General features: G+C 40.3%; 1 protein-coding gene across 1 annotated transcript; it reads left to right on the top strand.

Annotated features, from left to right (window-relative positions):
* Positions 1 to 6,061: 6,061 nt before the first annotated feature.
* Positions 6,062 to 34,952, top strand: SDHAF3 (succinate dehydrogenase complex assembly factor 3). The gene is made up of 2 exons (XM_064704355.1): positions 6,062 to 6,283; positions 34,178 to 34,952. The coding sequence occupies exons 1-2, from the start codon at positions 6,122 to 6,124 to the stop codon at positions 34,376 to 34,378; spliced, it is 363 nt and encodes a 120-aa protein (XP_064560425.1). The 5' UTR covers positions 6,062 to 6,121; the 3' UTR covers positions 34,379 to 34,952.
* Positions 34,953 to 72,089: the final 37,137 nt, after the last annotated feature.

A 72,089-nucleotide genomic window follows, 5' to 3' on the forward strand; every position in this document is an offset into this window, starting at 1 on the left:
GTATTCCAGAAGTTGGCCTGCATGTTAAATTGTCCTGGACAGACTGGATGCATTCAGAAGGCTTTTAAAGCACTAGAGACCTGAGATGGAACATGTGCTTTGCTGATAGCATATTGTTTATGCCAAAATAATGAATGATGTTGGATTATGCATGCTTAATTTTAAACTGCAGACAATGATCTGGATTTGTGAAACAATAACAATGTTATAGCAAAGCCTTGAACCTGAAAACATGTAACCACTGAGCATGGTAAAAGGAGAAATACAAACACTCTCAGAGGCTGTCAAAATTTATGTTTGGCTTTGAATTTTGTGGGTTTGCCCTGCTTTCTGCTCTGAAGTGTGCAGCATTGGCTGGACACTTGCATCTGCACCTCCCATGGTCAGTGCAGTCAGTGGCTTTGTTTCTCTCCCAGTGGGAAGGAATGGGCTCCCAGACCAGTAAGAGCCACAGGGCTCATGCTTTATTTGTGACATGTAGGCTGCTATCTGTAGATCTTATAAAAGCAAGAAGGGATTTCCAATTGATCTGTGGTTACTTGGTGGAGGGAGAGAGGTGGGGAGAAAGAGAAAGCATAGTCTTCTTCCCAGTCCCCTTTGGCTCAGTACTAACGCCAAAACTGAAGCAGCCACACAGAGAGCAGAGGAAACTTAAAAAACTTAATTAGGGAAGAAAGCAAACTAAATAATACTATGGTCTGTTTACTTAGAGCTTCAATGCTGCCAGAGAAACCTCACAGCTTGCATTTGTAAGCTATGCTTTTCATATAAAACGTATTTAATGAAAACAGGAGACGGGACAGCAAGCTTTCTTCTAAGTTCATTTAAACATGTTTATGCTGCACTTTAAATTCCTCCTGGGTTGATATGAAGCTGGGCTAAAACTTTGGAAGTGATGCAGCCTAGCTAGCTTTATTCCCTGAGTTTAGGCTTCAGGGCCTGACAGCACATCATCTGGAGCTCCCAGGGCCCATGGATGCCACTGTTCAGACGGGGTTTGCTTTTGCTCCCCTCCTGATGCCTTGAGGCTGGGCTATGCTGCTACAGTCACATGTATGTGGTCTCTTCTGCAGCTTTTCAGGATATTAATTTTTAAAAATTTGATCATCTACTCACTTGTTCTGTTTCGCCCCTCTGTGAAAAGCATCAACATAAAAATTTCTGTGCTCTTTTTGTGTGAGTCTGGAAGGAATTTTAATGGCTTTGTGGAAGCATCTTTGCATGGCCTTAAGTTTTACAATGACTTAATAAGTAGAACAGGAAAACAAAGCCTTATCTATGAATGGTGCACACTTCATATTATATTTGAAATAACAAAATGTGTGCTTTCAATTTGTATTTATTTCAGCATCAACATTCTGCTCTTAATTCACTTACTATGTGAATTAAGAGCAGAATATTGCATCTCTTACAGAATTTGAATGCAGTTAAACAGAACAGCACATGTGGCAGATTAACCAAGTGAAATAATACTGTATTTAGCAAAAAGATTGTTCACAAGAAGACACACAGCAATTCCAAATAAATCACATTTTCAAACTCTGTTTGAATTTTCAAAAGTAGAAGAAATGTTTTGCAATATAGGCAATCTTTTAGATGCTTTCTTTGAATGTTGAAAACAACAATAGCTTAAGGATGAAAAAGATTTCCAGCTCAGAGTCTGACTTGGCACCATCTATAAAAGACAGTGTAGGATTTTCCCCCTAAAACCATCTTGCCTGCCATTTACATTGAGTTTTGATGCTCTTTAATCATTCTACCCAAAATTTTAATTTTGAATCAGCTCACTGAGTAGAACTCTTTTAGAAAATTTCCACTGAATATTAGATGTGTCTGAAAGGAGATTAAAGAAAACCCTCACAAGGTTAATCGCAATTTTCTCTTTTTCTTTCACAACACTTCCCTGAGACATGCTGCTGCCTGTGTGCTTTGAAATCCAGTGCTGGACTGGGGAGAGGAGATGAAGGTGGGGAGAGGGTGAGCAGGAGGGTCCACGTGCAAGCCTGGCACCCCTCCAGGCTGATGTTGCCTACACTTGGCTTGCTGCAAAGCTCTGCTCTCACATATTCAAGCAGAAACTTGATAGAGTTTGGTAGCTAAATACTTTGAATATTTTAGCACACTTGGCATCTTTCATGTCTGCAGGAGGCAAGCAGAACTTCCTCAGGAACTGTCAAAAATTTGTTTTGGATGATATGGACCATGTGCTTCAGATGAAAGTAGAAGAAATCTTGCAATGAACGAGCAGCTCAAGCATAAGCTGAACCAAAGCAGAACTTCCTTTTAATGTCCAAAAGCTACCAGCATGCCAAGCATGTAATTGACTGTAGTCCAAAAGCAGCTGACTGCCTCTCCCTTCCAAAATTGTCATGTGCTGTATTTATTTCATCAGAATTGTGTTCTATTTGTTTTCATCCTACTATCAGATGCATGCGTGAGTACCTGAAGCCATCCTGATGAGCTGCACCAAATGACATTTATTACGGCATCTTTTTCCCTCACTGAAATGGAGCTTTTGGAAGAAAATCACCTCTACCACGCTCTGCTGACCAGGCTGGAGCATGCCAAGCACAGGCGTGTGCAGAACGCTGGGCCAGACAGGGACAGGCAGTGCCCAGCCTCTGCAGCCAACAGCAAACACCACTGGTGTCCTCATCAGCTCTACTTCCCCAAGCCTGGGGAAAGAGCTGGTCCAGTTTTAGCAGCATCCAACTATAGTAGGTTGCACATCCAGCTTTTGGGTGGGTTTTGGAGCAGACAGTCCTGTGCTAAAACTGACTTTGCTTCTTTTGAATCAAGGACGTAACTCTACTCCACTTTGACAGAGGCAGAAACATCCTCAGAATCTCAAAGTATCCAAAAAATGATTTTTTCTAAGTCATTTATGAAAGTATTAATTTTCTGTTTATGTTTCCTACAGAACAGGGGTAATTCAGTGTCTTTTTAGTTTATGAGGCACACTGGAAGGTGCCACAGAATGTTTAGTAGACAACTTGTGCTGTCATAACAGATCTTTTGCTTGGTTTTTGAATCTGCTTTGTTCTGGAACAGTATGCAAAAAGAAACTGTATTGAATATATTCAAATACTTAGAGAGCTTATTAAAAACATAATAATTCTGAAATGAGAGATGCAATTTTATTGTGATCTGCACAATGCAAAAAAGGAAAAACAGAACAGGGCCATACTTTTTTTTTAATAGCAGGAAATTAGACTGTACTTTAACATTAATCCACAATTTAGAGAAAAGATTGCATATTATTCTGGGGGGTATATTTTAAATATGACAATACAATTTAGCTTCATCAGGAGTACTAACAGTTCTGGAAAGAAATACCACTTCATTGCATTCTATATTTAATCATTTATTTTGATTCACAAAAAGAACTTCTCTCAGGATGCTCTTGATAATTTAAAAAATTACAGCAATTATACCAGCTCAATAAATACTTCAGCTTCATCTTCTTTAGTCAACATATTACTGATAAAAGGAAAAAATAAACATGGAAGTGTTCCTCCAGTCTTTCTAGATTTGGAATTAGGACTGTAGCAAACAACACGACCACTCTGACAGATTCAGGGTCAAAAGCTCAGAAGGATGGCTGAGAAACCACTTTGCATCCATGCTTTACGACAGGTTTCTTGTATATCCTTGGGGAAAGGCTGAGATGCTACTCACACAGTCACTAGCCATGCAAATAGAGATTTAATATACTGGCCAAGCCACTCCACCTGCCTTTGTGCTGACCTATTGCAGGGCTGACACTGCCTCCCCAGACCCAAAGGCACTATGATGGAGCATGGCACAAAGACACTCTGGTACCTTTGTAGGATCCACACCAATTCTAGCAAAACAAACACTGACCCAGTGCTCTAAAGACCAGTCAGATACAGAATCATCCATTATGGGTTGTCTAAATCACACGTACCACAGTACAGCCTTCTATCCACACTTGAAAGGAAGTAGTGCTTAATTGCCTCCACCTGCCCAAAAAGGAGTGGGATGAGCACTCTCCTGAGGTGCCTTTCTTTGATGCAAGCTAAGAAGTGCTCGTGGGCTGTGGAGCACCAAGAGCAGCAGGACAGATGCCCCAGTGCCCTGCACAGAAGCAGTGCTGCCTGGAAGCAGAGGCAGGCACCAAGAGGCAAGCAAAGGACTTGTGCTTGTGTGTTAACTAAAATTGTATCCGGATTCAAAGTGTGGCACAGACATTTTGAGTACTGATGACTGAGAAGTCATTATTAGGAAAGAACACCTCTAATATTGTATCATGTCTTAATGAGTTCTGATGGTGAGTCTGCTTGTGCGTGTACACAAAGAATATGGCACTCCATTGCCTCTGCTGCCTCACCACACTGCCTGACAGTGCAGAGACCTCCGAGGACCTAGGCATTTAAAAATTGATATTAGACACAGACTGACAACTTAGACTGTTATCAGCAGCTTGATGAACTTACAGCTCTATCTCCTGCTGCAGGGGGAACTGACTGGTAAATCCTCACTTCTGTTGCAGCAAGAATGAGGCTCAAGAGCTGCAGCTGAAGCATTCTGGAGGTGCAGAGATGCTGCAGGAATCCTCCTGGGCAGGAACCACCTGCACCACAGGATGGGCAAAAATGGCTTTTGGTCTCTGTGGACTGAAAGATGAGATGTAAGAAATGTTGAAGGTCACAGATCTGCCTGAGTTGGTATTTGACCCTGCTGAGTATCTGAGAGGCAAAGTGAGTGCCTGGCAGAGGGCTTAAGCAGGCCATGGAAGAAGAGGGCTCCTAAAAACCACACAGGGTGGATGTAGCAAAAAAAGCTCTCAATGAGCAATAAGAGTATGGTGGTAAAGATATAATAAAATATTTAAATAAATTCTCTAAATGAATGCACCCTGAGATGATTCAGAGGAATTGCATCACTGCAAATAAGTGATACAGCAAATTGGTTTTTTAACCTCAATCCTTTTAAACTGTGAACATGCTGAAAGACATATGGTAGACAAAATGCTTTAGAACCAGAAATCTTCCCTCAAAGAAATGTCTGCAGAAAATACAGTTTAAAAATATGAAACTGTACCAATGAATTTGAGGATCAGGCCACCTCTGCCAGGGCCCGACTGCTCACTCTGACAGCACCACCAGCAGGAAAAGGACAGGACACTAATTGAGAACAGTTGAATCTATAAGCATTTGCTTTTATTTCAGTAACTTTGTGTTACTGGGAACTTCAGTTTTCCATCAGTGAAGTGCTTAGGACAATAAATAAACATAAAGAAATAGTAGTCAGTAAAACAGCCTGTACTTTGCTCTTTACTCTGTTGCTCTCATATAACAACTTGGGCTTTCTGTGAGGCAGTATATTTCTGTAATTTCCTAGTATTTTAGTAAAGCTTAATGCTCCCTGGCCCTATAGAAATGTTTCCTTTTTGTTTTGAATCATGAGTAATATTACTGGCTGGAAGGAGCTTAACACTCACCCGCAATGAGGCAGGACTTCTGCCACTGCCTGACTCTGCTTTTTCCATTATATCTATGACTGCTGACATTTGAGGGTTTTTCCACATGGGTGAGTTGGAAGTGATGTTAAGCTGCTGAAAAAGCTTTATGGAGAGCTAGGGAGTTGGAGTTTGAGCTGTCAGTGGGAGGTAGGAGAACGCAGGAGTGTTCTCGGTAGTGACAATGTGGTGGCACAAAGTCCAACAGGGGCAGTAAAGGCTTCTTGCTATGACTCCTCTCGTCTTATGGTAAAAATGCAAGTAAATCAAATTTAAGCATATGAAGCTTGGGGCTTAGCGGCCTAGTTAATTTGTGCCACATTCTAATCTGGTATAAAGTATACATTTCATTCTTCTGGTGGTGAACCTGGAGCGGAAAATGAACTGATTTATTTATCTATCTATATATCGAGATCTCTGCCACCCGCACCCGTCTTTGTGAAACAACATCCTCCATGCATTCTTACAAGTACTATCCGCAACCCCATTGCTGGGTATCGCTCCAGACGCCACCGGCGAGACGCAGGCTCCCGTTCGCGGGCAGCGCCGCCCCACACGGGGCGCTGGGCGCCGCTCCGGCCGCGGCGGGGGAGGCGCGGCCTAGCCCGGCCCGGCCCCTCGGGCCGCCCCAGGGCCGCCATGGCGGGCGGAGCGCGGCGCCTGTACCGCCGCATCCTGCAGCTGCACCGCGCTCTGCCGCCCGCCCTGCGCGACCTGGGCGACCGCTACGTGAAGGAGGAGTTCCGGAGGCACAGGGCGGCCGGGCCCGCCGAGGCCCAGCGCTTCCTGCGGGAATGGGAGGCAAGTGGCCGCCGCCCCGCGGGGCAGGGACGCCGCGGGGCCGGGCGGGGCGCAGGGCAGGCCCCGGCAAGGTCAGGGGCGCCGGGCGGTCGCAGCTGCTCAGGTGTCGGGGTTCTCAGGGGTCTTTTCCAGCCCAGCTGATTCTCTCTGCTCGGGCATGCTCCCGTGAAGGGCGAGCTCCTTGCAGAGTTGCAGAATGCCTTGTGACTCCATGTCTCTAGGCAGGTTATCTTTTATGGTTCTCAGTGCCTTGCCTCGAATGTGTGTGAGCGCACACAGGTATATGTAACAGAGTGGCCTCAGTTATATAATTAGCTATGTATAAATATATAAATAAAAGTATACGCACAATTATCTGTATGATCTATAATAATGCATTGTATAAGCATATATCAGTATTTATAACGACATACATAACCAATTGTATAATTATAATTAGCTAAGTATGGGTGTAAATAGCTTCCCTGTGAACTTGCATTTGATTTTGGAGTAACATTTTTTCATTGTTTCTTAAGGAAATAAGTCTTATGTGAACATTGCTTCTCTGCTTAACACCCCTTCCCCTGAACTTCCTGCCTGATTTCTCCAAGGAGAGAAAAGCAGATCACTCCCAAGTGACGAGGTTGTAACAAGTTTCACAAGCAGCAGACTAAGGAGACCTGTGAGGTGCTTTCCCCACATGCGTGGACCCCAGCAGGTATCAGCATATTAACAGGTCCGCAGGAGTCCACATGGCAAATGTATAGGCACTTCACAGAGGAGAAGCTTCTGTTAAAGCATGAACACAACTGCAAGAGACAGATGTATTGACAAGCTTCCCATTAATTTTCATGCTCCTTGAACTACTGGATTGGTAGTACTTTTGAATCTCAAAACTGTTTTCCTTTCTATGGAAGGAAACTCTGTTCTGCTTTGCAGTGGAAGGTGGTTAGCAAAGGTAGCATCCATTGCCTCCCAGTTTACAGAAGGAGGGTAGTGGGGAGAACTGCCCCATCCCTTCTACCTGCAGTAGCTGAAATCTTAGGGTTTAAAGTAACTGGGGCATCAGGAATAAGCAGGGAGAAGACTGCCTTGTGTTCTCTACAGAGGAAAGGAATAAATGTATTTTAATTGCCTCTTGCCAACTGATAGATCCTCAAATCAGAGAAATTTGTATCAACTTCTCAAATGCCTGATGCTATTGTAATTTTCAATTGCCGTTTACTTAATACTGCTGAAATGTTTCCGCATCGCTGCTTTCAGTTTTAACATGAGCTAAAGAGACAAGTTACAGGTTACTATTTCCAGTGCTAAAATCTTCCTTAAAATAGTTTTAGAAAAGGAAGGAAATGTTTGCATTGAAATATCTTTAGCCATTTTTAAAACGAAGTGTACAAATAGTGAAAATGTTTCTCAATTCTGAAATGTTTTAAAGGTAGATTATAGGGAAAATGGTGACAAAAATTAGACTACGAGTAACGAGTTGAATTTTGAAACCTGACATTTAGTGCTATTAGCTATGATATGTTCAAGGAAAGGAAACTAATTTAATAACTGTTTTGAGTGTGTGAATATAAAGAACTTTGCAAATATGTCTATCTTCTAACAAGATGCTGGGAGGTATTAGCATGTAGTTAACATGTCTCTTCTCATCTTTAATTTTTGTTTTGTTCTGAGGTCTTTTTCTCACCCAAATAATATTTATTTTGAGTGTGAAATTTAAGTCAGACTTTCACATTTTTGGCCTGTGAGACTTGCTTTGCATCTTGTGTTATGCTGTGGTTCCCAGCCCCATGAAGACTTGAATGAGGTGATTGAGGAAAGTGGACTGTGGACAAACTGGGATTAGGTAGCTCTGGGCTCTAATTACATGCTAATTAATTCATGTTGGAATCAGTCCTTTGACCTGGTTTTGGCTAAGATAGAGTTAATTTTCTTTGTAGTAGCTTGTTCAGTGCTGTATTTTGGATTTAGTGTGAGAATAATGTTGGTAATGCACTGTTGTAGCTATTCTTAAGTGTGCTTACTCTAAATCAAGTATTTTTCAGATGCCCATGCTGTGCCAGTAAGGAGATGCACAAGAAGCTGGGAGGGAGAATGGCCAGGACAGCTGACCCAAAGTGGCCAGGTGGATGTTGCATGCCATACAGCCTGTAGTATATTCAATATATAAACTGGGGAGGTTGGCCATGAGGGTTGATCACTGCTCCGGCATGGGCAGGGCATCAGCCAGCAGGTGGTGATGTGCTGTGCTGTGCACCGCTTGTTTCTCTTGTATTTCATTCTTTGCACCCTTCCTGGGCAGCAGGACACTCTGAAAATAGGCTGGAAGCTCCAGGACAGGTCTTGCAGGACAGACCAGCATAGCTGTGGAGTGCTAGGTTCTTGCCTAAGAGTCACCCAGTTAGCCACGAGGGAAGCTGAGATAATGCTGCTGTTCATGTAGCTTGTACCGTAACTGTACTTCTTGCCTCTAATTTTATTAAATGAAACAAAAAAGAATCAAACCAAACAAATCCACCTAAACAAATCACTACAACATTAATACAAACTGGTTGTTTAAATTGCCTGTTAAATTTCTTTTTTTTTTTGGAAAAAATGCTTACAGTTCTGATAACAGTATTATGGCATGTTGCACTTCCAACTTTTTTCTTCCCAATTTGCTTGTTCATTAGCTAAGCATATACCTTGCTGTATGCACTTTGGTGTTGTCAATATTCAGCTTCCATCTGGAAATGTTCTTTCCTCATGCCTTCTGTTGAATGCTGGGCGAGGCATCTGGTAAAGGGTAGCATGATGTCTCATGTTACAAAAAATTAGTATTCTTAATTTTACGTTAAAGTAATATATTTTGATGTATATTTATCTGAGGGTAAAGATTATGGATATGATGATTGCAGTGATGTTTCTTGACTTTGAATGAAGATTTCAGTATGAAGTGTAATCTTAATAAGTCATCTGAAATGCTTTTTGAATGAAAATTTTCAAGGATGTCATATTTTAACATGAAACTCCTTGACTATTGCTAAATCTCTTCAGGCTCTCTTTGGGTAGTCAGACCTTCTGAATATACTAGTTCATAGCCTGTGGTGTGCTTTCTTGTCCTCCAATTTGATTCATATTAGCTGAATGTTTAGAAAACAGGCCTGGCGTTTCAATCACCTTGTGGTTGCCTCACATAATGCCCCTGCCCCCCTTGCTGTTTAAATTATGTTGATTCAAGGGAGCTGGGCATAATAATTCAAGTTTGTAGCCAGGTGTGAGTCAGCCTCTTGTCCCAGGCTGTGGTTGCTGTCCCAGCCTCAGGTTGTGCCACGGGGAGGTTCAGGTTGGACATCAGAAGGAAGTTCTTAGCACAAATGGTTGTTAAGAACAGACTGCCCAGGGAGGGGTGGAAGTGTCCCTGGAAGTGTTCAGGAGATGACTGGACGTGGCACTTAGTGCCATGGTTTAGTTCACATGTTGTGCTTGATCAAAGGTTGGACTCCATGGCCTTAGAGGTCTTTTGCAGTCTGAATGATTCTGTGATTGTGTCTTACAAATGGAATAAATTTCCTTTATTTCTTATGAAACACGGTAGAAAACCTTTAGGGAGATTTTTAAGATCAGCTTTAAAAATAAAAGGAGGAGAAACAAGAAGTAAAAAGCTCCGAGATTATATTATTGTAGGATGTGAGTGGTTCGTGTTGTTTTCCTGTAAAGGAGATGAGAAGGGACCTCATCTTGTTTAGAATGCCCAGGAATTGAGGTAATTAATGTTAGAGCCAACCATGTAGATGGCTACTGAAGTTTTGTAGGAAACCTAAGCTGACCTATTTTCACTTATAAAATAGGGAAGCTATCCATTGAATATTCTTGGAAGAGTTTTTAAGTGGGTACCACCAATGGTAGACTGCAAGTCCATATGTGCTCATTTCAAAGTAGAAGAATATAAATATTGTGGTTTTCCTTTCATTGGTATTGGATTCCTAGTTTGTGTCTGGAAACCTGCTGGAAAATATTAAAGAGGGATGATACAAAGAAAGTAAGCTTCATTGTTCAGGAATTATGCTTCTTCAGGTAGATTCAAATTAAGCATATAAATTATTAATATCTGTTCCTATCTATTTTCTAAATATTTAATATTTTAATTAAAATAATTGGTACTCATTTACAGGAGACTGCTGATATAATTAGATTGATACTGATTATTATCTTGGAATGGTATTGAATTAATGTTGACAGGTATGATAAGTCAATTAGTTCAGCAGTCTTCTAAATCATGGTGGCTGATGAGAATGCTTACATAAGATAAGCAATATTAAGATAGTATTGATTACTTCATTTCAGATTGCAATAGGTTCAATATTCAGCTAAATAATTTCAGTAACAATTTGTTTCGTATTTAAGCATTAATTTTGAAAAGGACCATTTTGTACTTGGCTTTTTTAAAAAGCCTGACCCTGTAGATGAGAGGGCCTGGACTGTCTCTGAGACAAGCAGAATCATTCTGCAGAATTACACAACATTTTCTCAATTTAATAGATTGAATAAATTGCCTTTGAAATTCTTTGGCCACTCTTGACCCTGAAAATCTTTTTCCAAGCTTTCAAATGAACTGTCACGTAGTCTCTCAGGAATGACTGAATTTTTGAATCAGTGCATTTGATGCAATACAAATAATTGTCATTCATCAAATTTATTTTCAGTTGCCTGCGTCACTTGCAGTATTTACTTTGCTGGGATCATTGTGGGATACTGTCATATCTCAGAGAATAAAGTTGTTCTTATATGTCTTTTTCTGCTCATGAGCAGATACACTTACAGAACTTTTTGCTTAATTTTCCGGGCAAGTATAATCTTCCCTCCCCTTCTTGATTTATTTTTAACCTACTAGCACTCAAAAATATGTTGAAATGTTGAATGGAGAATTTGAAGAGCAAATAGTCAAAGAGGGTGGAAGAGGAAATTGTGGCCAGTACTGGAGTCAGACTGAAATGAGAACGGGATGTGTGGGTTGCCCTTTGTGCTGTCTTTCAGCAAATAATGTAGGTAGTATGAGTATAAAACAGCTGCTGGCATTCTGAATTCTGCTCTCAGTTTCAGTGAAATACATTATATAAGAGATGTTTTCTTTGCCTTGACAAAGAAATACATTTTTTGGAAGTAAAATATGTCTTTAGGTTTTTTGCCATTTTATTACTTTTATTAAAGTTGTGAAATAGCATTTTAGAGTAGTATTTCATTTTAACATTACTGGATACATCAGAATTTGCTTTTAGTGATTTTTATGGCTATCTGGATGAAAATCTTACTAAGAGTAAATTCCTACCGAGTCCTGTGTTTTATCCCCCACTTAGGGTGTTCACTAGTTATTAATCTGTAAGAACGAAATTGGAGTCAATTTCCTGTATATTCTTTTATATTTCTCAAAAGGTAGGAAGGAATTTTGCCCTTTTCTGAGAGCCAGGGAGTTGTGGCTGATAAACTGAAGAGCATTTGGGATTAGGGCGTGAATGGCTGCAGGAAATCAGGCTGCTGCTCTGACCTGGCGTTCCTGCTGGCCTGCTTGGTTGTAGGATTTGAAGCCTGCCTCTGATGAGATTTTGCCTGAGTGCACCCATGATTTGGTGAGTGTCCTGAATTTGTATTTATGTGCAATTGGAAAGGTTGGCATTTGTTGTGAATCCCTGTTGTGAAGTTTCATGCAAATGAAACTCTTTCATATTGTGCCATCTCTTCCATGCTTTCAGTGCTCTTTCAATTTTGGGTTAAGAAGCAGGAGCTGGTGTGTGCTTCTCTTCTGTAAGAATCCAGGGAGTCTGGGAGCTTTCAGAAGTGCTGACACTGGGGGTAGCCTGGTGGATACCCACTGCCTTGTGCATGATGCACACCCATTGCAGAAAGAGGCATTTGTTGGTTCTCACCTGGAAAGCAGCATCATTGTCCTTCAGGTTCACCTGGCTGCTGCTGAGACCAGGGATTTCTTGCTGGGTTGGTTGTTTTGTTTATTTTTCCCCCCTGTACACATGCTGGTTTTAGACCTTTACTGTATTTTCTAAATTCAAAATTTTATAAATTGTAGCATCAGCATTCTCAATGCTTCTGTCGTGTTACTCTGCCAATTATCAGTATGCTATCATATCTATGATTGCAGGTAGCTAGTCAGATGGCTCTTTTGATAACTGCTTATCTGCTAGTTGAAGTTTTTATTTATAACTGTTTTGACACAGCAGGAAATCATATCCAAGTCATAGGGGTGAAACCCAACAGTAATGTCAGTCATTTGCTTCTGCCAGTCACCTCAGGTACAATGCAAGTATAGATACATGATGTGCAAATAGGTTTATAAATGTCAGATAGTTTCGTAGCATGCCTTGGATATTTAAAATGTGGCATGAATTGAATCCCTGAACTGAAATTTCTGGCAGGATGTAGCAATTTTATTAGTTACAACTTAGCTTGAGAAGTTTAAATTGCTGTTAGAAGTGGGATGCATCTCTAATGAATGTTAACAGTTTAGTCCTTACATTGAATAGCACTGAGAGGCCCCATTTCTCAAGGGCTGAAGATGCTGCAGAAGTTTTGTGAATGTCTGCTCCGTGAGCAGAGACCTGCACCTTCCTAATGAGTACAGGCTAGTGACAGGCAGTGTGAGAATAGGTCTCTAAATAAGAAAAGAGCCAGACACAGTAGAAGCAGCACCAGTAGTGAGCATTTACAGAATTGTCAGTTTAAAAGGTAATTCAGGTTTCCATCTAGTGGTGGTATAAAATTCTGTCCAAGCCATATGAGGCAGCATGTGCATAGCCATGTTCCTAACATACCATTGTACTTGTACATATGTGTGAAACTCAGGGAATCAAAAGCCTTTATTATGTATAAAAAGCCTTTATTATTATGTACAAATTATATATGTAATAGCATGTAATTCTCAGGACCTCCAGATTTTTAAAGTTAGAGCTGCAATGACCAGCAGTTTGTTATTTTGGGCATTCAGATATCCAAATACTCTTTAAATGTTAGTTTATCTTATTTGCTGTGAATTAGGCTGATTCCTCTTTTTCATTATTCCATGACAGCCGTTTAAAAAAGTTTAACTTGACACAGGTTATTGAAAGCAAATGGATTTCTTAAAAGGTTTTCTGCAAGTTGTATCTGTGCTAGTATGAGACTTGTTCAATTTCTTCCTCTCTCTTATATGTAAACAAAAGAGAAAGAAAAGGAATCAGAAACAGATGAGTGTTCTGATTCTTTTGCTCCAGTGTTTTAGCTCTATTTTTAGTATTTAAAGTATTTTGCAGTAGAATTTAGAAAATCTACCAGATTATGTTTTGAGGTGAGGGTTAACGGTGATTGAAAGAAGGACCAAGTGTGATGCTGCAAGGATGTTCATTGACAAAAGGCACAGATATTTAAATTGTTTTTTACTTCTGCATAAAAATTTCCAGTTGTTCAGTCTACATGTGATTTAGTACATAGCAGGCCATACTGTGTATATTTTCTTTTGCACAATTACTTATCACAGCAGGCTGTTCTGTTCTTTGGGAGGGGGACACAGTTTCTGCAGGTCCTTTATGTATCTTTCTCAGTTTCTGCAGTTCTTTCTCACAGCTTTTTCTCACAGCTATTGCTTTACAATCTTCAGCAACTCAAGAGTATTGTTCATGTTCTTTAACTCATTCTGCTCTGCAGCACAAGGTATTGAATTCTGAACTTTGTTGCATTTCAAGACAGTGTAGTATCTTAAACATTACATGGGTCAAACAAACAAACTGAGTATGAATTGCAGTTGCAAAGCTGTGAGGATTTCTGCTTGTTTGTATTTTATTGACACCTTCCTTCTAGCATTTGTTTGGCACTTGTGTGAATATTGTCAGCATGTAGTGTTTTGTAAGCATGGTAGGTTTTTTTACCACCTTGTCAGTGCATTTCCACTATCAACACTGTAAACACTGCCAACTTTCTACAAGTGCTGTCAAGTACCATATTTTGTAATTACTGCAATAATATTATGAGTGCTGTAATTGCATATACTGTATAGATGTGCCTTTCCATCCTGTGTAGACAGAAAATTGATATTTTCTGCAAGTTAAAATTGCATCTGGAGCACATCAGAATTATTGTTTAGAAGCTGGTTTTTTTTCTTCCTCTTTCAGTGTAATGTGAGGTTGCACAAATAGAGTTATGCATATTGGAGGATTTTAAAGCCCCAGATTTTTTATATATAGAGCTATACTTAAGACATACTGATGTGTACCCCTTGAAAAATGAAAGAGGTTTTTTACACAGTTCACTGATATTCAAGTAATTTAATTGAATATTGTTTTTTACAAGAAGGTGAACCTCAGATTTTGACCTCATAATCTTGAATTTAGTGGCATCTTTGTCACCGTTCATGTTGCTTTAGCTGTCTTTTGTAATGCTGAGAGTTTGGCTGTTTTGAGGCTGAAGCTGACTGTACTTAGAACCATACATCTTCTTGGTGATATCCTGCCTTTTGTGCAGCTCACTTCTGGGAATTCATCAAGCAGAAAATGTCTGCTGAAATATATTTTGTTTCTGTGTCTCAAAGCTGCTAATTTCAAACTGTATTTTTGAAGGATATAATTTAAAAAATACATTTAATCATAGTGTATGATAAAATGTTTGTACTTCTATCTTTTAAAGGTCGTTTCCAGAAGTAATGTGTAGTAATGAGGTATTTCTAATGAACAAGTTAGAAATCCTACTAGAAGCATAGTTACTGAGTGTTGGATTTTAGGCTTATTGAAATGTGGGGGGTTGAGTCCTGTCAATGTCCTATTTTTTATTGTTTCAGGGATATTAGTGAGAGGAGCAGTCTAAGATGAAAGAGGGCATGATGCACTTTTTTCCTCACTGCAGTAACTATGTAAATTTGTAAAATACCTTCTAAATTGATCTTGCACCCATCTTTCAAAATTAGCTAACAAGAGACACAATGTAGATGCATCTTCCCTTTCTCTGTGGGAATTACTGAATGGCGTAAACTTGATAAACTAGTTTTATGCAACTTAATGGTATTTTTTTTCTTCTAGCTGAACTATTCTATCCAGTAATTTAGAGCAAATGAACATCAGGTCACTGAAACTTTTTTTTTTTTCTTTTCTTTTTTTCCTTCCTGAACCGGAAGAAGTGTGGTGGAAAGGTTTATGTCCCCATCACCATTGCTTCTTTGGAGATGTCGTGGCTGAAGGTGTTGGGTGGTGTTGAAAGTATTGATATTTGCATGGAATAAGCCAGAGAAACTAATTTTTTTAGGGGCCATCAAATACTGGTTATTTATAACCAGTTTCTTGCTTCTTACGATTGCATAGTGAAAGCATGTGGTCTTTGTTGTAGAATTTGAATTCTAATAGGCAGTCTGTATTGAGATAAGATTTCATATTACATTAGCAATCCTTGAGACTTCATCACCTTCTGACTGAAGTCTGTAATGCCCTTATGGGTAATCTCATGGCTGATTTTTGACCTGATGAAGGAAAAATGTTGTTCATAAGTTTGCAGTTTTTGAAGTGTACACATGATGGCAGCAAATACTTAGCTAGACAAGCCTTGTTCCTGTGCTAGAAAAAAGAGGCTGCTGAATTTTCTAATACAAACTAGAATTCCTACAGATTCAATTATTGCTGAATAATTTATTGTAATACATATTGAGAATTGTTAACTTACTGCTACAAATTTTGAGAAGGCTTTTCAATTAGAAAACTTTACTGGGCTTTCCATCTGGTTTAGTCATAATGTGTTTTCTGGTTTGGATTTGCATTGGTGAACAACTCTCTTGGGCACAGGGTGTGACTCTTGTGGATGGTGCTGGGTGGGGCCAGGGGTTGGACTGGTCCTTGTGGGTCCCTTCCAACTTGGCATATTCTTTGATTATAAAATTCAGATCAGCTGTAGGAGTCCCCAGGAGAGTAAGCCCAGAGCAGATGGAGCCTCAGTATGTAGATACAAAACTCTTTTGAAATTAATTTTATTTTTTTTCATAGTGGATCTATTGAGTTTTAAAGCAATTATTTTTGGAAGTGTACTGTAATAGCTCAAGTGCAAATGTATTTCCACCAAATAAAAAGTTTTATTGTTAGTAATGTCACATTTTAGATGCTGTTACAAAGTATGTTGGTATTGCATAATACTGTTTAGAGTAGGAAGTTTTCTTTAAAAACAAAAATATAGTATAAAATGGTTTTTATTCCTGCTATTATTCCTGGATGCCAGTGAAACATTTAAACTGAATCTCTTTTTTCTGCCCCTTTCAAAATGAATATGGCATATGTCAGTCATCCACGATGATATTTTAAGCCAAAAAGTTGCGAGTTGTCACAGTTCCAATAATAAAACCTTGTGGAAGGTGTAGGTCAGCTTTTGGCAGTGGTACAAGTAGGCTGCTCTAAAATGAAGGATATTTTGGTTCATGTTCAGTTGCTTGTTCTGTCTGTGTACTTTATTTGCAGTAGTTTAAACTTGATCTTATGCTTAGAATTATTTTTAAGGTGTTCAGAAAATCATGATATTCTGTTGTTTCCTGGGCCTTTTAAATTCAGTTTATTTTCACAGGTTAGTACCCTGGTGAGCTATTTAACATGCATTATTACAGTGAGTCATTTTAAGAATTTATTTAAGAGATCCATGATGGGAAGGGTTTTAATTAAGTAGCAAACATGTCTTTTGTTCTTCAGTTCAGCTGCTGATTGAGGAATGACAAGAAATTTCATTGGTAGCACTAGCAATGTTATTCTGGTTCATGGACAATTCAGTACCATCAGTGTAACTGAAAGGATTTACACTGTTGAGAAAAACATCATCATCCTATCAAGAAGGAAGTGAGAGTTGCTTTGTGAATAATGTCAACCCTGATTTGTCTTTTTAAAAAAATATTTGTTTTACTGGGGAATCTGATTTTTATGGATTCTTTGTCTGCCAGCAGATGCCACTCCTCAGCAGCAGAGTGTTTCCCACACTTCACCAAATAGAGGAAAATAATTGTGGTAGACCCTTGTTTTTAGATATAAACCAATTAAATATTTATATCGCTATAAATATGCTATAAACAATTAAATATTTATATTTTACAATGGAGCTGTTTTTAAAGGTTTGTTTCCTGCTGATGCATTAAACCCCAAGGCTGCAAAATTGGTAGTGTGTGAGGTAAGCTGCCTTTGTTCTTCAAAGTATTTTAGTTAAACAGAGGATGACCCAGAAATCCTTTGGGGCTCAGGGAGCTTCATTACAGAAGGTGTAAAGGTGTCTGTGTTGGAATTGCTGAAAAGATGTAATGAGAAAGCCTTGGAAGCTGGAGTCTCAATGGCTTGCAATAGGCCAAGTCCTTGTGAAACCTTTAAGCATATGGAAAAACAGATGGCCCAGTTTTAAGTGTAAGAAGGAACTAAGAAATGAAAATAGACAAGGAAATCCTGGTAAGAATATTCTGTTTGTAATTTTGAAATTTTGAAAAGACATTATGATTATGTGTCCTGGGACATGAATAATGACATACTGCTATCTAAACTTCAACAGCCAGTGTTTTTAGCATCTGGTGTTTTGGATATGGGCAAGACCTGTCTTGGCCTCTGTAGACATCTGCAGTAGAAGACTATTTTGATAATTGTCAAATATGGTTGGACCACCAGACCCTGGATTGAGATGATGGGTGTCACCTTTACAGCCTCAGCCCCTTCCATTTGTCTGGCAGAAATGGAAATACTCCTGATATAGCTGACAAGTTTTTGACTTTTCACACAGAACCACCTGTGTGTGTTGTTTCATTCTAAAGGGTTTTGATTTATGTTCCTGGTGAGAGAAGACATGTTGTGTATATATATATATACACATATACACACACACACATATATATATATATATATATATACACATATATATACACACAGACATATATATATATATACACACACATAGACACATATTACGCCTCCTCAACTTCAAAAATAGTGCAGACTACTTTCTTGTGGCTGGTGGGAAACCTGTGAAGATCTGGGGATGCCATTTGAGCCCTGGAGAAAAAGCTGTGAAAAAAGCCATCAGTGCCAGTTTTATTGCATTCCCACATGTTTCCTGGGAAAGTTCTCCTTTAACTTCTAGTTTGTGTTCTGTCATTTGGGTTTCATCAGCTCTTCCTTGGAAATTGTGTATTCTGCATTTTGTTTTATTCCCATCACTTTCAGGAAAAAGTGTTTCTGATTTCATTTGATGATACAACAAACTTGCTTCTCCTAAGGATGTTTTCTGGAGCATGGATTAGTGTCAGTTATCCAGTGTTAATAGACTTAAGTGTTTCACAGATTTAATTTTCTAGATGTTAACTATTCCAAAAATTTGGATTTTTTTTTTTCTGTATTCATATATCTACAGCTGTGCAGTATACCTGCATGGTGTATTTCAGGGGTTTGGCACCATCTACTTCATTGAGTGTTTAATGGCTTTGACTTGAGCAAAGCATATTGAAATCAAAGGGTGATTTCAGTGGGTTCTTCTGAAATGGCAAGTGTGCTGGACTGTCTCCTCAGTGGACAGTAGCTGTGGGTGAAGTTGAAGTTCCTTTCAGCTCTATTACTGAAGTGTGAAAGTAAAGCCATTCATGTATGACAATGTTTGGTTGAGAGAAAATAGTTGGAATTTTGCAGTTAGAGAACTGAAACATTTGCTGTTTGCATACAAGCAAACCTTTGTATTAATTCTGCTTGACAGCCTTCCAAATGTTGTACTCTGCCATTCAGAGCCTTTGGAGGCTTTTCAGTGATGGGGTTTTGAAGAAGTTATCCCAATTCAAAAACTGCACAGCACAGAGGACAAGGCAAAAGCAAGCAGTATATGAAATAAGCTTTTGGTTTGGGAATAGAGATAACTCCTCTTGCAGAGTTTTCTGAGGCCTGTTTGGCCACAGCATTGTTGAGCTAAAGTGAGTCTGTACTGCTGAACTGATGTGCTTGGGCTGCTTTGCAGCTGGCAGTGGAACAGCCCATTTCCATGCTGTTAAACTCCTGTGCTCCAAAGCCAAGGTGGCCATATCCAAACTGCCTGCTGGGAGCTGTCCCTGATCTGTGCCAGCTCACTGGCTGAGAGTTGTTTCACATAAAGATGGTTATCCTTGATCAAAACAGTGGGACTGTGGCACCAAGCTCCCAGAGTGGATGCTTGAGAAGGTACCTTCTTAAAGCTTTCCCTGGCACTGCTATGAGCTGTAACTGCACACAGAGTGCTGACTCCTCTGCTGTCAAGTGCAAGTGCTGCTTTTGTTCTGAATTCTCTCTGTCACACATTAGCAGATTCTTAACAGCTCTTGGATTTATCTACCTTTCTCCAGATCAAGAGTTGTCGTATCTGAAATCCGTGTGGAGATTGAGCTGTCTAAGAAACAAGCTCTGAGCTCTCTGGTGCTGTTCTGCTGTGGTCTGGTGAAACAAGAGGAGACTCTCTGGGCCATAATGAAATTGCATGTCAGAGCTGGGCACTGTGTCTGCACAGTAGCATTTGTGAATGTTCAGCTCTGGTGGAAAGTACATTCCTGGAAGGAAAAGAAAATGAAAAAACCTACCTTTGCTGTCTTTCTAACCAGCAGGGTGCCATACATGTCTCATTATTCTGCATCCTAGATCTGTAATATTCAGTACCATTCAAATATTATTTGAAAAACTAGCATATTAAGAAAATTTCATTTGTGATGCAATTCAAAGACAGCATTCACTGCTATTTCAGAGGCCTCTGGAGAACATAGTCTATCTGCTGTTCATGGTTATGCTTTGTGTTGATAAGACAAATAAGCACACACCTTTTCATCATTCCCTTTTACTGACCTGCTTCTGAAATGTCATGGGCCAGGTTTACACTCTCATGGGCCACAGATGAGGCTGAGTTTGGGAAGATTGTTTGGTGTGGTGACTTTGAGAGGGTATTGTGGCTATGGGTGAAGGAAAAGCTGCATGAAGAACAAGCTGCATGAGCAAGCTAACAAGCTGTTAACTTGTTTGGGTGATGGTGGGTATGGAGAAGCTCCTCAGCTCCCTCAAAAAACTAGAGGTACTGTCATCTTACACAATACCTCAAGGGCAAGCAGGCAGAAGATAAACCTTTGAGTAATGCCAATTTGTCTATCAGAGCATTTCTAATTACATTTTGTTGTCACTGAGCCTCATTTGGTGAACTGTTAAGATGTACTGCTTGTAAATTTTGATCAGATTTTTTTTTTGAGTGCTGTTGCATAGTGTGTGTTTTTTCCAGTAGAAATGAGGTTTTGTTATTTTTTTCACTTACATATTGTACAAGTAAAGCTTCAGTGACTTTGGTATAGAGAGGAAAATTATAAATACAATCTGTTTCTACCTGAAAAATAGCTTTTAATAAAGTTTTGTGTTGGTTATGAAATAGTAGGATGGAAACTAGCTTGTGTGTGCTAGTAGTAGCTTGTGTACAAAAAGAGTTTGAATGAATCAGCTTATTATTGAATAATGTCAGTATTATATTTCTGATCTTTTAGGTGTGTGAACTTGTCTGTCTTAGTGAACTATGTAGTTGATTCAATTGTTTTGAAACAATTGCCTTGGGGGAAGAAGAGATTGATATAACTGATATAGTATGATGTCTTCAGTACTGAAACATTTGAAAAAAATCTGAAATCTGATAGTCCTCAAAACATAATGTCAGATCTTAACAATAACCTGAGATTTGTAATTTAAATGTTTTTATCTTGGGATTAGCCATTAAAATACAACTTGAACTAATCTTGGGTTTTTAATGAATGGAGTAATAAAGCAGAGGTAGCCTGGAAATTGGAAGGGCCATTTTAGATCAGGTTGGTTGTGACCTCATCCAGTCCTTTACACAAACCCTTTTGGATTTTGCTGTAGAGGATGTGCAGAAAAGAATTGACTTAAAGTATAATTTTCAAATGTTAGCTGAGAGGGTTCCCAAAATTTCTTATGTTCAAGCAAGAGTAACTACAATTCTAAAAGTCAGTTGTAACCTAAGATGTAGTCACAGGTGAATGGTGCTGAAGTACAAGTGCTGACTCAGCACTCTGAAGGAATATGGTCACTGACACACGTTGGTATCCTTTGTGGCATTTTAATTGCTTGGTTTCAATCCAAGAGTAGTATGGATTGAAAACCTGAAAAATTTTTAATCATACTATATTGGGTTTTGCCTAATAATTAGTTAAGTTTATATAGAAATGTAACTGCATAGGTGTGATACAGTTAGAGGTGTGTTTATGCTTCCACAGTATGTTTAGTATGCTTTAGTTTAGTTTTATCTGTTTTTATACAGAGACACAAGTCAGCCATATAAATTGTATATGTCATTGAAATGAGGATTAATGTGCTATACAGTGTGGAATGTAACTGGATGTAACAACTTTCATGGTAATTAGCAAGAGCCTGGAAACCTGTGACTGCTGTCTACATCATTATTAATTTTTATTGTGTTGTTTTTGGTGGATTGTTTTTGTACTTATTTGCACAAATACACACTTTTAATGCACAGTAGCAAGTATAAGAATAAATGAAGTGTATGAGTTTGTGCATTTTTTTTAATATTAATGCCATAGTATCTAAAAGATTTATTTCCAGTCTTTCATGGCATTTGATTGATATCTAACAGTTTCACTTAAATTTATTTAGTAGTCTAGCAGAAAGCATGCAGCAGTGTGCAGTGGATTTAATTGTGAAATTGAAATTCACATTGAATTTATTTGGCTTTGTCCTTTTTTTCTTAACCTTCAGATGTTCAGTTCTGTTATGTGAGATGAAATTCTCATGGTCCCTTGTACTATTTAGCATATCCCATTTGTTGATTAAGCTTTTGGTACAGTGATGCCCCTGTCACTGAGTGCTTACCAAGTTACCTGCCAAAGATTTCCTTTCTCCTGAGTAATGGAACTTTTTTGTTTTAATTTGTGATTAGGTAGCTTGTAAGAGCATTTTTGAGGGAAGACAGATTCTGAAAAACATTTCAAATAGGTATGATAATTTTGACAGCAGCTGTAGCAGAACTTTCCCAGGGAAATTCTCTACCTACCTGACAAAATAAAGCATTACTGAGAGGTTCTATAAAGGAAGGTGTTTTGCAAAGTTGTTTTTTGTAAATTCACTGCTGTAGTGGATGTAGCAAAGAGTTCAGTGAAGATGAGGAAATCTGCTTTATTTTTCTCATAAATATAGTAGAATACAAATGATCCCATCACTTTTCCCCAACACTGTACAATCTTGTTTCAGTGTTTTCCCCTATTGAGGCATTAAAAATTGATGTTAAAGCATTATGCTTTGACACAGAGATGTTACATTTTGTTCCAGTTTTCTAGGGCAGCGGTCACTAGGCAAGGCCAGTCCTTCACTGCAGCAGCAGCTGCACTTCAGGCTGGCTTTGCTGTGGTGCTCGTGCCTGTGGCTCAGAGGTGCATGGGGAGCTTTCAGTGTCTGGCCCATCGGGACATTTCCCAAGCAGCCCTCAGGTGGCTTTTGGAAGTGTTTATTCTGGTTTACCTGTGTCTTCTGTGATACCAATGATGCACGTTGCTGGGATGGCAGAGGAGCCCCTGCAACCCAGTGCCTTCTGTGCATGGCCGTGCTCACAGCTGTGACCTGCAGCAAAGGTGAGCTGTGCTCCCCTGCTGCGTCTCAGGATGCAGGTGAGGGGGAGGGCTTTCCTCTACATCACTGAACTGATGTAGTGGGACTGGTCTAGGCTCCCCTCTCAGCTGGTGCCTTCAGAAATTACTTTTTTTTCAAAGGTACGTGAAACATTCTGCAGGACAGCAAATCATGCTAAGAATACTCATCCACTCCTTTGAGACTGAAATAAACCCCTGCTCACAAAGACCCCATGAATTGCCATTCAGTGGGCTCCATGAGGTTTTGCACTGCTTGTGAGCAGATGTCCACAAGACTTTCTTTTCCATATTTGTGTTGGCTAGCAAGTAAAATTCATTAAGACTTATAAAGAACTGAAAAATAGTTCACATTTTTATTAGTCAAATAGTATTGCATTTTTTAAATAAGTCCAGAGTAATTTAAAAGCCATGCAAATATAACCTGAGATAATTCCTTAGTGTTGAAAAGTCCTGAAACACAAATGAAACCTCTTGAATAGCTTTGGTATTCTCTGGCTGGTAGGAGCCATACTTATTGCATCATCACTGGATGGCAGTTAGAGATTTTTCTAAACTTATTATATAGTCAATTTAAAACCCTTCCTGATCATATACAGTAGGAAAAGAACTTGGTGTTCTTAATGCAGTGTAAGCAAACAGTGCAGTGGTTTGACATTGATGCTAATGATGGGAGTATCATTGTATTAGTGTGCAGAGGGCAGCTGAGCAGATGTGGGTGCACCATACCAAAATGATTAAAGGTACCACTTAGAGCAGAGGTAGTTTATCATGGGAGTTTGGACATACAAATACAGCTAATGTGTGACACTTCCCATTTGTGCTCTTTGCCACAGGCAGGCTGCTTCTGCTCCAAATGTTCATGTTTTTATCTCTAAGTGAAGACTGTGGCTGTAGAAGCACCTGCAAGAGTGCCAGAGCACAGAACTGAGCTTGCCTCACCAATCTTTATGTGGTGCATCCCTCTTTCTGAAAGGTTGCCCTGATATTTTCATGGCTCTGGTATTTTCACATGCTTTTTAAAGTATTGAGGTAAATTGCCTTCTATGCCAGTTCAACATACACCTGTTTGCTTGGGATCAGCCTGGTTTTTACACAGAGAAAAAGGAGAGATTCTGGGTGGGTGAGAATTTTTAGGAATACATAGGCAGTCTGGATTTTAGTTGTGAAATCTTAGAGCTTTGTTAACAGAATGTTCCCTTAAAATGGAAGTATATGCAGCTCTAAGCTATTTGACATACTTGATTTCCATTCCTTTATTTTTCTTGTTTTCCCTGTCATTTGCTAATTTAAAGCAAACCCCCTTTAATAGCTGGAAAACCTGTGGCAATAGCAGGAAAAAAGAAAAAAAAATAGAACAAGATATAGGTGAGTTACTTTTGAAGTATTTGTTGTATAGAGATTACTGGAGAACATGTTGAGGCTTGAGTTTCATATGTATTTGATCTCCCCAAGAACAGTACAGAATATTTGATGGATTTTTTTTCAGAAGTACTTTCAGATTAACTGTCTCTACAGTACTTTATTGAATTTTGAAACTTGTTTAGCAGATGACTGAATTTTCCTTTTTCATTTTCTCCTTAATCTCTCCAGTCTTTGATGGTGTGGCCAACACTTGCTGTATTGTGATAGACGCTTTAAATTCCTCTTAAATGCCAGAGCTGTTGGATAAACAGATAATGACATGCAGGTGATTACAGAAGGTTTTTGGTATCTCAGATTGGAAGGTTCTCATGTAGTCAGTAAAGATTCATGCTCCCTTTTAGCAGCTCTTGACCATACTGACAACACATTTGTTTTCTTCAGTTAACTTCTGTGGCCAGTTCTGAAGTAATTCAGAAATTCTATAAAAATCTGCAAGTTAAAAACCCTTGGTAAGATACATAAATTTGTAGGCTTTAGAATTTTTTTACATTAAGAAACTGCTGAAAAAATAAGCCCAGGTTTAGAATGGCAACTTCTAATTTCTCTGAGCATCTTTATCTGCAGCTACACCAGAGGACTCTCTGGCTACATATGTTAAGGAACTTCATGTTGTCATTTTGAGAGCAATAAAACTAAAGATGAAGGAAATGTCATGATTTTTTCTATTGCTTGGAGGATATGGAAGACTTTTTAAACAATGTATGTTGTTAATTTCATTTGACAGAGGTAGGTGTATGTGTATACAAAGCATTTGTCTGGTCTAAAACTTGGATGCCATTTAATATATTTTGCTGCAGCAACAAGAACTTTAAAAGATTTGCATTTAAAAAATGTGCACAGCGAGTAATAAGTTCACCTTTTTTGTTTTTTATTAAGTACTGTGAAGTAGATGTTAATTGCAGTAACAAGCTTTTTTTCCATAGAGTGAATTTACAAATATAAACCAGTGTGTTGTTTGTTATAAGGAAGATGTCAATTAATCAACTTGCATTTCTTTTCATAGAGGTGTCCTTTTGCTGCCGTTTAAAAGTAAGGACTGAATTGCAACCAAGTGATTGTGGCTAAGTACATTGATTTATTTTTACAGAGTAGGACTTTCAGAAGTTCCAGACTAAATGTCATACTTAGATAAGTAACAACCTTATTAGAATTCACCTGTGTTTCCCACTGGCAGTATTTTTTCATTTTTTAAATCATGAGTCTGCCTGTGTGTAGGCTTTCTTTTATTGATGGCAGGTCTCCTAGGCAGGGCTCTGGGAAGAGCGCACCTCAGAATGTTTGTGTCTTGTTGAAGAAGCAAGTAGATAAACTTCCATGACTCCTTGTTTGTCTGCTTTAAATTCCTCTGCAAGTGCTGAGGTAGGGTTTGTCTCTGTCTCCTGTTACTGGAGGGTCCATGGTAATACTGGCCCAAGAAATCAGCCTCTGATTCAGTGATTTCTGACACCAAATTTGCAGTGCTAAATTAGTATCACATGTATTGTATTAGAACAGGTAGCATTGACTATATTCATTTAAAACTGGGGAGGTTTCTGTCTTTTTGTCCCAAGGGGTGAATCTGACTTCTACACTAATGATCTTGTATGTTTTTAAAGAATTGCCCATGACTTTTTACTTAATTCAAGCACATACTTCTTCTACAGGTCCATTAAAGTAAAAAATTCTGTGCACCCTCACAAGGGTTATTTGTGGTGTCATGGAAATCAATACAAGGTGCCTATTAGTGGATTAATTTTTTGTTCATACTTGAGGTTTTCTTTGTTGCTGTATTAGTTTAAGGTTTTGTTTCTAATGAGCATGTAGAAATGCATGCAATGGAAAAATAAGAATACCAAATTTCTTTTAGATATATATGTACACTTTAAATGCATCATTAGGTATAAATTGAGTAGAAGAACATGCATGGAAGTCTTTGAAATGTTGTCATCTAGAATATATAATCTTTTGCGTGTTCTTAGCATCTAGCAGTCTGGCAACTAATGTGGTTGTCTTGGAAACAGGCTTTATTTTCCTTTTGTGAATATCTAGATGTGAAATGATTATCTTCCTTAAAAATCTACAAATAATACTTCTGAAAGAAATAACTGCAGATTTAAGCTGCTTGTCGTCTATTTAAAGAATTGATACAGAAGTCTGTAAGTGATGTTTTCATTGTGGGTTTTAATTATAGTTGTGTACTTATGTTGATAAAACAGTCTTTAGTGGTTTTTTTAGGTAAAATGCCTGTCCTTAGTGTTGATATTTGTCTGGGAATTATCTGCAATCTGCACTTTGCCAAGATTTCCTAGCTTAAGGTTTAAATAGAAATATTACAGTGTAACTGATGCATTAGAAATGAAATTTCTAAAACCAAACTGATACTGTGACTTACAGCATTTTCCCTTGCCTTGTTTTAAATTAACAGCATGCAATAAATCCTTGGGTATTCTGTGAGATTATAGCATAATATTTGCCAGATAAAACTTTGCTTTTTTATTAGCCAGAGAGCTGCCTGGCTGCGCACGACATAAAATGTCGAAGTAAAATAGAAACTGAGTCCAGAAATTACCATCTTTCAAATTGTTGGGTTTTTCTTAGGATTTGTATGCAAATATGAAATAATGTTCTTAAAATATAATTTTTCTGGTCTGTAGCTTATTTGTCCTTATTTGTCAGCAGTCTCATAATTTGGTATCGGTAACAGTACATTTTCATTCCCATTTTTACAGATGAAGGTCCAGACAGAATAATTGTCCATGTTTTGTTCTTAAATTGTTAAGTTTAATAAGTTTTCTAATGGAGGTTTTAATATATTTCTCTTCCAGGTATTTTTGTCTCCAATACCAATTTAAAAGGCTTTTAAATGCAGATATGTACATCAGAGAAGAATATTTTTTAAGCCTCTCATAAAATAAATTTTTTTCAGTGAAACTCACACTTTGAATGATACAAGCTGTCTGAGGATAGGGAACCACGGCAAGATCTTATTTAGCCATTGGAACCCAATTGCGTGACCACTTCTTTCATTCTTCCTCCCATCTCTTCCTCCTGCTTCAATTCTTGTGCTGCACCCACATTTCAGAATGATCTCCTTTTCCAGAACTTGACTATTTGATTTTTGCTTAAATGTTCAAGTGTGTTCCAAATTTTTTAACTTCCTTATTCCCTAGAATAAGTTCAGGCTTTCTGTGTGAGGCCTGAGATGAAGCTTGTTGACCTAAATGGAGAGAATCTTGAACACTTAAAGACTATGGTTGTTACCAGTTGGTGCAAAAAGCTTTTAGTGACCTGTATTTTTGCCCTAATATACAACAGTGGCATAAGTATTTTGCACCCAGAAAGAAATAAATAATCACAGCTTGTTTTTCCACAATAAATAATCACAGCTGTGTTCCATTTTGGATGCAATAGCATTTATATATGTTTACCTTGATGGCCAGCCCATAAACTTCCCACTTTCACCTCAGATTATGATCTCATAAATCTTACATTAAAAAAACATGTTATTTAAGCTACAAACAAAGCTGATTTAGTCCTTGATCTTTTTCATATTCCTCTAAATAAATGTCATTTCTTTGAGTTTAACAATATTAGTTAACTGTGTTCAGAAAAAGCAGTCCATTGTATACCTTCCTGATCAAATAATAATTCTTCATGCTGATTACTAAGTATTACATAATTATATTCCCTGTCTCCATTTTAGCTGAACATTTTTTCATCCTTTGCTCCTAAACTGCAAACAAGCAAGCAGCTGAAAAAAAAAAACCCAAAAAACCAACCAAACTCCTTATGGTAACAGTTGTGTATAGTTACAGTATGTGCATCATTGTGTGAATGTGATCAGTTCCCTGAAATTGGTTGATAGTCACACACTAGCATCCTGCTTGAATATCCTGGGAAAACCTGATGTTGTTAAAGTTCCTTTCAGATTAACTTTTTGTAAACTTTGATGTTTTCTTGTTCCTGTTCTTTATGATGCAGAGATGTTGTCCTGAAGAAATTTGTTTTACCTCTGTGCATTGTAAGACTTGGTCTTTCATCCCCAGAAATGAAATTATGCATAATTCAAAGTTAGTTCTAAAGATAAAGAGGAAGTACAGTTTTTTTTTCTCTCATGTGTTCCACTTCAGGATGTTGCCAAGTCTGATATCAGCAGCATTAGGAAAAGATAAAACAAACTTCAGGGGAGGGATTGCAGAGTCATTCAAGGAGAAATGTTGCCTTTTGTTGCCTTTTGTAATTAAAAAAGCACAAAACAAAATGACTAATGAACATTTTCCTTTTAGCATAAGCAAGGAAGCTGATCAGTCATCTACAGCCAGAGACACAGAGATGTGTAGTAGCTTTCTCAGTGATGAGAACCACATCTCTGGAGGACGGTGTATCCACTCATCACAATGTGTTTAAGACAAGTTTCTCTCTCCAGTGCCCAGCACAAAGACAAGCTACATCTATAGCTTCACTTAAGCACGGGATATTTAGGTGTAGGCAGTCCCATTGCAAGTGCATGATGTGGCTTGAAATGATCTCTGCAAGTCTTCCCATCTAGTAGTGGACTGAAATACAAAATAGCTTATCCAAGCTGCACTTTACACAACTTGTTTTAGAGCTTCTCATGACTTACAGTAGCTTGTTGCTATTTCTTTCTTGTATATGCTTGGTGTGTTGTTACACATTTGGTGGATGCTCAGGTGATTCAAGTGCCACAAGAAAAAGTTGCCTTTTCACCTTCTGGCAAGACTTGCAGTAGGAGCTGGACGGAGCTGGACGTGTTTATTCCCTAGAGGTCCTCTGCTGTGCTAGGTACCTCAGAGTGAAAGTCTTGATTCTTCATTCTGTTGCCCTTTTCCCAGCAATTACTGTTTTAATTATTCACATAAGAAACTCTTCTAACGCTGCCATATGTCATTACTTGGTATCATTCAAATACCATTTGATAGGTATTTACAAAAGCAGGGGGAAGGTTTACTCAGAACTCTTTTTAGTGTATTGATTTTTCTTTTTTCACGTGTTAATGGTGTGACCTTTACAAAACCAAAAATTATTTATAATTTAAATTTTGAAATTGATAATGCATTGCTCCTGTTAGAAGATGTGGGACTTTACATAGGTTTTCATTCACATCAGTTAATTAACTTGGCAGTAATTGTATTTTGTGCAATTTTAAAAATATTTAGGGCTATTTTAAATGGTCTTGTCTCATGGAATATAGATTGTTATGGGTTAATGTGTTTGTGAGTGCATGAAAATGTTCACTGTAGTGGTATATTAAGCTGAACTTAAATGTGGTAGAATTTTCCTAGGTTTATTACTGCATTTCTAACTATACTTAGAGCTTCAGGTAAAATGTATGAAGAAGATATTCTGGATTTTCGTGAGGTGTAGTGCCCATTTAAATACTGTAATACTTTTTAAATACTGTAATACTGTCATTACTTCTGTAATACTGTATTTTTTTCTGATTCTGTTTATCATCAAAACAGCTTTGCAGCAAAAATATAGTAAATAATTTGCAGAATTCTATCTGAATGAATATGAAATTATTAATTCAACATATCTCTGCACAACAATAAGAACAAGGTGCTCCTTGCTGTGCTGTTCATTCACAGCTGTTTTTTCATGCTGCCACCCTTCGCAGCATGTGTTTGATTTTGCTCTGAGTAGCTGCAGAAACACTTGAAATGCTGCAATTTGAAATTAACTTCCAGGGAGTGATGACAGTGGCTTTTCAGGCCATGCTCTTTTTTTTTTAATGTTACCCTGAATAAAATAAATTTAAATAAATTGATAGCATTTTTCTAGTGCCTGACCGTGCCTTGTTGAACACATCTCAGAGTAGCATTTTCTGATCTGGTCACAGTAATGTTTGTTATCAGTGCTGTCATTAATTTGGCTGCAAGTGGAGATGGCCTGGATGAATACTTCAGCTTTATACTTCAACTGCTTAAAGGAGATAAAAATTTTAGACCTTTTTAAGAGAAAATCTGACTAGAAAGTGAATTTTACGGGTGGTTACTGTGAACAGACATATCTTATTGAGATTTTTGGAGCAGTTATCTAAAATGCAGCATTGAATATATTTAGGAGGATGCCAGAGAAAATAAAAATTATGATTGTTGTTCTTTTCAGTGAAAATGAACAAATGGGCTCTTAATAATTTGATTTTATGATTAAATAATAAATGTTTATCAGCACTTTGTATTAGCATGTGAGATAAATGTGTGTCATTGTGGACTAGATCTGGTAGGAGTCTGTATATCTGGCAGTCAGAGAAGTGGGGCTTTTGGTTGTGTGATTTTTGCTTTTATTTTTCTATTTAATCCTTTCTCAACTTGGAAAACAAGAAGGCTGATGCTCTTTCTGTAGTGTGTGGTATTTTAAACCTCAAATGTCAGCCATCCCCTTGCCCTTTAATGAATTTGTGCATTCTATGAATGCCTGTGAGTCAGAGAGCAGAGGGGAACTCTGTATTTGCTTCAATTAGTGAGTTTAAACAAAAAACCCCTAAGGTTATTGATTATAGCAAACACTCACCTTCTGTTTTTTTGTATAAATAATTTAGAGGTTCAAGCATTTACTCATAGAGGATTTAAGAGAGCCTGATGCTTGGGTTCAGCATGCATGCTGTAGATGGCAGTGATCTGAGGCAGAGCCATGACCTGTGTGTGAGGAGTGCACCAACCTTCCAGGGGAGGCGTCTGCCTCCACACTGCCCACACAGAGGGTTTTGGGGTGTCCCTGTGGTTGCACACGCTGATGGCAGTGCTGTGACATGGCCAGTCTGCACCTTGGGCTGTTACCTTGGGCCTCCTTGAAGGTGAGGAGGGTGTCTGTGATACAGGTGGGCAGCAGACTGGGATTTAATATGGAATAAATCAGCCATCTTCTGATGGTAAATGGTCAGGAGAGGTGGTTGTAACTTGAACTTGATTCTGATCCTCTTTTTCTACTAGCAGTCATATTCAAGGGGGAAAGGCTTTTGCCATTCAGCAAGTGGTTTGGGTTTTGCTTGCTTTTTTCATGTAAAAGCCCAGAAAATTTACAGCTGGTGCAGGCAGAGGATCATTGCAGTAAGAGCTCCTTCCAAAGAAGTAACTAACCAACCTGAAAACCATCAGGGAGGAGAGCTCCTGTGTCCCTCTGCCATCCTTGTGTATGTCGAGCCTGGCTCTGTGAGGGTGCAGGATTACTTGTGTTCCATTTTGTGTCTTCTGTCTCTGTTTTTGTGACCACAGTATGATCCATAATTGAAATAAGATGCCCCTAAAAACTCTGCTAAGGATTTGTGTCATGATTGATGATAAAGGAGTTTTGTTATATTTGGAAGATGCAGTTAAATATAACATCAAATGAAAGGCAGTAGTGAAGTAATTTTCTTTGTTTGAGGAAGCTAAGCAAGAGTTGGTTTCAGTTCTGCTGGTGGAAAATGGTTAAATTCTGTATTTATTAAGTTCTAATAAATACAGTTCCATACTGCTCCTTATTACCTGAGAGGGACTGTGATCATTGTATTTTATGATGAAAGTTATATTATTGAAAGAGCAAATGTTAGCTTCTCCCGTTTTTATTTTTTCATTATGCTTTTAAACCTGTTACAAAACCTTGGACTTCAGCACATTAAGTTCATTTGCTGTTAGGAAAATGGCACATTTTCTAGATAGAAACTGAATCTTAAATTATTATGTACCATCAAATCATGCAGTACCTCTCCACAAATCACTGATCACATAATAATAGTATTAATTTCTGAGGGAACAGTAATGTATTAAACAGTTAAATATTCCAGGCTTTGTCCCTCATCTGGTAACACGGCAGAAAAAATGAGATATGCCACATAGTTCATCTTATTTTCAGCTCTTTTATAAAGGCTGAAGCATATTTTATTTGATGCATCACTGACATTTGGTAAAATGAGGTGAGAAAGTTCCACTTTCTGTCAGGAGTCAACCAGAGCCCAGCATGTTTCCACTGTCCACTATTGAATTTCTGTTCACATTGCAGATCGATGTGAAACTGCAACCACTGAGGCTTTCCGGCATGTACAAAACATTTGTTCAGCTAGAAAATGAGTGGGGGAAAAGATCCAGTGGTGATGTCCAGATGTGAGCCCACTGGAGTGCTGTGAAGCAGAACATCTGGTGTGAGGAACAGGGGATGAGCAGTCCATGACCCTGGGTCTGGGTGCAGGGCACCTGTGGGAGTGGGTGTTGCGGCTTTGTTGGGGATCACCACTTCCAGGATCTGGTGCACTGTGAGATGAGGTGCTGTGGTTAAAAATTGTTAGATTAAAAAAAAATTATTAGATTAAAAAAATTTTGCAGATGATTTGTCAGTAATTAATTTGATATTTTTGGTAAACAAAACAGTTTGTAAAATTGTAACTGTTTCTTAAATAGACTTGAGTTATTTCTAGGTACCAGAGGTCATGCCTGCAGTAATAGCTGCAGGCTGCTCCCAGGTGGTTGTTATTAGCAGTGGGGAGGACTTTCCTCCCTCTGTGGTGGTGGGACACTGCATGGAGGGGTTCTTGAGGTTTGTGTGTTCAGTCTGATCTCTTGATACAATGTGAAGAGTTTTGTATTGCTTGCTTTCAGTATTGTTTCTGAATTACATGCTGTGAATGTTGTTGTTTGGTGTAATGAAAGTGGTGTGGGGTTTGTTTGTTTGTGTGGGTTTTTTTGTTGTTGTTCTGGTATTTTTTAATGTGGGTTTGTTAGTTTTTGTTGGTGTGTTTTTGGTTGTTTTCTTTTCCTAGTCCAGAGTTATTACCAACTGGATTGTTCTGTGCAGAAATACAAAGATAGAATAAAGTAGAATGAGGTGGAGTGGTTGATGTGTAACTGTCAGTGTGTTACTGGTCTGCTGGGTAGCTTGAGAGATCACATTTCTCCATCTGCCTTGATAAGAAATTCTGTAAATTGCAAAGTTGAAGTTCTGTGAATTGCAAAGTTGAACCCTTTACAATTTTTTATCTTACTACAATGTGATTGTTCAATCTTTGGGAAAAAACCTATTTAGTTTCTTTTAAACCCTACAGCACCTCTACCATGAGGTAATACCACTGAGGTGTAGGTTTACCATGGGAATTAATCGTGGTGTCACTGTTTCTGAATGCCTGTTTCATTTAAAAGCAGGACAGGTGATGTTGGGAAGAACCTTGAAGAATCAGTTTGATTCAGAGTCTGTACAAATAATAATTTACTTTTGTTTGCCCCAGTTTGTTTTAGTTGTCTGTTTTCTTTAAATAGCCATGAGTTAAGCTTTGCAACAGGGCTGGTAAGATCCTGCTGACTTCAGTGAGGCTTGACATGTTCTATTAACAATCTAATGTATTTATGCTGGTAAATGGTGTCATTTTGAAATTTATCACAGGCTCATGAATATCTTTCTTTCTTCTTGCCCACTTCTCTGGAATTATTCGACATATAGTTGAAGTAGTGGCTTGGGTTACTTTGCTGGTAATTGGTTTAAAAATTCAGTATGCAGTGCCAAGGTATCTTTTAGCAAAATTGGGAATAATGCTTTTCTGGATGTATCAGTTTACTAAGTGTATCCTATTGATACCCTGCTGTATAGGAAAGATTATTTTAATACATATATTAGATCTAGAATTAAATTTTGTTTTGTTTTCAATAGTAGTATATGATAGGGCATTAATCTGTAAATATATGAATTTTAAACTAGCTATATAAAATTACTGTAGATATTAGAAGTGCTTGAACAAGTTATCTTTCTTATAAAAAGTGTTAATTTTTTAGTCACCTGTTGTCAATTAATAGACTGTTGTAGGAGATTGTGTAAGAGTATGTTATTAACATATAATGCTATTAAAAAAAGTTGACCTGAATCTTGCTTTTTTCAGTTTTGTGACCTTTATATTTCTTTCTCATTAGAACTATGCAGCACTGATCCAGCAACAAATTGAGGACAAACAAAACTTGAGAGAAAAGGCTGTATATGGAATTCAGCTCACAGAAGAAAAACTTAATGACTTCCGTGATGAACAGATTGGGCAGTTGAAGGAACTGATGGACGAGGCTACCAAACCTCATAAAAAAATCACCATTTCTAAAGACTCAGAATACAAAACCTAAAAGATTAAAAGAATTATTTTGATGCATATTGCAACCATTTTGAAGCTTTTTCAAGTTGTACTTGAATGTGGTTTCTGTGAGATAATGGACGCTGCTGATGCTATAGCTTGTCTGAAGTGGATGTGTTTGGCTTTCTGTGCAAGAACAAATGGAAAAATGGAATAATCACACTTTTTTGTTAATTGCCTTATTTTTTCTCCTTTTTGTTTTTTCCTTCCTAATGGATGTTGAAGACTGAAAGAATTTGGGGAAAGTAAATTGACGTTTTTAAAATATGGAGTTGTTAGTTTTGGAGTTGTTTTGTAATCTTGGCACCTACAGGGCAAAACATCTTTCTGTTTGCTTATCATCCTCTTCCTTAATGGAAAAGATGCTATTAGCATTTATTTTCTGGTCAAGATTCAGTAGACAAAGGAATGGTACTAAAGTGGGTTTGTTTTCATGGAAAGAAATGAACAGTATTAGAAAAGCATACTGCTGGTGAAATTGGAAGTTGATTTTTGTCTTGAGCTTTATTGTGAAATGGACTTTAAAATAAATGATGTAGTTCATTATTAAATTAACCTTGAATCACTCTTATGCAGAAAATCCTGTGTTTTTTTCAAAGCTAAATTCAGATTATTGTTAGTATCTAAAATTTTTAAAAACCTTTCATGAATGGGTTGTGCTGTAGTTTGAATTCAAATGTTCTTTAAAAACTTGGGATCCCATATTATGCAATATTTTGTACAGACCAGAATTTGTAAATGACTCGATCACAGAAATTATCCTGTTGATAATTCTGTATGACCAACATTAGTAATTTATTTCTGATAGGTTAGATCTTCAGTAAGGCAATGTGTACAACACTTGTTGTAACTCATACCATTGGAACTAAAGAAAAAGGGGGTTTTGTCTCAAGAAAAACACACACATTTCTGTGCAAAAGACAGCTTTAATTTCATCTTCCAAAACTAGTTTTATGTTATTAGTTTTGTTCTATTTCTGGACCTTTCTCTGTCTGTTACTCACAGCACATTTAAGACAACAAAATTTCTTTGCTCTTGGGGAATAACAGCTTTGACAAGGAAGCGCATTTCCATCTGTCTCAATTTGTAACAACATGCTGTTTGCCAAAGCTGCGCTCCAGGATCCTTACAGAGTGGGGAGCAATCTGGGGAGCTGCCTCTTTCTTTCTCCTGTACCTCTCTTCCCAATTCTTTGATGGGATTGTAGACTGCAGGTTGCTCATTTCTATTAAAAGTCCACTTGCAGGATAGTGTGTGAGGAACATGTGGTTCCTCGATGAAGGAAGGAGTGCTGAATCGGACCCCTGATGAAGGAAGGAGTGATGAATCGGACTCCATGTTCTTAGAAATTTATTATTTTATGATCTATATTATATTAAGGAATACTATACTAAACTATACTAAAAAATACAGAAAGGATACTTACAGAAGGCTAAAAAGATACTAATGAAAACTCGTGACAACTTCCAGAGTCCCAACACAGCCTGACCGTGATTGGTCATTAACTCAAAACAATTCACCCAATGAAACAATCACCTGTTGGTAAACAATGTCCAAACACATTCCAAAGCAGCAAAACACAGGAGAAGAACATCAGATAATTATTTTTTTTCATTTTTCTCTGAGGCTTCTCAGCTTCCCAGGAGAAGAATCCTGGGCAAGGAGATTTTTCAGAAAGTACGATGGTGACAGCTGCATCTTCTCTGGCACCCCCTGCCTTTGCTGTGTGTGCAGTAGGAACATGCTGTAGCCTCAGGCACCCAGAGCAAGCAGGATGGAAGGGCAGAGATGACATCCAGGCTGCAGGGCTGTTCCCAGGTCCTGATTCTGGTGCTTCAGGGGCATGGGTGGAGAGAATGGCAGCTCCCTCCTGGCCTGCTCCATACCTAGGATGCCCCAGTGTCAAAGTGGGAAGCAAATGGCATGTGCATACAGGAAGCTTGAAAATTGTCTCTGATACTGCCATTCACACATTGCTAAAGTCTTGTTCTTTTTACAGTTTAAAGGCTGTAAAAATCTAATCCAGCTCTGGAGTTTAGGGCATTAAGATTTATTCTGTTGCACTTCCATCAGCTGAAGAGTAATCAGTAATTCCATCACTAAATCTATACTAAAAGTAATTTTTGGGTGTTGATAACAGAATTTGTTTCCAGTCCTTGACTGGTAGTAGACCTGTGCCTGCTTTCCAGTCAGTATCCAAGTTGCTTCAAATTTATTTCAAATACTGAGTTGCTTCAAATTTATTTCAAATACTGCAGTTTAAAGCACCTTATTTTTATCAACTCATTTAATGGAACTTGTTAGTTCAATGAAACTAGGTAAAATACTTGTTTTAGCTCTGTCTACTCATGTATGCATCTAGGTTTTAGAGGCTAAATTAATTAATAATGAAAAACTGCTATTTGGTATGAAAAACATAAACTTGTAATGAGACCTAAAGGGAGTTGGAGGTGAGGGTAAACATCTTTACATCCACAACCCCTTGTCTAATAAATCCAACAATTTTTTTCTTTCATTCCCAGCAGTAGTTTGTATTTGGTACAGTATTTGTATTCTTGTTTTAAACAACTCCCACAAAAGCCAAAATTCCATTACAGGAATGAAGCATCTTTTGAGATTGCTGGCTTTAAGACAGGCAGTGCTAATAGTAAGGTGTGCTCTGGTCTGAGCAGGGCTTATGTGGGTGGTGGGGCCCCACAGAAGCTTCATGATGCCAACACTGCCACACATTAATAAAATTCTTTGATTTACAAATGTGATTAATGACAGTTGAGTTGAAAACAATGAGTTGGAGTGAGCTGAAGCTTTAAGTAGCTGGAAAAGACACAAGCTGAAGTCTTATCAACAAGTAAAAAATTTTCAGAAATCTCTGCCATTAAAAATGACCAGTTTTGATATGCAAAGTTACACATCTTAAAAAGAACAAATGAAATGTCCTTCTTGTAGTGTTTTGCTAGGCCTGGGATGTGGGTTTATGCTGTTTTTAACTGACTGTCTGGCAAGAGCTATTAGGACGTATTTATTCCTTAAAAGTAAATTAATAATGTAACATCTTGAAGGTAGGATTTATGAAGAAGTTTTATTCCTTAGCTATTTGAACTTTAATATTTTTGAATTATTAGTGGACATTCTATTTCTTCTTGAATACATATTTGTGAGACACTGAAAATGCATGGATGAGTCAATGGCCAAATTTTCATTGGCTTCTAGGTAAAAATATTGGAGAATTAATGAAGGAACCATGGCTTTCCCTGCCTGTCATAATCTATTTTATCTTCTGCTTTCTGTAGCTAAATTAATAGCAAAGGGAAGACTGAATCTTCCAGCAGACTGATTTACCCAAGTGGGACCACAGAGGATCTATGTACCTTTGATGTATTGTGAAAGCTGAATCACTGTGAAAAACAGCTCACATTCTTGAGCAAAATAAGTGTCTATGTGCTATCCTGCTTAACTGTTGATTTTCAGACCTCTTGGAAAGAGTTTCAAGGTAACTTCTTCCTGTTAGATAGTGTAGATGCAGGAGGGTATCGATGCAGCAGCACGGGTATTGCTGGGCTTGTTTGATAAGCAGGACTGCCTGATCCATGTCCTACTGCTCCATGTCCTGGTGCTGGACCAGGCTGGGTGTGCCCACCTCACAATGAGCAGTGGTTGTACTAGTTTGAAAACAAACCAGTGGAACATTCCAAGGCAGAACTACAATTTAATAGGAAAATTAAAGGCAATAGTACAGAAACACTGGCCTAAACTGACAGTCAGAATACAACCTGACACCCTGTCAGTCAGGGTGGTGGTAACAGTCTGATTAAATGGTGGCTACAGTCCTGTTGGAGTGATGGATGTGGTTTTTGTCAAAACAGCTATCCTGCAGAACAATCTGATCTTTCTGTCTTGAGGTCCAGGAGTGGGTGTTGAGCTCTTGTTCGCTGGGAATCCTGTGGCAGTGCCCCTGTGGTGTTCCAAGCCTCAGATTGTATCCAGGTAGGAATGTCTGGTTCCTCCCCCTGGGCGGAGCATCCCACAGTGGGATGATGTAGTTTTATGAGTCATGCAGTGGAACTCGATTTTCCCATTAGAAGAGATAGCCCCCACAGAGGGAGTTATCAGGGATGAGTCATGGAAAAGATAAGGAATACTGCCCCACCTATTTTAGCAGATTATGGAGATGATAATAGTAAACATTATTTTGGTTACATCTCACATTGTAACCTAGGACAGTGGTGTATGGAGGGGTCTTCCCTATGAAGCCACATCAGGAATTTGGCTGCAAAAACTGACACAAATTAAAAGGTGTTAGAAGTGATAACATTTGTACTTGTAAATGATCTGTGTTTGTTCATGGAGGTTATGCATCTGCTGCAAAACCACTAGCTTTGGTAGGAACATTTTCAGCAGTTTCAGTGGCCACAGCTCTGCTCTGGGAGCAATGACAGTGCTGAGTCCTTCCAGATTTTCCAGTGCTCTGTCTACCAGGTAGGGTACATGTAGATCACAGAACCAAATTTTATTTAGTGCAACCTTTACATATGTATATACAAAGTATTCTTTGTTCATTGAAGTTGAGAGCTCTGAGTGCTTAAATTCAGTGCATAAGAATGAAATGGTATTGCTACTTGTAGCAGTGTGTTATGAGGAATATCAGGTGTTTCAACAAGCTCATGTACAGGACACATGATCCTGCACAACTGAATGTGTGTCTGGGGAGTTCAGTGTTTAATCTCTGTAACCATTTCAAAGCTAGTACTTGAAGTATAAACAAGGAAGAATCCTTTTTTAGATAAAATGACCTTTAGTCGTTGAGTATTTATCAACTTGTTATACGTGCTTATTACCACTGTAAAACCCTCAATAAGTACTTTGTTGAAACACCACCGCTTGCAACACAACTTTTATCACTGGTGAGCCTTCTGGTTTATGCCAGTTACGTTCCTTGAATGTTGAAGTGAAATTTGTGTTAAACAAATGAACATATTTACCTGTTTTTTCCCCAAAGGTTCATATTTCTGGTTTTGACTGGAGAAAACATGAGTTCAGAATCTGAAACACTGATATGTGTTTATCCTGTGAGATTAACAGCAAAACCAATAAAACATGCAGATGATTCTAAGATGGGAATTCCCTGTTGGGGTTGTATCAAAAGCAGGATTTCACTTTGCTTTACTGTGGTAGAATAATGTACAGAATCTGTAGCACAGAGCAGACTACTTGAGTACACATTAAAAATCGTGCTGTTACCAGTGAAGTCACCTTTAATTCTAAATTAAAAGAACTTTTCAGAGCTGAAAAAAATCTCTAGTTAATCCAATACTCAGTTAAGACTGATTTGAGAACTCCATCCTACTAAATTTATAATGTGAGCACATACTACTGGGTAGTGGGAAAATGGACCTGTATTAAGTATCACCTTGGTATTGTACAGTGCTCCCAGAATGTACCCTCAGGTACAGTAAAAAGGAAAACTCATATGTGGCTTTTCTTTACAAATGATGAAACAACTACTCTGCTTTGTTTTTTTCTCTGAGTTAAATTACACTATTCCTGTCCAGTTCAGCTATTCCAAATTAACATTGTCAATTGCAAGATGAGCTTGGAAAAGAAATTAAGGGCATTTTATGTGCAATAGGGTTTGTTTAGATGCATCTGTATTTCAGCCTGCTTTTGTCCTTCTAGTCACAGAATCACCAAATAACCTCAGTTGGAAGTGACTCATAAGGATCATAAAGTTCAGCTCCTGGCCCCATACAGAACAGCCCCAAAAATCACACCACGTGCCCAAGAGTGTTGTCCAAACACTTCCTGAACTCTGTCAGGCTTGGTGCTCTGACCACTTCCCTGGGGAGCCTGTTCCCGTGCCCAACCACCCTCTGGGTGAAGAACCTTTTTCTAATACCCAACCTAAATCTCCCTGGCACAGTTTCATGCCAGTCCCTTAGGTCCTCTCACTGATCACCAGGGAGACTGGCCAGCACAGCACCAGCCGTGCTGTTGGTTGCTGATTTCACATGGGGGAACTTAGCTCAGACTCTGAGAGAGGGGAAATCAGCACCTCCTCCACAAACAACTCTAACGATGTGCCTAATGATGTGTGCCAGACACGTTGCTGTGGTATGGACAGGAGTGTGGCACACACACAGCTGCACATCTGCAGTCCCTGCCTGCTGCTCACTGGCAGCCCCTGCCCAGGAGACTGGCAGGCAGGTAAGAAAGGGTTTAGGAAGAACTGGCTTTACTAAAACTTAAGTCATCCAAGCATCTCTTGTTACTTTAAGGTACTTTTCTCTGGAGAGCCGCTGCTGAGTGCTGATCCATCACACAGAACTCCAAAGCCACAGCCAAGGTCTTGGTGCCAGACACTGACTCAGACTGTGTGGTCCAATCTTCCTCAGGCTCAAAATCCCCCAGTTTGTCCTGGAAAATTCAGTTTGTCCACTGCAGGAGAGAGGGGTCATGATGTCTGTCAGCTCTGTGCTCAGGAGTGCAGCATTGCCTGTGTGCCTCACGCACTCTCTGTGGCTGTGGCAGGTTCAGGGCAGTAACCTGGGACAATTACTGTGATTTTGGTGCAAATACAGCAATGCAGCCCCGTATTTTCTAGGGATTTAGTACAGTGTTGCCTTCCTGATCCCACAGTGGTGGAATGGTCAGAGGAAGACCAGCACTGCTTAGTGTTAACATTTTCCCTTCCCCATTGCTTTCTTTGTAGTAGAGCAGTGTGTTTTACTGCATACAAGTCCTAGAGAGGTAAATCCAGTACTTCCCAAGCCCTGCCTCACACCCCAGATCTCAGGAAAGCTTTTGGGTCTGATTTAGCCTATGCTACTCACCCCACTAGCCTGCTTTCAAAACTGCTATGAACAAGTAAGTTAGAAAATATTTTAATCTCTTGCTGCTCTCCCAAGCCTCAGGTGAGACTATAGGATTGGACTTGTAAAACTGATGGAAGGGAAACATTTTTCGTTGTTGCTATGGAGACTGGAGTTTATGCAGCAGTGACTTGTTCTGTTTTCTCTCTCCTTTATCTTAGACCAAAAAAAAAAAAAAAAAAGGGAAAGGAATATGAAAATATCACAGACAAAACCTCTGGGACATAAGATTAGAATTTGAATGACCTCTCAGCAGTATTGCAAAGAAAAACAAACATGACAGGAACAAGGAGGAAAAAGTCTTTGTGTGTCAAGACAGTCTCTTTCTGCAGAAAAGGAACAAGGACCACAGTGAACATAAGAGCAAAGAATCTGGTTCCAGATTCTTTGGAGGATCCAGTGTTCCCTATCCCGAGCCACTGCTCCAGCCCTGCTGTTCATGGAGCCTGGCCATGCTCAGATGCTAAGAGAACAACATAACACTTTTAACAGTAAGATAGACCCGCATTTTATCTGTAATATGCATCTTTCAACAACAGGGATATGGAATCTGGGACTTCACCTCCTCCTAAATGGCTGTGGATGTCTTCCCTTGCTAGTCCATCACCTGAAGGAAAATCTGCTGTGGCAGCTGTATGGCAGTGTGGTAAGGAACAAACTTGTACCTGTGAGTTCATGATCAGTAAGGGTATGAAGGGTACATGAAGTCTGTACCAGGCTCTGTTGCAGATCAAAGCATGAAGTGTGTCTGATCACATTGCTGCAGTAAATAAATTATTTGAAAGCAGCTCTGAAGTTCCAAAAAATGGCACATCCTAAGTATAATGGATTGCCCTTAAAAGACCCCCAGCATATCAGTACAAAAACGTAGAACTCTGCCTGACTAAAGGTGTTTTGATGTTGCAGGATTTAAGCCCTGGAGTGGAGACAAAATGCATCCTCGACAGTGTGATCAGACAGGCTTCAGACCATTGTGGAGAAAGAACGCTTTCGGTTTATGAGCGCTGAAATCCTGTGCTGAAGGAGCAAAGAGGGTGGCCATATGGCCCCATCCCTGACCTCTCAGATCCATCAGCAGCCTCTTCTGGTTGTCATGACTGGGGACATAACTGAATCCATGTGCTTTTCCACAGTGATGTATGTGTCAGTCCTGAAACAGCAGCCTAACAAGTGGAAATGCTGCAGCACAAGTAAATCAGGTGGAATTAGTTTCTCCATTTTCTCTCCCTTTTCACTGTTGAGCTCTGCAAAGCTGCAGCTGGCTCCCAGAGCAAGAAATGTTTCTCCTGGTTGTTCCTAAACATCTGTATTGCCTCTATTTAAGAGCAGCCAGGCAGAGGGTGTACAGATGTCTGTGCTGACTGACAGTTATTGAAAGACTGGATAATGGCTTTCTGTGTTAAGAAAACTCACAGTAATGAGATGGCAGGGGACATGTAGGAATTTACTAGTTTGATCCCTTATGTTGAACTGTTGTAGGAATTTTAGGGGATATCAAACCAAAAGCTCACCAAAATCTATATAGTAAGTCAAAACAAGCAAGGAATATTGACCTAAATGCCCAGGGGGTGATGCCTTGAGAGGCTGCCTGGAACAGGCTAGACAGTGTTGAAGGAATAAAGTGGGCATTTGTTAAAAAGGCCTTCCAAGGATACACCCTGGGCAGTACAAGAGCCTGGCCAAGGCTACACCCAAGATGGATGACGGATCACACGTTTTCACACTTTTGTACATTTTGGTCCATTTACATATTGGGGTTAATTGTCAATTACAGCTTCAAGTTATGAAGTCCCATCCTCCTAGATTGCTTTCCTCAATTTGCTGTTGTTTATACTTTTTAGGCCTGAAGGTGCAATAGTGTCCTTGGTTCTCAGGCTGGAAAAGGAATGTTTTGTCTAACTAAACTGTGAAGAGAACTTGCTAACACTAACACTAACACTAAGTTAGAACACTAACACATTATATGAAGTTCAGAGTAATATACTAATGCAGTACAGAATATGGATAATATGAAAGCTAAAACTTGAGGCATCAGGGGTACTTGGAGCTAGAGACAATCCTGTAAAAGCTATTCCAATGTTATTGACATCCTACAATGTGTATAGTTATTTTGAAACCAATTTTCAGCAAGTTGACAGGCCAAAATATGATTCTGCTCATCTCAAAAGCTGGATAAATTTAAAAGTTGATGTAAAATCAGCTTCAAAGGGAGAGTAAATGAGCTCCTGAGAAAACTTCTAGAGAACTGGGATGGGGATCTGGGGGATTGTTTTAATTCAAGAGTGTCTTCAAATGCTAAAGTGCGAGTTAAGAAGCTGATTCTAGCTTGAAGACAGTTCTTGCCTGGTTGGACTTGATGATATTGGAGGTCTTTTCTAACCTTAATGGTTCTGATTCTCTCCTTTATTTTGCTCAGTTTAATTCATTTCTTTATTACTATAAGAACTGCTTGATGAGTTAAAAACTGGAGCTATTTCTTTTCATGTTTGGGAATAAATACAAAAACTGATAGCAAGACTTAACACCAGTATAAAAAGTTCCTATAAGTAACTAAGATTTGAGAAATTTGAAAATGCCTGGGCTTTACTCCACAAAGCAGCAAAAAAGGCTTAGAAAATGAATAATGTTATTAATTACTCCTGAACAAAATATATGTAATGAGATACCTGTGAAGCTCTTCATATCACATAAACCTTATGTATTATTTATAATCACTTCTGGGTCTCATCTTTATCACAAAACCCCTTCTATTATAACTAACTGATCACTGTAATTAGTGATGGAATAGTCATTTATAAGAGCAAAAGTTTGTTCCCTGCACAAAGGTAGCAGGGGAAAAGCAACAAACATGAAATATCAATGCTACCTGTGGGATTAAATTGCTGTTTTCCAATAGCTGCAATCCTTAACAGCTTGTTGCTGTAGCATAGATGTTTCAGAGATGTGAAGTATGATAGACAGCCATGGTTAAGTTAAACCACACTCTGTCTTTCATCTGGCTACCCTCTAAATCAAGTAAACACTGGGTGTCACATCCCCTGGGGTGCAAAGGAGTATTTGTGCTGGTGGGAGCCAGGGAATATCCTCCTGTGGAAAGGGGGGACCCATTCCCCATGGTCCTTACTCCTGCTCCTCCCCAGTGTGACCAGCTTCAGGGGACAGGGCTGCCACCTCCACCCTCTGCATGGTGAGGACGGGCTCTTCTGACACAGCTCAGCAAACCTCTGAGGGAAATCGTGGCATTTTGCTGCTCACTGCCCTCAGCAGGCTGAGTTTTGGACTGCAAAGTCCACACTTCTTCCCTTGTGGGGAAACAGAATGGAAGAAACTGAAAATTGCATCAAATCAAATCTGGTCCCAGCTGTGTTTGTTCTTACTGTGTTTTTTCCAGTCCTGAGGAGGCATTTCTTGACCAGACCTGTTTGCTTTTCAGCTGAGAAAAGGGAAAGCCTGGCTTGGGAAAAAGACTTCTTATCTCTTCCCCTTCGCAGGTAAGAAAATCTGCTTGAGGTTTTCAAACCTGGCTAAGATTTTTGAAATGGGTGATATTTTACTAAACACCAGAAGCTCAGGGGAGCTCAGAACCCACTGCACTGGCCTCTGCAATAGAGATCTCCTCTGTGCAAATGTGCAGGGGCTTCTGTCTTCACTCCAAGGGACCTGTGTGGATTTTCTGAATTAATTTCAACATACCACAGAGGGGATTAGAGAGAACCTTTGTACCATCTGTTGTGGGCTGCAAGTGAGCCCTTCTAGAAATGACTCAGATGCTTTGGTGTGGACAGGCTGCTTAGATGTGGTTTTTAGCCTCAGGTCACTGCATAACACCTGGAACACCAACATTTTAAAGAGCATGGCCTTAAAATTCCATATCTTTAAATAAAAAATGAACTTGTACATAAACATTTGCAATGAGCCCAAATATAGGCTGCTGTATTTTGTTTTAAGAAATAATTCTTACTTCCTGTGCCAAGTGCCAAGTATGCAGCAACATCTGCTGCATAAAAAGCACATCTGGTGAGCAGAGGGAGAGGGGGCAGCCACAGAGGTCCCTTTTGGAGGTCATGGTGAGGGGTGGGCATGGGCAGATGTAAGGGGCCATGGAGGGTGTGAGCAGCTCTTGGTACAGCTGCTCTCTGAGCCTTGTGCTACCCCTGCCCTGGCCTGGCCTGTGCCACCCCTGCTCACCCTCATTCAGCATGGAGAAGAAGGCTTCCCAAGCCCCAGGAGTGTGGCTGGTTGCTAGACTCAGTCTCTGCCATAAATATGAAGGGTTTTTTCTACTCTTTCTGACATTCTGCCCAGATTACATGCTGTGGAAATTCAGAGCTGTCATGGAGACTTGATGTGCTGGAGAACACCTTGTCCAAGCAAGATTTTAGTGTATTTTCTTCCCAACAGGTGGGAAAGGCAGCTCCTCCTGGACTTTGGATCACAGGCTTTCCTAGGCCTTTGGTGTGCACTGTGCTTTCAGGGTGCTTGGGAGCAGGGTATGAAACAATTTATAGTGCTTGGTATATCTCTATGAAATATTTATAGAGGCACTATATTCCGGTGAATTTTATCACTGGCTCATGCAATGCAGATGATAAAAATGCCCTTTCTAATCCACAGAAAATAAATCCATCAGCACTGTAGGAATAAGATTTACAACTGGCAGCATCACTGAGTAACTGGAATCCAGAACAAGGACAAGCCCCATTCCTCCAGTAAGCCCCAGAAACAGGTTCAAGGTTCACCTGTGTCTGTGGACCCAGGCTCCTGCTGCTAGTATTAGAGAAGGAGATTTGTCAGCACCTTGGCCTGAGAACCAGCCTGATTTCCAGTCAGAGCAGCACAGGTTGTGATTAAGGAGCAGCATTGCTCATTGCTCACCCTCACACAGCTGGCATAGAAAAAACCCAAAGCTGCAGACAAATTCACAGTCTCAGGTCCTATGCTGGGAGATAGAAATTGCAATGATCCATAATGTCTGTCTAGAGGCAAGAACAGTATTTCATTTGGTTAAGGGGAACCTTCCCATTCCCTGAGCACATGCATAAATGCTGGTCCAGAATAAAACCCACCATGAATGAGTTTTCATCAAAAGCAGAAATCAGGTATGAAATTGGGTTCAATATAGTGGTGATTTTCTTTTTCCACTGCAGGACAGACTCCAAGGCAAGACAGAAAACCTTGAAATAAAGTCTTCCTTTTCCATGGAGATTTTATTCTAGTTCTTCCTTTGTCCTCCCTTTTTTTCCTGCTTGAAAGTAAGTTGTTTCACCAGTCTCTGGCCCTGGCAGCCCCTTCCCACAAGCAAAGGAGGTGGTGGCAGGTCAGTCTCCTTCCTGCTGCTCAGCCCTGCCATGCCCTGCTCCCAGGACACAGCTCTGGGGCTCAGCTGACTGTGGGGGACATACTGGAGTCAGAGAGACAGGAGCCAAGAGTGGCAAGCATTGGTTTAACCTGTTTAATATTTTCTTCTTTTTTTTCCCTGAGTTTTTTTATTTCAGGGTAAAAGTGGAGTAAGGGATTAGATAAAGAAGTAGTGAATGAAGAGGGCTTGGATCAGTGGTGATGAAGGAAAAAAGGGCTGGAAAAATAAAACACATACTTAGTCATAGGAATTCCACACTCACTTTGAGGAGAGCAGGCTGCTGGATCCAGCAGAGACCACGGTACTCCAGGCCACTGGGTTATCAGGGAGCAAAGCTGTCTTTTTGCAGGAAAGCCTCCTTCTGTGTTGCTGTTGTCCTGCTTTGGAGTGTAAGTTCAGCCTTGGTGAAAGCAAACACTCAATGGCTGAACTGGTTTTCTGCATCTCAAACTTGCAGTCTGGGAAGCATCACCATTTCTGCCTCTCCATACTCATCTGGGTTTTCTCAGCTGTTAACAAGGATGAACCCCTAAGTGATATTTTCAGTAAGAAGCTGTTTAGAAACAGATGTGCAATAATTTCAGGAGCATCCTTATTTTAATGTAGCCTTATATGAATTTGTCTTCAAATCCTTTCGATGGCTAATTCCTCGTTGCACATGATGATTCATCATGAAAATAATAATCACTTTACTGGCTGCATAGCATTTAATCTTTCAGCAAATAAAGAAGTGATTGAAACTTGCTCTTATCACACCAGAACAAGTTTGTTCAGAAGAAGAAAATAATTATGTTATTTTTGTACAAATTGGTATAATGAGCTCTCTCTGTGCTATTATCTCTGAGCATTAACTGGCTCTATTATGCAGGATAATACTCTGAATAATTATTACTTATCTGCGTGTACATACACTGAATAATAAAATAATTAGACCTTTTAAAACAGAGGATAGAAAAGATTCCATTTACTGTAATTCTGACTTTCTGATTATAAGGTTGGAATAAAAAATGTGAAAAAATGTGATATTTCACAGTATGTCAAGCCACTAAATGCTGGATTTGTAGAAATCAGTGCAGGCTTTTGTGTAAGTCAGTCTAGACTGAGCAGAGATTTACATAAGGATTTGAAGGATCTGGGCTGCTGAAATTCAGGGATGGCTGAAGCTGCTGAGCACAGCAAGATCTTTGCAACAGCAGTGCTCCTGCTGCAACTGTGCTTTTGTGCAATGCCTGTCCCATGGGAGCCTGCACATCTGGAGAGCAGGAGGAGGAGGAGCTGGGCTCCTGCAGATGTGGAGGCTCCTCTCTTCTCTGGGTGGGGGCTGCTCCTTTCCCTCCCAGCTGGCCAAATTCCGCACGAGGGGGAGTGAGCACAATCTGCCTGGCAGCTCAGGCTGGCCCAGGGCTGACCCAGCCATTGCATCTCAGAAAAGTTGTCTGGGCTCTTGGGCAGTAGGAGCACATGGATTCTCCTGAATTAATGCACTTCTTTGGAATATTACATAGGGAGCTGTCACGTGCTCAGACTGCCAGAGCCTCCCATGTGTCTGATGGGGCAGCTTCTGCTTCACATGTGTGCTGGGAAGACAAAAGTGATTATGTTAAAAATGGTGGTGTCTTACTGTACTAAAAGGTAAAATGCTGCAGCCCTGGGTTTTTTTTTTTTGTTTGTTTGTTTGGTTTTTTTTGTTTTTTGGCATATCTGAAAGACGCGTGTCCTTCAGAAATGGAGTAATAGAATTATAGAATAGTTTAGGTTGGAAAAGACCTTAAAGACTACGTCTGTAAGTACCACATCTGTACATCCACTAAATACTCACAGGGATGGTGACTCCACCACTTGCCTGGTCAGGCTGTTAGAGTGCTTAACACTTTCCATGAAGAAATTTTTCATAATATCTCATCTAAACCTCCCTTGGTGGAACCTGAGGCCATTTCCTCTCATCCTGTTGCTTGTTACTTGAGAGAACAGACTGACCTCCACCTCAGTACAACCTCCTTTCAAATGGTTGTAGAGAGCAACAAGGACATCCCTGCCCTCCCCAGGAGAGGGATGGGGAGCCTGGATGCAAGCCCCGATGGCTGCCAGCAGGGAGCAGATCTTTAGGGTGGTGTAAGGCAAACCTCTCCTGCCCCAAAAGGCTCTTCAGAGCCAGGAGACAATCACACATACACTGAGGGATAAGCTTTTAATGTGATTGCAAAAGCAGACAGATCCCAGGGATCATCAAAACCTTCTCATTGTACTGGCCGAAATGGAATGGAATCAGTGGGAGATGGCTGCTGCAGAGAACAGGGTTAAAATGTTGTGGTGGGGTGATAAGTGGTGCTTTGAGCTTCACATTTTTGGATGTTGCTCATGATTTTCCAAAGTTGCATTCTGTCTATCACGCACCCAATTCTCTTGCCTTCACTCACAGTTCATGAGCAGGCTGGCCTTGCCCTGTGTGCTCATTCTTGGCCTGGAGTTGAATTTTCTTCATTTGCCATCTCAAGAGCATGACCTTCTGACTTGCACAGTGGGCCTGAGGAATGGCAGTGGCTGTTAACCATTTCTTGATGGCTCACTGTTTAAGGAGAATTTGCTTGGCTGCTTGTTTTTTCAGGACACCTCAGAAATAACCGAACTGTGTCAGATAATGAAGAGAAACCAATTCATCTCCTACTCTCTTGCAAATCCCAGACACTGGGTTAATCACAAAAATGATTAGGAATTCGAAACAGACTGGTGGAACATTTTAATTCTGTTTGTTGAGAGCTGTAAACATAATTGATTTACATTTCTCTGCAATAAGTTAATTTGAGAGAGTGCTCCCATTGTGAATAATATCAGATTCAAGGCTGTATGGCTTACAAATCTCAGTGGCTCCACTGGAGAAAATACAGATCACTCCTTGCTGCAAAGGATGAAAAGGATAAAGACTAATGACTGGTAAATGTTGGCTTCCTGTAAACAGAAAATTACCAAATCTGATAAATGCAATACATTAGCACTGTTACACAAGAAGCAACATGCTCCCCATTATCCCTGATAAGTTAATGGATCAGTGCTGAAATTCAAAAAAAGAAATTAAAGAGAATCTTTGGATGCAAAGTCTCCACTATCCAGTGTAGTTTTGGTTTAAAAAAAAAATTCCTGGAAATACTACAATTAACTGATGGTATGATATACGAAACATTTTTCCATCACAAAATGTAGATTGACTAAAGATGAAGATCCCTACGGAAGGATATCCCTTGAGATTGAATCTTTGGCAGTAATTGTGGTGAGTCAGACAGAGGGAGGGTGCAGGCTGAACATGGAAATGCAGCAGACCCAGATTCAAGCTCCTGCTGATGCTGCAAATGTTAATCTTAACTGGCTTGTCTAAAGACTATTTAATGTGTCTTTTTCTTTCTTTTTTTTTCCTTTTTTTTTAAACTTTTCCGCTTCCAGAAAAAAAATTTGTCATGTCTGCATGGAACCAGATCTGATGTGATTTTGGTTTTTTTGTTGTTTATTTTTTGTCTGAGGGAAAGAGAATTTTTGTGTCCTGGAGAGCTCTGTGGTCCTCCCAAGTAGGCAGGAGAAACACAGACACTGTGAAAAATTCCTTGCATACTATTGTTACCTCCTGCTGTTTCTACAGCAAAATGAAACAATTCAGAAACTAGAAAGGCTCAGTATTCAGCGTAATCAAAAAGTCACCCAAAATTCTGTAACTAGAAAAAACCCCAAAATCCCAAGCCCCACAACAAATGGGGACAAAAGCGCCCTCACCAGCATGGTGAAGGCAATTGGGTGAAAAAAGAAAGAGAGAAGGCCTTACAGTGAAATGAAGTTTTGTTAAATAATGCCTTAAAGCATTTCAGTAAATATGAGTAACTACCAATATGGAAAAAGTTTCCTTCTGACACAGCCTAATCACAGTGACAGTAAAATAATTCCCCTTAACGTGATTAATGCAGGTCAAGGTTTGCTGTTTGTTTTTGCAAGCATGGCTTGCACTAATCACACAGATGTTGCAAATGCCTCTGCCCTTGCCAACTCTCATTCCCACAGCTCCTTGTTGTTGGCACAGCTTCCCCAGGAGCTTGCTCCAGCTTGGGCTGGAGCACTGAGCCTTGCTCACCTGTCCAGGTGAACTCCTTCAGTGCAGGATGCTTGGGCTCCCAAGCCTGTCTTGTTAGGGAAGAAGCATATGAGGAAGGCTCTTTTTAGCAGCAAAATTTGAAAATATTTAAATATTTGTAATGTTTGATACAAGCTGCTTGTAGGTTGCACTGCAAAAGCAGCTTGCCTGCATATGCATGTTATATATCCTTAGTAATCCTAACCCTTTCAGAGTTCAAATTTACATCCAAATTACGTCCCTTTGCTAGCAACTGAACTAAAAAAATAATTTTTTATGAGGTTATCATGGAGGTGCAATTAACTACCACTGTAAACCTGAGTCTTTCTGGTTTCTGAAAAGAAAGAAAATAATAATTTTCAAATGGATCTAAAAATTCTGCTGCAACACTAGAAAAAAACAGGCTGGATATTTTCTGCCCCATCCAGTGAATTTTAGGGATGCCACTGTGGCTGCCACTGTGCTGTTAGGATGTGCAGGACAGAAGGTGCTGGGATAGGTCCTTCAAGAGTGGGCAGGTGTCTTACCTCCTTTTCCTCTGCCAAAGCTCCAGTGAGAAGAATGCTAAGATCTCCAAATATCAGTCTTTCCAGGCATGGAAAACACTATTTACTTCTTAGCTCAGGGATCCTGGCCAAGACACCCAGAAACACCCAAATGTGGGCTGTCATGAGAACTGATTGAATATTAGAAGTCTGCTGGGAAATGCAGTTAATATTAATGAAGTGCTAACATTTTTTTAATTTACAAAGGGAGCAGAAGAGGACCTTGTGCTGTGAAATTGTCACAAATACCCAAATATTTACCCAAAGTCAGTAGTGTCTGACTGTTAATCACAGAATTAGATGGGGTGAAGGTGTTAGTGGCAAGGACTTGTCCAATATTGTTGTCCTGAGACAGACACAGACCCCATCCTTTCCCATTTCTTAGCAATTTCCTTTGATTTGTTTTGAAACCTGAGTTTCTCAGAGAGATGAGAATGATTGTCTCAAACTGTGATAGATTTACAGGATCCAGCCTGGCTCAAATTAGCTAGAAGATGTTCTCCATAGGTGCAGGCATGAGCGGGTTATATTTCATCCTGTTTTTCTTGCTGTGAGTTTAATGGCACATGATCTTTATGAAACATTCACCAGTCTATAAAAGCATGGTGTTTTCCCTGTTTCAATCTCATTTTGAAAATCTGCTTTACCCATGAAAAATATGACAATGGCACATATGATTTGAATAGCTCCCTGGTAACCTCTGCTTAAGATGAGAAACACAGATTTGACCTGATTTCCTTTGTGAAACCTTGTTATGCTCTTGAAAAACACGATCCTGATTTTGTAATGATTGGCTTATTTAGAAACAGGTTTACAGCCCTTTGCTTTGTTTTACAGCCCCAACTCCCTTTGTTTTTTCATATAGGAGCAATTTTTTTTGTACCTGATGGCTCTTGGAGCACAGTGCACAGGGAGATGCTGGCTCAAGGATGCTGGTTTGCATCCTTGTCTGCACCAAAGTGCTGCAGAAGTATCCTGGTTCATGGATGGCCTTGCTAAACCTCACGTTGCATTCCCTGGGTAGAGGCAGATTCATCTTCCTACAGAGATGGGTCCAGCACAACTCATTCATCACTGCCTTCTGATGGGACAATATTTCATTGACAGAAAAGTAAAGCATTTTTTAAACGGTCCTTCACAGGATGAGCTGTGCCTCAGGCTATTCATCACAGTGATTCATTGCAATTTCATTTCTTTTGGGAAGTGTTCTCACTGCTCTAGGCCACTGTGTACCCACATCTGTCAGCTTGGGTGGAGTGACTTGCTCCATGGGGAACCTAGTGTTGGTAGGACACTGAAATGTATAAAAATGTGGAATTATTGATTAATTTCCTCCCCAAATTTCACATGAATTGCTCAGACAGATGAATGTACGTGTTGTGCTTTGTTAATCAGTTTCTTACAAACATTCCAGTTTTTCACGGCTGAAACCACTGTGTTGACTCATGTTTGGTTCAAGAGCAGCTCTGAAGGATGCTGGCTGTCATAACACTGAGAATTTCAACCTATGCCTCAGAAATTCTGGAAATCTGTTGGTTAAGTAGGTGCCATATTTGTGGTTACTATAGCTCTTCAATATCCATCAGCATATGTTCTCTCTAAATAAGCTGTAAACCCCACAAATAATTTGGAAAAAAAAGCTGAAATACCTGTCCTGTCATCCTCTCCTCCATTCTTTCATCATTAAATTACCCTGTGTAAACTCAGCCTTGAAGATGAGCTTGCACAGAGAAGTGCTGAGGGACAGCTGTGTCCTGGGACTGAAGTGGGCTGGAGAAGCTGCTGGCAGCACCAGTGTGAGCACCCAGAGCTTGGAGGGAGCCTTGGATGGATGGACAGAAGGAGCCCAATCTCCACGCTCACCACGTCACTGCTTCTGTGGCTCAGCCAGCTCACGGTGGGGGTGCCACAAAACACAGAGTTCCATGGATTAATATGGCTCGGGTGTGTGTGGGAATGCCCAAGCACTTCCCCTGCCAGGGGAGGATTTCGTGCTGTCTCTATTGTCACAGCTAGTGACCCCAGGGGTGCCCAGAGGGCTGTGCAAGGTTCCAGGTTCTCAGGTTCCAGGCACAGGTCTCTCTGCTGGTGGTCTGGCAGAAAGCAGGACCAGAGTGACTCACACACGGTGTTGCCACAGTCCTTGTGACACTGGTGTGTGCTTCTCTTCTTGCCCTTGTCCTGACACAGCAAGGCAGCAGGCTTGCCACGCTGCATTTGTAGCTGTGGATATAAGTGGGTGAAAGGGGGAAGTTCACTGAGCACTCAGGGGGATGCAGAGGCAGTGGGGTGAGAGGCACTGTGGTGTACCTGGGTCTAGCGAGAAGGGGTACAGTTACTCTAAAATCAGTATAATGAAATAAAGATGAAAGATAAATGTACATAGTGGAACTTGCTCAAAGCAAAGTCTGATATTGAAGGACCTCGTCTGTCAGCAAGGAATTCCTTCTATCTAGTGTAAACCGTCTCTCTTTCAGTTTGCACCCTTTGTCCCATCACTACATGCCCTTGTAAAAGTCCCTCTCCAGCTTTCTTATAGGCCCTCTTTAAGGACTGGAGGGTTCCCCAAAGCCTTCTCTTTTCCAGGCTGAACAGCTCCAGCTCTCTGAGTCTCCTTCACAGGAAAGGTCTCCAGCCCTGTGACCAGCTTGGTGGCCTCCCTGGGCTCCTTCCAGCAGGTCCATGTCTTTCTCATTCGGACAGCCCCACATCTGGACACAGCACTCCAGGGTGGGTCTCATAAGAGCAGAGTAGAGGGGCAGGTTTGTGAAAAGTACAATGCAGAAGCAGAAACCAGGCTAAAGGCTGCTAGTTTGCAGAGGAGAATTGTGCAGGTTATGAACTGGGGCTGTTTGTAGCCTAATGGAAATAACTTCATCCTTTCCCAGCATCAAGGATTATTATGGAGAGTTTAACAATGAGGGAAGACGGAAATTTAAAAGAGCTAAAGGACTCAACAGATTCACACACTGTTTTAAGAGGTAACACAAAACTCTTTACAGTGTGCATTACACAGTCAGGTTTGACATTTCTGATGTGGTGTTTGATGAGCAGGACTGGGCTGGAATGAATGAGTTGGGTCTGCTTTGGACTATGGTGGAACCACGGTTTAGCTCAGTTTTCTCCATCTCTTTTAATTTGTTCCTGAATTTTGCACTTTAAATGTTTTCTGTTCTGTTACAGAACAATTTATAAGCATTCTGCTGAAGAATCTGATGTTTATTGCAAAAGTTCTGACTTTCTTTTCCACAACAAAAAGCATAAAACTAACTAAACTAGCACAAAATATCTTTAAAGATGATAATTCCCCTGTTAATGAAGCTCCCAAAGAAGTGAAGCTGCAGAAAACAGTGAGGCTGCTGATGGCAGTAGAGATACTCATGGCTTTTCTGCCATTGCTTGTGGCTTGAAATTACTGCAGCTATTGTAATATGGATTTATGGAATTGTATGAGACCTGCCTGGTGGGAGCAACTCACTGAGCTAACAGGCAAGTTTGGGTCTCCCCTCATAATCCAGATATACAAGGATTTTGGAAGGAATGCTGCTATTGTGGTAGAAGGCTTCCTTTTTTTAAGAAATAGAAACATAGAAACATTCAGCTAATTTATTTCTGCTCCCTCTTTTTCTGTCCAGAACTACTTCAGTGCAAACTTTGGTCACCAGGATATAATACCTCCATGCAAGCATGCTGTAGGTGTAAAAATCCCAGTCTGGAGAAAAGGGCAGAAGGAGCCTTGAAGTGATTTTGGTTTCTGTACTCATCTCCTGTGGCTGGGAAAGTAGGGCCCAGAGAAAGGATACTGGATTTTGGCCGTTAATTATTTCTTTCAGTCTTCATTCAGGATGGTTCAACCTTTCACTGGAGGGATACCAGTTGTGGACACTCTGATTTATATTCTTACATCATGGCAAAGAATATACAACAAAAATATGTGGACTGGTTATCTAATCACTTGGATATGCCAGTACACTGATTTCATAGTACCTTCCAAATTATCCTCAAGGTTATCTGTGCTCCCTCCTTCCTTCCTTCCTTCCTTCCTTCCTTCCTTCCTTCCTTCCTTCCTTCCTTCCTTCCTTCCTTCCTTCCTTCCTTCCTTCCTTCCTTCCTTCCATCCATCCATCCATCCATCCATCCATCCATCCATCCATCATATTTTTTAGGGATTTTTAGGGATTTTTATTGTTACAGTGAGCTTTTACTGCCAGGAGATTTTATTTTGGTGATACATCCCTGTTATCAAGTGTACTATGGTAGCAGTTCTGTCTAGACATCCTACATTGTGAGCCACAGCCACTGGTGGAAGAAAAGAGCATTTCAGTATAATTAGTGTTACTTTGAGGAAGTGTCTTGGGGAGGATGTCGTTAATGAGGTCCACAGTCTTTACAAATATAAATTTGTGTTCTGGATTTCATCTGATTCTGGGGAGGCAGTCACTATCAGTGAGTGTCAGAGTTTCACCAGACTTAGAACTACAATTCTTCATATATTCAAGCTTCCCAATCAAGGCACTTCATCTACTGGACTTCTCAAATATGCACTTCAACTTTCTAATACTTAGTATTTTAAGTAATTTAACAACATAAATTTCACTTTGACTTACAGGAAGAATATTCCTAGGCATGTTTGGATCTGTAATTTTGGCCATCAAACCCAAAACAAAGAGGAAGATATTTCCTTCAGAAGAATATTTACATATCTACCCATGCTATGTATTCTAGAGCTTTCACAGCTACATAACTTGCAAGAGGAAAAGGGACACCTCAAATTACCAAATTTAAGATCACAGAGGACATTTATATTCTCCTACGAAATGTGCAGTAGAACCACAGTTCCTGCATGTGCTTTGATAAGACTCAGTTTGTACTACAGTTACCTATTGTACCAATTTTCTGTCTTTAAATTTGTCTGCAGTTCAGGTAGAAAGAGAGTTTGCATTATTTTCAACATAAAAGTTATAAAACTCCCAGTAATTCTTAATATGAAATTGACTCTTAGAATCCTTTGGAAAATAGAGCTTGACTAAGCACATATTGTTTTAACATATTTTACAATGTGTCGAAAGGAAAATGTCCCTTGCCACTTAAAGAAAAGTCTGTCATTCTTCTGCCTACAAGTTGATCAAATAATTTACCACAGCTGTGATCAGAATACATATACATTGTAAAGGGGAGAATCTATATGGAAAAAAACAAGAGTTAATGTGAGCCAGCAGCCCACCTCACACCTCTGCAGCAAAGGTAATTCTCAGGGGAACTTGAGGACTCTGCCTTTAGAGTTTGAAAATACCTGGTATATTATCAGAGAGTATTTTTGGTACATTTCTTCTATGACATGCTGGGAAAGTCAATCAGTCCCACTGGTTGATCAGAGCAGTGCCAGCTCATGTGTTTAATTCACGCTGGGTTCAGAGGCGGTGTCGCTGCAGCAGCTAAAAGATTAATCTGGCTTAAACTTAAATGCAGCAGAAAGATCACCCTGAGAGCACAGACAAGCCAAAGCAAGGTCTGGAAGAGATGCCAGCTGAGGCCAGGATTGCATCCTCAGGGAATTTCTTGGAGCCACAGGCTGAGAGGCCCCAGAGCTGCTGTGGTGGCCACAGGGTGGGATATGAGCCCCCTTCCCCATGGCTGCAGCACCCACAGGGATGCCCAGGGATGGAGCTGTCCCAGTCCTGGACAGGGTGGTGGGATGAGCCCTGGGCTTCCAGAGAGGCTCCATAGCTCCTGGTCCCCCGAGAGCCCTGACACCCAAAGTCTGTTCAGTCTTGTACGTCTCATTTTCTGCATTTTTTTTCTTGCCTTTAAAAAGAAATCTATGATTCATGAGTAGATATTTATAAATTCATGTGGGTAAATATTTGGTTCTCTTCAGCTCTGTGGAAAACAATTACATGATGAACAGATTGTGACTAAGTACAATTAATAGTGCCAGAGTGTGCCTTCACAGGGGAATAAATACAACAATTAGTGTCTTATTTATCAGTTGTATAGGTTTGTTTCTAATTATAATGGCACTCACAGAGCAGGCTAATACAATACATCAGCTGAATAGAAAACACCAGCTCCTTTCAAATCCCAGGACTGTGTAACTTGGGAAGAATAAAACCTACTGTGAAGCAGAAACTTTTTCTGGACTGGTGCAAGCTCAGAGGCCATCTTTGCTTTTTAGAAAATTGAGGATATTGATGGAGGACACTTTGGGCTCCAAGCCTGAGCTCCAGCCCAGACACTAATAACCATAAGCTCAAGTGACTGGGCTGTGCTGGAGTCAGGGGGTGCACAACAGAGCACTGCACCCCATGGATGGAGCTGCAGGGCTTTCCCACTGCAGCTGGATGTGCCTTTTCCTGCTGTGCCAGGGGATGGAGATCAGCTTCCTCTGGGCTGTCTGTCAGAACACTGCTGGGAGTCAGGGACAGCAGGTTAGGATGCAGGAAGGCAAAGCTGCTGCCTTAGCTGCTGCAGCCACTCAGTGTCCTCAGGTACCCCCTGTGAGGTGCAGAGCACCAGACACCCAGGTAGAAAATGCCATACAGCTGCAATTGGCTCCATTTGGCTGTGCAGTATATCTGATTTTAAGCTGCAATGTCACACTTCATATGGCATAACTTCTGTTGACTGGAGCTGCTCAGCTCTGGTGAACCCGAGCAGATAATTTTGGGGTGAGAGAAGGAATATCCTTGCCATGTACAGTCTCTGGTCAAATCCCATGGGAAAAGTTGTCTCAATTCTCAGAAGGCCAAACCAGCTGACAGGAATGGCCATATAGTTTTCATTACAATTTCTGCCCTCCTGCCTGTAAAAACCTGGTGACCTTTTAGGTGAAATGTCCATCTAAGATTCTGGTGGCTGACATCAGACTGTTACAATGGAGGGCTCTGGATAAACTCAAAGGCAGGTTCCCACCTGCTACATCAGTTGGTATGGAGACGAACTTTGGTGGATAATTGGTCCCATGTTGGTCACTAATGCCATATTAGCTCTTGATGTCAATAAATTTCCTTGTATGATTGGAAATAAGGGCTGTCTTGGTTCCTTGTTCATGGAGACAGAAACGTGACAATTTCTGAGCTCTCCATGGATCTCTGGCACTGTCAGCAGCACACGTTGCATTACTCAGTCTCAAATCCATCCCTACTTTAATTGCTCTTGCACTTTTTTCCTATGCATTGTTATAGCACTCAGGGATTACTTCAAGGTGCTATTGTTTTTCTAAAATGTATCTTATTGTTAAAAAGATCTAAAGTGTTCTATGCAAATGCTGCCATTCATCTTTTAGCTGGATTGTTTTGAGCACGGTTAGCTGGAGTTTTAATAACTTAGCTACTGTTCACGTGTAGATAAAACCAAAATTTAAGGGGACAGCAGGTGATCTCATCTGAAGAGCAGCAAACAGACCACCAGCAGCAGAGGCAGTGTCCCTGCCACATGTCCTCCCAGCTCCAGCTGCCTTGGGATGGCGTTGTGAGGGAGGGATGTGCCACGGGCAAAGGAATACAAGTCATGTCCTCTCTCTGTACCCACTCAACAGACCAACATCTGGAATACAGAAATGGATCTAAAGCCCCTCTTACCCTTGCTCTTGCCCTGAAACCAGCCTCTTGTGGGATATAGGGCAAAAACAAGGCAGAATTACATGGGCCTGATGCCCTCCATTTGCCTCTCTCACACGTGGTGGTGATTCATCTCTTATCAGAGACTGAAAGTTGAAGGAGCACAGACTCAGAAAAAATACCAGGTGTGATGTGAGACAATAGCAGAAAACTCAGTTTTAACATTGAAAGGAAGTTCCAGAACTTCCACTGAAAGTAGAACAAGCATATATGTATACATTTATGTGTATTTTCTAAATACTGTAATGATCCAATGTGCAGCACCCAGTAATGACTTGAGGTATTTTTGGACGTAACAAAAACCCACCTTGAACAGTACTAAAGTCCATTGTACCAAAAGTGATATTCAGACTGAAAGCTGTTGCTCAACCAGAAAGGACTTTCTGTAATTTAAATTAGTCTCAATATGCTTGAAAAAGTATTTAAAAAGACTCAGCTTAGATTATTTTCTTAAAAGCACACAAAACTTCAGCTGATTTAGTTGAAGAAATGCAAATTTTTTTCTAAGGCTAATTTTCATGGGGGCAATCTTCTGTAGCTCTCTTCCCTCTTCCAAATATGCTTTTACAAATCTTAAGATTGGGTATTTGCATCTGTATTTTCTGAAGTCATTATTCATGTCTTCCTCATGAAGACTTACAGAAGTTTTAAAGCAGTGTATTGCTGGAACATAAATTGATAGAAGGCTTTAAATTTGAGGTGAAATCTTAATAAATGGTAAAGTTCTTTTATTTGCTACAATAAAAACATTTTCTGCTGCTTTCTTGAGGTTGTATGCATACTACCAATGCTCTCATCTTAAACTTTTTTGTCTGTATCATCTTGGAAGAGAACTGCTTCAGCTCTTGTTTACCAGAATTTTTCTAATCTCCTTAAATTGTCTTCCCTCTCATTGATTCTAGTGTTCTGATTGGATTTATAATGACTATAACTAGTGAACAGACTAAGATCAGACTTAATGTTTGCAGAAAACACAAACCAATCCAGAAGAATGTCTCAGGTTGATGTTCTTACCTCCTCTTGCTGGCCACCAGAAAAAACACAAGAAATCTTTCTCTTCACATTGAGCAAAGCAATTCATCTGCAAGCAGATTCTTTATTAAACTTCATCCACAAAAGCAAACAAGCCCCCCCAGTTTTCATTCTGTCTGGCCTCCTCAAAAATCAGTGTGGTGGTTGCAGGTGGTGTCTTGACATTTCCATTGGCTCAGATAGTAGTAGAGCTAATTCACACTAGTAGAGACATAGAAACGAAAATAAAATAAAAAAGATGAATTCTAGATTGTTTCCTGAGCCTTTGTTTGCTGCCATAACCCTACACCAAACACACTGAAGGCTTCGCCCACATATGAGAGCAATTCCCATCAGCACCTGTGAACAGGTCTTTCTTCTGCCACAGGTGATTTTGTGCTGTTGACCCAATGTAGCTAGGCATGAAATTTTTAATTGCAGAAGTATTCTGCCTTCCCAGGGACTATAGGAGTAAGCACTATAAACCCATTAGCTTTTGCTGAACTGCTCTCTTCTATTGTCAAGCAGCCTTGGGCAGCCAAGATCCATTCTACTCCCCCAGGAACCACTGTTAAGCCAACTTAAATTCATTTGACTTCAGTGAAGTTCCTGCCCTTGCACAGCAGAGAGAGATCAGAGTGGACCAATTGTCTTTAGCAATGTTTTTCTCTGTTGCTGGATAGATAGCATGTCCAAACTTTAATTTAATAAAATAAGTGTATCTAGCATAAACCAGATGGACTAAGGTTTGTTGACAAAATGGATAGATTATTTTCAAGGACACTGATTCACTGTCCTCCAGAGAAAAATAGCATTTAACAGATCTATTGTTGTTGAATAAGCAGCAGAGAAACTGGGAAGATCAATTTACCTAATGTTGTTTTTATATTTTAGAGGTATTTTGCTGGGAATGAGGATACATTAGGCAAAAAGTGAACCTTTTATTATTTTCTTTTAGAATCACAGAATCATGTAGGTTGGATGGGATGCCATCCTCTCCAAGCCCCTGCTCCTAGCAAGACCAAGGGTGAAGATGTTCAATCTGTCCTTGGATGCTTCCAAGGATGAAGATTCCACAAATTCTGGACACCTTTTCCTGCTCTTGACCACTGCTGTGGTGAAACCTTTTGTCTTGAATGAAGTTGGCCTTTCCCTTTCTTCAGTTTGAGCTGGTTTCCTTTTTTTACTGTGCAGGTCTGAGAGCAGTATGAATTCATCTTCTGTATGATTTCCCCTTAAGCAGCTGAAGACAGCAGCAAAATCTCTAATTAGAATTCCCTTTCAAAGCAGACTCAAATCTTTCAGTGTTTATGTGTGTGTCCCAGGACCCTCATGGTTTGGGTGGCCATAAATCCCAGGCACATGGTGGGATTCTTGGTGTGTCCTGTGCAGGGCCAGGAGCTGGATTCACTGAATGGGGCTCTTCCAGCTCAGCATGTTCTGTGATTCTGTGACTTTCTCCAATATGTCAACGTCTTTTACTATGGAGCACCAAACTGCTCACTTGTTTAATAGAATTTTCTGTTTTAATTTTATTGGCCCCCACTCCAGCCTATATTTCCAAAAATTATGAATTCAGAAAAAGCGCTGCATTTCTAAAGCTCTTCCAGCTACTAGCTACAGACAGCCACTACTCTGCTACAACTGAGATGATGCTTCTGGAACTTCAAGAGCTCTGAATCCAAGTATGTTGGGTTTGTGTGGCAATGTTCTTGTAGTGAGAGGGCTGCAAGGCTGGCTTCTGTGAGAACAAGCTTCTCTCATGCCCAACAGAGCCAATCCTTGGAAGCTCCAGGATGGACTTGCTGCTGACCTAAGCCAAGCCCATCAGTGATGGTTATAATGCCTGGTGATAACATATTTCAGAAAGAAAAAGGTTATTGCACAGATGTAATTGTGGTCAGAGAAGAGTGCAGTGATAACGTGTGAGAGGAACAGCCCTGTTGACACCAAGGTCAATGGAGAAGGAGGCCAAGGAGCTGCTCCATGTGCTGGAGCTGAGATTCCCCTGCATCCTGTGGTAAAGACCATGGTGAGGCAACTGCACCTCTGCAGCCCATGGAGACCCATGCTGGAGCAGATATCCAGGTATCCCATGCTGGAGCAGGCTCTTTGCAGGGACCTATGGAGACAGGAGGCTGCAGACCCATGGACAGAGAAGCCATGTCAGGACTCTCTTCTCCCTCCTTGTAGGGATGCAGGGAGGTTGTCCCCAGCTCACGAGCCCAAAGGAGAATCTTTTTGTCTTGCTACTCAGTGGTGCATCCTGTCCAGTGTGCTTGGCCAGGCTCTTAGGGGCTGGGACTTGGCTCATTCATGGGATTCCACTTTAAAGGATCCTCTTAGGAGTCTCTTCAGCATCACACAGATCTCTGAGGCTGTGCAAGCCCACACAGCTGCTTAGGATTTGGCAATACAAGCCAGGGCAGACTAGGAGAGGCTGGGATGTCGTGGGGCACCCCAGCTTTAGCCCACATCACATCACTTTGGCTTTGGCTTATAAGCCTGGCTGTGAGCAAAAGCGCTTCTGGCAATTAGGATTGGAAAGGCAAAATGAGGTCTTCCCACAGCAGTGAGCTTCCCAAAGCAGCTGCTGCATGGATGTTGCTCTGTTCCTTGCCTATTAATATTCATCTTGCTTTTCAGATCTAATATTGATTAAACCTTCATAGGTAAACAAATGAGATGGTTTTCTTGCAGTAAAAGCTTGAGAAAGGCAGGGCATTGGCATTGGTATGCTGTTTGCCTCTGTTTGAATATGATCTCTGAGCACTGGCAACATTATTTGAATCTAATAACCAAGCAATTTTAGAGTGGTGATATTCTAACAGTTCCATCTATCTAGAAGACAGGCATTTTGAAGGAGTCCATTTGGTGGGTTGGCAAAGCTGCATCTGTACAGAATAAGAAGAATGCAGATATGACATATTGCATTATCTCTTTTTCTCTGCTAAGGCAATTTCAGTCCATGCATATGAAAGTTGTATACTTGAGTGAAGACCAAGGCACTAGATGAATAGAAATTATTTCAACCATACCACTGCCCCTATCAGGGAACTGGCACATTTACACAGGTATTTTTCATCTCTTATAATTTTGTCCTTTTTTCCCAGCAAAGTGCCAAACTCTGCAGGCTTTGCTTGGCATCACAGGCATTCTGCAATGAGAAACTAAAGAAAGACAAGCCAATGCAAAATGAGAGTTGCAATGTTCACAAAAGGAAAGAACTAAAGAATATGTTCAGCTTTCCTCAATATTAATCCAGCTACAGCAGGTGTGTTTTAGTCCCATGGTCCTGATTCCTCCTTCTTTATCTTTTTCTTACTCAGACAGCTTTATTGTTTTTGTGAACTGGAATCTTGTACTCCATCTGCTCTACTCAGCAGTAGAGACAGATAGTAATAAAAGTGAGAGGGTGAAATGCCTGCCATGGGGGAGTGCTGCATTTTGTGTCAGCTTGATCAAAAGCAAACTCCTCCTTTAAGACATATTTTAATTACTTATTAAATGACTTTAAAGGGTTTTTGTGAAACAAAAACTGACAGAGGAGTATCAGCTTTTAGAAGCACTTAGAAACCCATGCACTGCATAAATGCTTTCAACACATATACATACATATATATATATGTGTGTGTGTGTGTGTGTGTGTGTGTGTGTGTGTGTGTATAGCTTTGAATATCATCATCTTTCCCACTCTAGGATCTGCACTAGAACAAAATCCAGATTTTGCCCACAAGACATTCGGGTATTATGGAGAGAGTTCTGCAAAAAGGTTTGGGCAGATGCACAAGCTGACCCTTTTGTTTCATTGTGCCTCAGTGGCCTGTGTCCTTGTGCCCTCTCTGAGGCAGAGCACCAAGGCTGCAGTGGAGCCCTGTGCTGGGAGGGATGCAGGCTGCAAGCCAGGGAGCAGGGATGGCTTTTCCACAAAGTTCAGTTGCTGCCACCATGGGCAGTGCACAGCAGAGCTGATGGAGAAGAGTTTGCAGAAAGAGTGTTGTTCTCAGGTAACTAAAATTTTGTCTAACTAAAAATGATGTGTCCAAATGGCTTTAAGTTATATTGGCATCCTTAGTGTTCTCTGTGTGGTTTGCTGTACAACTGGAATGGTAGAGCTGTGCTGGGGTACATCTTATGGAATTGATCTAAATACTTGTTCCAAAGCATCTTCTGGGGTCGTTTCAGAAAGCAGAGCAGAAAGCCTGGCTCAAAGTGTTCTGAGCAGGCCACTGCATCAGCCCCTCCTACGTGAGCATTAGCAAGGAGATATGGCTGAATAATCATCCGTGTTTCAGTTTGGAAAGAAAATAAAAATAAATAGGAAAGAGGCCTGGTGTGGCCAGGACTTTTATATCAGGTATGCCGTGGCTCAGAAAGGGGCAAACACTAATGCTGAAGTGAGAGCAGTGTTTTGGAAAAATATTCTTCACAAGTCAGTAAAAATTTCAATTTCAGACCTACTTAAGTTTTAAATGTGTTTCTGAATTCATATCAAATGGTACATTAAAGTATGAGCAGAAGTGCTATAAAAGTCAGAACATTTATTTCATCATTGTCAAATAAGGCCATTTGATTTTTTTCTTCCTAAGATACCTAAACTAATTTTGAAAATTCCACCTTAAAATTGAAAAAAAAAATTCTGAGGTTGAACAAACTGTTTCTTCAATCTAGGCATGCATTATAGAGATAGGGAGGAGGCTGCCTCTTACAAGACATAAAAATAAATTATTCATGCAGACTAAATATGATGTATCTATTATTTAATATCACCCTGTTGTTTCAGTTTCACATTACTCACACAGCAAAAGGGCAGAAAAACCCAAATTCTTTGAAGGACGATATAGGTTCATCACATTTGATCTCATAATAAATGTAATTGTCTAATAAATTGGTGTTCCATAGATCTGTAACGGAGGGTATGAGTAATTAGAAGTGGTGTATGATAAATCAGGAGAGTTCTTCCCTGCAGTCCTGAAGAAGCAGCACTTCAGACTTGGTGGAGCTGTGAGCTGTTCTCACTGATTCTCCTGCTGTCAGTCCAAGACAGCTCTGTTGACAGGTGGCATTGATTTTTCTAAAATGCCATCAGGCTGACTCCTGCCTGCTTTGGCTTTGTTCTCCCACAAAATGCAACCCACAGAACAGGTCAGGAGAAGGCATTCCAAAACTGAGGAATGTGATGTGTGCTGAGGGAGTTTTGCCCTGGGGAAAATTCCTCAGAACTTGCAGGAGAGGCAGTGCTTGTGGGGAGAAACTCAAAAAGATAATAAACTGTTTCTATTCTGATTTCTGTAGAGAGTCAAAAGAAAGAGAAATTTTAAGTAATGGTCTGCTGAGATTTGCTCTCCTCTGACTTAAAAATTGGAGAGAACAACCTGTATCCTTCTCAGAACCTGGCTCCCAATGGAAATACATACTAATAGAAGAGTAATGGGTTGTCGTGTTCCCTGCCAATCTCTGTCTTTAATCCATAGATTTTTTTATTATCTCACTCTCTTCTCTTTCCACCCTTGCATTCAATCCACTGCAAATGCTGTCATGCCAGGAAGCCAGGCATACATGGAGCAGAAATGCCTTGACTACATATTTTATGAGGGTCCTTAATCACACGCGTGGAAAATGTTTATTTTATAAGTGCAGAATTGTCCCCTGGGGATGTTTTGCTGCACAAATGAGCCTAATGAGCATTAGAAGAGCAGCTTTGTTCTGGAAAGTGGTAGGTTTATTGTTCCTTAATTTTTTAATTACAACCCCTGACCTGAATGACTAGCATGAAACTGTAAACAGATCAGGATTACAAGCAACATGCCTTTTTAATCAGTGCCACCGAGGGGCAGATGGCAATGTGCATCCCCCCTGCTGCTCTGGGGTGATGCAGGGTGAACTCTCGCTCTGTTGAGTGTCAGCACTAACCTTGCTGCTGCTCCCCTGGGAGTCCCTGTCTCCTCTGCTCTCTGCCAAGGCTCACAGGCGTCTGTCTACCTGACACAAACCCTGTGCGATACAGGCACTACAATAGGGCACAAATGAATGGACTCTGCCTCCCCGAGGAAAGGAGCATCACACAGACACATATCCAGACACAGCCCAAGGGTTTCTCATCAGGTGAGATCTGTGCTCAGTTGTCAGCACAGGTTTGCAGAGATGGGAAAAGATAAGACAGCAGAATGTGTTCTCATGGTTTTGTGCTTAACAAGGAAAACCCATCTCATCTGACTGGTGGTCTGTGCCCCTTGCCAAAAGTAGTGACTGCTCCCTCCTTGTCTGTTTTTCTCCCTGTTATTCCCTCTAACTGATCACAGGAATAGTATCTTATGTCACCATAAAAGACTGTATAATTATTTCATCGTGCTCTTTAAGGTTACTTGATTAGTAAGCATATAGCATACTTTAGTTTTTTCTGGGTGATACAAAAAACTGATCAGCACCCAAAAAATTTGTATTTTTCTCCTCAGACCTGTTAGGAATTTCTGAGCAGACAGATGGGTTGCACCCACAGGTACCATTGGGGTGACTCCCCTGAAACATCCCCAAATCTTCTGGCAAGCATCAGTGTTGACAGATTGATTATTTGTCCAGGCACCACTGTCCTTTTCAATCGAGATCTCAGAGCAAATATCAGGCTGCTTTTCACCACTAATCTTCTGCAAAAACCCCAACAGCTTTATATTGCTGGTCCTGCTCATGCTGAGAGCACGTCAGCAATGGCCATGTCCTCATATATGGATCTATTATCTGAGTATATGGACCTATATCTGTTTTCTGTATATCCATTTTCATCAGTCAAAAAAAAAAAAAGGAAGAAGATATTTTTTAAAAGTTGTTCTTGGCTTTCATGTTAAATTTATTTTACTAGAAATACAGCAAGTGAACCTGAAGCATTAAAAAATGGGAGCCCAAATAATCTCTGATTACATATGCATGTAAATATCTATGTGTATCTCTGTTTTGTAGGTAGATACATACACAGGGCTAGAATCATCTATTTGGAGCTGTTGTCCTTTTGTATTTTTAATGCTAGGGATGTGGAAATGCTGGGACAAAAGTGAAGTGAGTGTGTTCAGATGGGGGCCAGAGGCTTGGCTTTCCAAGCAGCTGAAGCTCTTCTGTCAGTGAAAGCACAGCAGCAGCCAGAGCCCATGACAGAACACAGGTATACATGTCCTGCAAAAACAGCCATTATCCACAGAACATCAGATTTCTGCAGTGTAAATCCATAAAAAAGAGTTCTGAAAATGGAAAATGGGGGTCCAAATATACTTCTGATTTTTGCTGGTGTCTTGAGAGTCCGTTTTACTGTGTATTTCTGAAAACAGCCCATTTTATCCTAGTAGGAGAGTGTGTTACCTGGTGCTGACTTTGCTCAGCGATGTTTGCAGAATTGATGCCTTTTTGTTTGGCACTCACTGAGCATACAGAGCACAGAGAATGGTTTAAATTGTGCCAGCTGTTAGCAACACCACAGTAATGTATCTGTTGCTTGTCCTAGCAGAAAAACACCCTAACCTCCCATGGTTCAAAGTGTTCCTATTTTCTCTTCTATTTCTCTTCCATTTCCTTTCATAATCAAAACATCACTACATTAGATGTCATAGAAAAAAAAAAGTCTGAATTTTTCAGGAAAAAAAGCTCAGTTTTCAAACTAAATTAACTTTATACAGGATAGGGGAAGGGTGGTTGCTGGCTCACTGAATCTATGTACACATCCCCTTCACAAAAGGGAAGTGCATGATATGTCCATAAAAATTTTTGTAGTGATTATCTTCTTAACTAATATAGAGTAAGGAAAGCATATGTTTTCCCTGAGGAAAAAAAAAAAAGAAAACTAGTTTTCACTGCATGAAAGAGCTCCTTTGTTTGGTCAGAGGCCATTGCTTGTAACAGCTCAATCACCTTTTACTGTGCAGTCCTCTGGGATGTGTGTCCTGCTGGGCCCCAATATGCAGGAAGGAGGTAACTCCTAATATCAGAGACATTACAGTTGAAATACTATAGGCTAAACACATTAAGAAGAAAGAGCAGATAATTTTTGAAGAACATTTGCTCCCCCAGCTGTAATTTTTGTGTCTTTTCCTTTCTTATGGGTGAAAATCCTCATAAAAAGGTATTAAGAGTTCCATGTCGTAAATGCCTGTTATCTTGCTTATACTTGAGTGATAGTAGAAACTTTCAGTATTTCTAAGACCTTCCCTGCTGTGAAGCAGTTAATTTTGACATTTTTTCGAAGATGTGTCAACACTTTTGAGGACTTTTTATTTAGTGGAGTGGTGGCATTACTTCCCTACATAGTACCAAAGTGTGAATCTCAGGGTGAGACACTTTTAGCACAGGAGGAAGTCTCGATGGGATACTGGCTAGAAAAATTGTTTACATTGTCTAGAGAAAAAAAACAGTCTGGGAAAAAAGTGAGGAGCATTAAGCAGGATTGCTTGATATATTTTGACATTCTGTTGCTCCTTTGAATTCAAGGAACAGAGTTAGTGAAGTATCTTAAATGCATTTTTATGTGTATTGGTGTTGCACCACCTGTTTTATGGCCACAGAGGTGGCTTCTGTGAGAAGCTGCTGGAAGCTTCCACAACACCTGGCAGAGCCAATCCCTGGTGGCTCTGAAGCAGGACATGCTGCTGGCCAAGGCTGTGCAGATTAGAAATAGTGGTAATGCCTCTGTGGTAACTCATTTAAGAAGAAATCAAAACAAAGGTCATGGCGCTGTTTTAATTCCAGTCAGCAAAGAGGAGGAGGTGAGAACATGTGAGAAGAACAACAGGCAGACACCAAGGTCAATGGAGAAGGAGGGGGAGGAGGTGCTCCAGTGCTGGGATTCCTGTGCAGCCCATGGTGCAGCCCATGGTGAGGCAGCTGTGCCCCACAGCCCAGGGAGAGCCGGGGAGATGCAGAGATCCACCCACAGCCCGTGCAGGAGGAGCCCACCCTGGGTGGGTGAGTGCTTGAGAGGAGGCTGCGCCCCTGTGGGAGACCTGTGGAGAAATGGACCCTGGAGCAGCCTGTCCTTGGAGGGCTGCACCCCATGGAGGAGTGACCCACACTGCAGCAGCCTGGGAGGGCTGTTCCCATGGGAGGGACTCACACTGCAGCAGTCACAGGGAACTGTTCCCATGGGATGGACTCACACTGCAGCAATCTGGGAGGGCTGTTCCCATAGGATGGACTCACACTGCAGCAGTCACAGGGAGCTGTTCCCATGGGATGGACTCACATTCAGCAGTCACAGGGAGCTGTTCCCATGGGATGGACTCACACTGCAGCAGCCTGGGAGGGCTGTTCCCATGGGATGGACTCACACTGCAGCAGTCACAGGGAGCTGTTCCCTATGGGATGGACTCACACTGCAGCAGTCACAGGGAGCTGTTCCCATGGGATGGACTCACACTGCAGCAGTCACAGGGAGCTGCTGCTCCTGGGATGGATCCGTGTTGCAGAGGGTCACAGAGAACCGTCCTCTGTGAGAGGGACCCCACAGAGCAGCAGGGGAACAACTCCTCTGCCTTAACAGCAGGAGAAGCCACAGGTGATGAACTGACCATAACCTCATTCCCTGTCTCCTTGTGCCACTGGGGCAGGAGATAGAGCTGGAAGGAGGGAGGGGTGGGGGGAAGGTCTTTTGGGGATTATTTTACTTCTTAATATCCTGCTTTGATTTTGTTAGTCAATTCACTTTGTAATAAATTCACTTCAAATCTCTGAGTTGAGCCTGTTTTGCCCTTGATGTTATTTAATGAGGGACCTCTCTCCAATCCTATCTGAACCCATGAACCATTGATTAAATTTTCTGTTCTCTGTCCAGCTGCAGCAGAGGAGTGAGCAAGTGGCTTTTATGGGTGCCTGGCATTCAACCAGGGTAAAACCTCGACATTATGTCATCTGTAAATTTCTTCTTACAGTGCTGAAATCACAGTAATATTACAATTCTCTCCTCTTCACCATTTCATTTTAATATTTTCTTCATCATCTTATGACTTAATTGTGTGGCAAATGCACACTCAGTCTGTAGATCTGTTCCATTGTAGTGTGTTTTTAGAAGACCCATTATGAAAATGCCTTTCAAATTATAAAAGATTGAAACAAACTTGGCTTCTCCAGATAGTGAGATCAGTAGATCTCTTCCTACCTGGCTATTTAAAGTAGTTTTGTGTTTCAGAGATTAGCATGTCCAGCTTCTTTGGTGGCTTCTTTGTAGGCCTCTTCCAGAAAAAAAGTAGCTGTGGTTTAGAGAAGGGGTTTGCAAAGAGCTCATGTCTGCCACGTGCTGTGTGTTTAGTGGACAGAAAAGGAGCACTATAAATAACATTTCTTCATAATTACTAAAGGGGTATACCTAACATATGTGCCAGTTTTTGCACTTCCAAGGTTGCCTGAGGTTCATTCAAATTCAGTGTTCACTCAGTATTCAGTTATGTTTCACTGAAAAATATTTGTATCAGCAGTGAGAAAAATAATAACAAACCCTGAAACTTCAGCTATAAGTGTGTGCTACTTCAGTGATCTCACTGAAATATTTAAAGTGCATTCATTGGAAACTCAGGGCACCAAGAATATTTCTCTGTCAGCTCTGGGGTGCCCTGACCCCCACGGGAGCACTGACTTTGACCCGCATTCATGGAGGAAGTTTCCTAGACTCCAAGATTAACTAGAATCCACTCGAGTGTGAAACAGATTATAGAGAGTAGTGTAGGTGTATCTCTTGGTGAGAAGTTTAGGTTTTGGGATTTTTAGTATGTTGTGAATGGAAGCAAGATGGAGGGCACAGGGTGTCATCCTGGGTTTCTTCTTCATGCTTCTTCTTCCTTCTTCTTCATGGATTTGGGTGGCATTTTGTAATTGGGCAGAAAATTCTGCATTGCAGACTCTGTGGGATCTGTTATTGGGTTAAAAGGGGAAATAATCTAGGTGTCAGTTCTCAAATGGATAGTTTGGTCTTAAAAGACTAAATCTCTTGTAACAAGAGTTTGTTGGCCATTTTGTGCCTTCAAATGAAAAGCTGCTGAACTCACAGTAATGAGACTGTTTTACTGATAAGAAATAATAAACACCTGAGTCCAAACACGAATTACTGTCTCAAGTGCCTTCAATCCAGACCCAGAGAAACCCACAACTGGGACCACCACACATTCAGAACAATATTTGCAGTTGCACATATCAAAGAATGGGCAGCCACTTCAGGACTGATGCGGCCATGAAACTGTCTGCTGTCCTGCAGGCATCCCTTCAGAAAGGAGCTCCAGAGCAAGACTTGAAAGCCAAGAGTTATGCACAATGAGTCTTCTTTTGGCTTTGGTCTGAACTACAGCCTGATCACCAGATAGTGTACCAGACAGGGGACAAGTGGCCAAGGATAGAGTTGGAGGAAAAACAATGAAGAACACAATGAAAGCTGTGCTTATGCCTTCTTTTTCTTAATATGGGCTGGGAGCTACATTAGGAAAAAAGGAAAAATCAAAGAATTGCAGAATCACAGAAATTCTGAGTTGGAAGGGACCCCCAAAGATAATTGAGTCCAACTCCTGGTCCAATAAACCTTACTGGGACTCCAACAGATCCCTTAAGTGAATGTATAAGGAGCAGTCCACAAAACAGTGTGATTAGGGTGCATCTTCCCAATTACATTGAAATTCAGGAAATTTTAACATGTGTGATGTTACACCGTAAAGATTGGCATAGGATCAGATCCATTTCTGGGTTTGTGGACATCTGTTGAAACAGATATACAGATTCTGTTGTTACAACAATTTTGTTTGCTGTTACTATTTCCATGTAAAAATGAAAACATGTATCTTATTTCATCTTTGAGTGAATCTGAGCATCTCATAAGCTTCAGTCCTGGTACAATGAAGACTTTATCAGAAGGAGCAGATCTCTAAACAACATTCAAGGACACGGATTGGGATTAATAAAATGCTTTTCTGCTTGATAACTTGTTTAACCTGCTTTTCATGTTGTTCTTCTCTGATGAGCTACTGCATTCCTTCCATGACACCCCCCTTCTGTCTGTATCTCTTTTTCAGAGCTGCCCCATATTTTATTCCTAGCCATTGTATTTAAGCCATTTGGAGCAGTTGGATGCTGGCACTGCAAGGTGCTCTGCTCGTGGATGGCAAGGCAGGGCACTGAAGGCTCAAACACAGCTCCAAGAAAACATAACCTGTTTTCAGCTTGTTTGGGCATTTTGGT

Source organism: Zonotrichia leucophrys, chromosome 2 (assembly GCF_028769735.1).
Source record: "Zonotrichia leucophrys gambelii isolate GWCS_2022_RI chromosome 2, RI_Zleu_2.0, whole genome shotgun sequence".
Taxonomy (NCBI): domain Eukaryota; kingdom Metazoa; phylum Chordata; class Aves; order Passeriformes; family Passerellidae; genus Zonotrichia; species Zonotrichia leucophrys.

Coding starts and splice junctions, on each gene's coding strand:
- SDHAF3 (XM_064704355.1), top strand. CDS start 6,122: ATGGCGGGCGGAGCGCGGCGCCTGTACCGCCGCATCCTGCAGCTGCAC. Junction 6,284..34,177: donor GCTTCCTGCGGGAATGGGAG/GCAAGTGGCCGC, acceptor CTTTCTCATTAG/AACTATGCAGCACTGATCCA.